This window comes from Vitis vinifera, chromosome 8, assembly GCF_030704535.1.
Source record: "Vitis vinifera cultivar Pinot Noir 40024 chromosome 8, ASM3070453v1".
NCBI lineage: Eukaryota > Viridiplantae > Streptophyta > Magnoliopsida > Vitales > Vitaceae > Vitis > Vitis vinifera.
Window position 1 is genome coordinate 3,056,042 of NC_081812.1, and position 72,089 is coordinate 3,128,130.

The 72,089-nt window shown below is 35.5% G+C and overlaps 3 protein-coding genes across 5 annotated transcripts; 2 read left to right on the plus strand and 1 right to left on the minus strand.

Moving 5' to 3' along the window:
- The first annotated feature begins 4,102 nt into the window (after window positions 1–4,102).
- LOC104879973 (inactive protein RESTRICTED TEV MOVEMENT 2) lies at window positions 4,103–5,014 on the plus strand. Of its 2 annotated transcripts, XM_019221561.2 has the most exons (3): window positions 4,103–4,338; window positions 4,463–4,509; window positions 4,667–5,014. In XM_019221561.2, the coding sequence occupies exons 1-3, from the start codon at window positions 4,289–4,291 to the stop codon at window positions 4,918–4,920; spliced, it is 351 nt and encodes a 116-aa protein (XP_019077106.1). In that variant the 5' UTR covers window positions 4,103–4,288; the 3' UTR covers window positions 4,921–5,014. The 2 variants fall into 2 exon arrangements, with proteins under 2 accessions (XP_019077106.1, XP_010653204.1); XM_010654902.3 differs by having other exon boundaries at window positions 4,119–4,338; window positions 4,463–5,014.
- An 11,110-nt stretch (window positions 5,015–16,124) lies between these two features.
- Window positions 16,125–17,145, plus strand: LOC104879989 (blue copper protein 1a-like). Its single transcript, XM_010654965.3, has 2 exons — window positions 16,125–16,393; window positions 16,635–17,145. Exons 1-2 carry the CDS (start codon window positions 16,231–16,233, stop codon window positions 16,970–16,972), a joined length of 501 nt encoding a protein of 166 aa, XP_010653267.1. The 5' UTR covers window positions 16,125–16,230; the 3' UTR covers window positions 16,973–17,145.
- A 1,236-nt stretch (window positions 17,146–18,381) lies between these two features.
- LOC100254786 (uncharacterized) lies at window positions 18,382–41,998 on the minus strand. 2 transcript variants are annotated; one of them, XM_002263595.5, is made up of 12 exons: window positions 40,673–41,998; window positions 34,166–34,255; window positions 33,836–34,072; window positions 33,328–33,549; window positions 33,140–33,251; window positions 30,138–30,296; window positions 28,775–28,836; window positions 28,609–28,688; window positions 26,434–26,510; window positions 26,303–26,337; window positions 18,942–18,987; window positions 18,382–18,707 (listed from the first exon to the last, which is right to left on the minus strand). In XM_002263595.5, the coding sequence occupies exons 1-12, from the start codon at window positions 41,858–41,860 to the stop codon at window positions 18,703–18,705; spliced, it is 2,313 nt and encodes a 770-aa protein (XP_002263631.1). In that variant the 5' UTR covers window positions 41,861–41,998; the 3' UTR covers window positions 18,382–18,702. The 2 variants fall into 2 exon arrangements, with proteins under 2 accessions (XP_002263631.1, XP_059594865.1); XM_059738882.1 differs by having other exon boundaries at window positions 18,382–18,987.
- Window positions 41,999–72,089: the final 30,091 nt, after the last annotated feature.

The window sequence follows — 72,089 nt, forward strand, 5'->3', positions numbered from 1 at the left end:
AAAGATTTTGATCACAAGAGAAAATTGAGAGTGAGGAAGTTAACTACTCATTTTTCTTTTTCGAAATCTCATTCTCTTTTTCTAGAGAAGTCTTAACATTTTTAACATTTAAATTTTTTTCTTACAAATCCTTAAGTTCTTTTTCAAGACTTTGAATTTTCTTTTTGAGTGAGGCATTTTTCAAACCAAGCGTTTTAAGATCTTCATAAAGTTCTTCAAAAGCATCTTACAAATCATCATAGCTTAGATTTGAATTTACTTCATCAAGTACATAAATAACCATAAAGCACATGTTAGTCACTTTTTTTTTTCTTCTCATTTTCTTCTCTGGTGAAGTCATCTTCATTATCACTCAAAGTAGCCATCATTACCTTTTTCTTTCCTTTCTTAGCTTTACTCTTGTAGAGAGGAAAATCATATTTGATATGCCATAGCTTCTTGCACTTGTAACATATCAAATCTTTTTTTTTTCCTTGTCTTTATTTGATGGTGTCTCCTTCTTTTGAGAGTCCCTTATTGGTGTGAATTTCCTTACTTTATTTTTGTTACCCTTCATGAATTTCTTGAACTTTCTTCTAATATACTCTTATTTTTATCCTCAACTTCTTGATGGCTCTTCATGGTGATTTCATGAGTCATCAATGACCTAATCAACTCTTACAAAGGTTGCTTGGTCATGTCTTTTGCCTCTTGAATTTCAGTGACCTTGGTTTCTCACTTCTTAGGAAAAGGCCTTAATATCTTCATCACTTTCTCGAATTCCTTGTAGGTCTTTACCAAAACTTGAAGACCATTAACAATATTGGTGAAACTTGTAAACATCTCAACAATGGTTTCATTATCATTCATAGAAAATAATTCATAGTTATGAACAAGAATATTAATTTTAGACTCTTTTATTTGATTTGTCCCCTCTTGAGTTATTTCAAGTAGTCTCTAAATATTTGTTGCCTATTCACATTGACAAACACGATTGCATTCATTTCTATTTGTAGCATAATGTAAGAACTAAACAACTTTTACATTCAATTGGACTTTCTTTTTATCAAGCTCATCTCATTGTTGCTTAGGTTTCAGAAAATCTACTTCATTCTCTAATTTAGCTGGAATATAGGGGGTCTCTTTCAATGACATCCTAAAGATCAAAATTGGTTAATTTTAAAAACCATGTCATTATTCTTTTCCAATAAGCATAATTGGTTCTCGTAAAGAAAAGAGGTCGAGTAGTTGAAGACTCTTTCATATGGGATGTGTTTGATGGATTAACATATCCTTTTAGATGGTTAAATCTAAAAAAAAAAAAAAAAAGTCTAACTCTAATACCAATTATGAAATGAAACCAATGAAAATACTAAGAGGGAGGGTTGAGGGGTTGAATTAGGTGATTAATTTTATTTTTTTCAAAATTAACTTAAAATAAACAACAATTGAAGTAATTTAATAAAGAAAAAAAAAAAGACGTAAAACTCATTTTATTGTAGTTTGACAAATCCGCCTACATCCCCTCTCCTCAGTCTCTTTTCTAAGTGAGGGTTCCACTAACCAAGACTTCAAGCCAAACCTTCAAACTTGAACAATTTGATTCAATGGCTCCAACAAGCTTTATAAAGCTCTTTAAGCTCAATGCTAACTTAAAGCTCTAAAGACTCAACCTTTCATAAATAAGAAATGTTTAACAACTCTTAACCCAACTTAATGATGACTCAACACAATAAAAGCTAGGATGAAAACAAATGTGGATGCACTAAAAGATTTATAGCGAGGAAATAAATGCACTTGAGTTTGACAGTTTTGAAAGAGAGAAAAGATTAGGTAGGCAAGTTAATGTAGATGTTTTCTTGTCAATAAATAGATGTTTTCTTATCAATAAATGTATGAGAGATCTTAATTTAAGGGAAACCAACCTCAGACACCCAATTTACCAAAAGTTAGCCTCAATCGATTGAGCTTTGGTTCAATCGATTGAGTAGCCATTGAACATTTAATGCCTTGTAGGTGACCATTGGTCCTGTCTAAGCTTCAACTAACCCTTAACTAGACCTCAACCACTGCTTGATCAGGGAAGGTTAAGCCTTGTCTAGCAACACTAAGGTTTTGGAAGAAAAAGAAAAACCTTTGGAACCTTGATTAGACCTCAATTAGGAACACCCAATTGGATGAACCAATTCCCAATAAGTTGAATTGGTTCTAGGAGGGGCTTGATTGGTTGGGTCCCCTTTTAAATCTAAAGCTTCCCAATGCTTAGGCAACTAAATTAGAAACCCATGTAAGTTAATTTTGAAAGATTTTAGCTGAAGGTTTCAAAGACTAACTCATGTTCATTAAGTTTATAAATGTTTATGCTCATTTTTTTGAAAATCAAGTATGAATGAATACATGAAAAACACTTTAATCTTAAGTGCACTCATAGGATTCATCTTACAAATTTATCCTAAACTTAATGAATCTTTAGGCATCCAAGTCCTTATGTTCTTTGGATCCTTTTTAAGCGACCTTGAGCTTCCTTTTGATATTCTTAATAAAACCTAAAGCTTTACTTGATTTAAACATATTAATTCACTAACCATATTTTGTTATCTTCAAGATATACTTAAGGGAACTCTTGGGCTAACATTTACTCTATTACTCACTTCTATTCTAATCTTGAAAAAGAGAATGAAATGTTCTAATTCCTTATAAACCTCCTAGAAAACTCTTCATTATTGTTGGTGTTCTTGATATTAAAACAACCCATTTAACTAGTTTCCTTGCATATTACAATTAATTTATTATATGAAAATAATATGTTAATAATTTGTAAAACTCTGTTAAACTTAGAGTATATGTTGTATAACTTCTACTTTTAGATAGGAGGTTAGTGAGTTTCATAAAATCTTTTAAGGAGATATCCAATTTTGTGGAGAGACAAGCAAGATATCCCAACACATTGGCATTTGATATCACCAAGAATGAGAAAAGCAAATTCCAAAGAATTAAAAAATTGAAAAATTGGGTCTATATCCAAGATGACAAGGGTTGTAGGCAAGGAGTACTAGTGGTTTAGTTACCTTGATGATCTCGAATACATTCGAGACAAAAGTTGCTTTTGGGTTGATTTAAAGTTGAAGAAATTGGGTGTCATTTGAAGAGTAAGGTTATGTTTGTCTTTTGTATTGAAATCTAAATAAAATTTAATTAACTTTAAATACAACTTAATAATATTAAGTATCAAGTTGTTTATTTTTATTATTTTATTTCTATTAAATATTAAATATGAAATAGATAAAGTTCACGTTGAAATTGTGTTTTTTTTGTTTCAATTAAAAATTGTTTTTACTATTCAATAAAAAATTAAATATTTTGATTTTTTCTATTCTATAATTTTTTTAAAAAAATAATAATTAAGTAAAAGAAAAGTTAAAAACAAACATTTAAAATCTAAAAACAAGTTAGATTCAATGTCAAGTTAAAAAAATTAAACACTACCTCACGAACAACAAGGGAATGGGACATCCAAATGATTAAGTAATAAAATAGGAAGTCATTGCTAGTAGTAACGTACGACTTGTCACCAAATTTGACTCGACCCAACCTAACGATACATCCAATATGATTCATTTTTATTAACATGTGGAATTGATAAATTTGGTTAATATGATCTCTATAATATTACATATAGAAAAATATTATCGACACGAATTCGTATAACTTTTGTGTGATGATGAATATTTAAACAAATTTTGGACTACTTCTAGCATCAAGAATTAACCATAATTAATTTTTCTTACCACATCCACATCACATCATTTATTTTTCTCTTTCTTATAGTCAGGCAATGGTGAAAAGTGTAACTGGCTTTTAAAAAATTAAAACTGAGAGACCTCAAAGCTGGGTGATAGGGGGAAGGGGGAATCATATATTAAGACCCTAAAGCTAGGAATATATTGAATAGGAATTTAGTGTTTGGCATGAAGGAAGATAACCTAGAGATGTGGAGAAAGCAACTCAGAACTCTAAGACACAAAAAAGAAGATTCTCTTTCAATTTAGAGGAAACCCAAAAGAAAAGAAAACTCCTAAACAATATTCCTCTCATAGCCTCCTGCAACTTTCACGTTTCATGATCTTTATGCATAAAAGGGCTCAGATCTGTATTAGCATTTTCATTCAACCTACAGCTTGGCATAACAACCATCTTTCTGAAAAGACTAAAGAAGAGCAAGAGAGAAAACTCTATTAATGGATGCCAAAGCTGATCAAGCTGCTGGCGCGCCATTGCGTTCCTACAGAGAATTCGAACCCTTCTGCGAATGGGAAAGGAAGGAAGACAAGGACACTCTTTTGGTTCAACTCCCTCCAGGTACCCACCAACCCTGCATTTTTTTTTTTTTTTTGGATTGGATGAGTGGTTAGTTTTCCTTCAAAGAAGATTAGAAAAGCTTCTGTTAATGTTTCTTTTTTCTTATTTGTTTGTATCCTGGTAGGATTCAAGAAGGATCACCTGAAGGTACTGGTGAGCAATCAAGGACTGGTAAGGTTTTCTGGAGAATCCCAAGCTGATGGAAATACCTGGAGCCGTTTCCATAGGGAAATTCGCGTTCCAAAGAACTGTAATATGAATGGTATTCAAGCTAAGTTTTTGCGTGGTAATCTTCATATCATAATGCCCAAAAACATAAACTCCACAGCGGCGCAAGATCAAGCTGCACCACCAGTCGGAGAATCTCAAGAACAAGGAAAGGCAAAACTCAAAGAAGAAAAGGGGGAGGGTGATGAAAAAGCAAAAGTAGATGAATCAAGAAATGCTGAGGGTAGAAATGGCGTGGAAAGCAGTACTGTTTCCAGGTTGAAAATGGGCTTCCTGGTGGTTGCACTAGTGGTGGCTTTTGGAGCTTATGCAGCATACAATTATCAGTACTTCATCAACTGGACTGAAAAGTAAACTCAATCCTGATTTGAATCTGTATCTGATTGTGGTCTAACGTATTGAAATCAATATATTTATGGGTCACCTCTGCATTTTTTTTCCCTTATCCGCACACTATTATATTTATGAATAGGCTTAATTTCATTAATGCCTTTATTTCAAATTTCATTAATTAATACTCTTATATATCATATGTAAAATTTAATTTATAGACAATTATTAAATAAACTTAACAAAAATCTTTATAAAAAATAATTTTTATAAATAGGATATAACTAATAAAATTTGAAATCAACAGTGGTTAGATATTTGACATTCGAGGGCAATTTACACTTCATATATATATTAGGGTAATTTTGGGTAGTTTTTCAATGCCTAAATTATGATTTGTAGGCTGTTTGGATACAACAATTAAAATATTTTAAGGCTAAAGCTTATTGATGTTAAACTTTTTTCTTTTTCTTTTTATCTTGAGAATAAGTGATCGAGCTTGTTATCAAGTGGTTCAAACCGGGTAAAAGTCCATTCCCCTCTTTTTTATAGATGAGAGTGTTGTCGGATAAGGATAAAACTTGAAGTCTAATCCTACTATCAATATTCAAGGATTGAAATGTCGTGAAATATCATAGACATTTTAAGTATTGACTAGGCTTGATATGACACATGGCATAGAATTCTCGATTGATTGAAGTTCAGGATTTTAAAAATTTTATATCAAAATATCCACTAATATTAATTTTTCCATACATTAGTAAAATCACATTATTGATATATTCATTTAAACCGATATTTTTACCCTTGCTATCAATAGACCCTATCCTCTTGCCTTCATAATAGAAGGTTTCTCTTCTCACACCAATCATTAATTGAAGGGAAAATTTCACTCCACCCTTGGATTAAAGGGTAAATTTCGCTCATTTCCTTTAAGTTTCAGACTGAATATACTTAATTACTATGAGTTTAAAATTTCATCAAATATTCCTCTACCTTTTCCATTTGTTATTTTCACTTACTTCTTTATTAATTTAAAATAAAAAAAGTATTTGATAAAATTTCAAATTAATGATCGTTGGGTGTATTTAAACAAACCTTTGGGAAGGTGACTAAAACTAATCCTTGATCAAAGTATTAATATCCTCTCCCTTACTTTCTATGAATCCTTTTGAATTGAGAATACATGGTGCTAGCTCTTAGCTCTCTCAACCATGAAACATTGTAGACACATTGTGAGGATATTCTCAAGGTTCTTGATTTCATACAAACTTCGAATTAGGCATATTGAACCTATACTTTTTAATTGATTTAGTTATTCTTATGGTGTTGTATGGTTGTTGGGGAAGGGTTTTGGAGCATGGCTCTTTTCTCATATTCTTATATAGTCACTTGATGCAAACTAGTATTTTTTTTTTTGAATTATTTGATTAAAAGGGTCATTGAAAACCCAAAATTTGAAATTTAATTCATATTTTGGCCTCACTTGGGCAAAAATGCCCTTATTATTTTCTTATAAAAATAACATTATCTTTTAAACTCTACATATTAATACTTGAAATGACAAAGGTCATTTATGTTAAAAATAAATTATTTTTCAGGTAAAACACAGGGGAAGGACTAGATTCACAAATTGAGGGATCATTTCATCCCTTTTAACCAATTAATTCCAATTTTTTTCCTCTACAAAAAATGAATATATAAAAAATTGTATAAATTATTTTTGTCATAAGCTTTCTAAAAACATGTTATTTATAATTTTTGACAAAAATTAAGGTTTTTAATTTTTAATTTTCGGATAAATTAAAATTAAGAAAGATGCTTATTTTTCTATGGAAAAGAATGATGGCTGCCGAGGAATGTAGAACAACAGCCCAGAGCAGCCCTGTTGGGCCTCATTTATGGTCCAACCCATTAGGGGTGTTTGAGCCCATGACCACGTCCAAAAAAGGGCCACTTTGCTTTTGTGCCATTTTTTTCTTTTGGGTTTTATTTTATTAGTTAACCTATTTTTAAATTTCAAGAAGTATGCAACATAAATTCTAATATTTTTTTTTTGGAGATTATTAACAAGTATTCTGGAATAATGGAATTATATTATTAATTTTACATATATTTTTATGCAATTATTTAAGAATTATTATTATTATTATTATTATTATTATTATTATTATTATTTAGACAAAAAAAATTATAAGTAGATGTGGGATTATATGGAATTTTTTTTATGATACTTTTTTTGCACAAAATTTAGTTAAAACGAGTAATAGATTTATATGACACGAAATGATTGAGAATTCATTTCCTCTTTCAATCTTGAGACCATTGGAAAATCTAATTAGTCCTTAGATTTGTGTAGTGAAAATTAATAAGATATGCGAAGAAAAATAGGCCTAAAAAAATACAATAGCTGACATAAACAAGACAAAAAATATTGGATGATGACATTTATGACATTTGTCTTCTCAGAATCTAATACCTTCTATGAGGTTTTATAAACCCTAATCTAATCAATGTTGAACCTAAGCGAGGATAAGATACACTCCAATCGTACTACGAAAAAGCATCTTAAAATGATGCTAACAATGATCCGCAAATTGTAAGAATTAAAAATGATCTCACTATATATAATAGGTTTAAGCAACAAATATGAGACATAAGGAGAACATTAAAATGCTCGATGACTTGTCGCATCATCTTGAACTTTAAGTTGAGCACTCGAAGCTATTAAAAAATATCTCGACCTATGCAACAAAGGAAGCTCACGCAAGAAAGGGACTTGGCTGTATGTATAATAACTTCAAGAAAGTTACTAAAAGGGGAAAAATTAAGGATCAAAATCTAATAAGACTAAGAGTGGATTTCACAGTGATTTTAAAAAACGTTTCTAATCTTTCTAATACTTGAAAGATAAAATTTTCAAATGTTAGAAAGGTTAGAAACACTTTCTAGAATCACTATTAAATGGACTCTAAGGACACAAAGTACAAGTGAGTCGATTACAGTGAAAAAAAGAAGAGGAAAAGATAGTAAGGCTTGTTTCAACAATGGCAAGGAAGAACACTTTGCTAGTGTTTACACTAAGTCAAAGAAGTTTTTTCTAAATTTAGATTTTTATTATGTTTATGTTTTTAGTCATATATAGTGGTTTTTCATTCATCTTTTGATTGAACTGTGGATTCGAGAGAAACAAAACATATGGCGGGAGATCAAGTTGTCTTCATAGAGTGTTGTCAAGTCCTATAAACAATACCCATACAGGGACTTTACTTTGTTAGGGTGCGAATGGAATTACTGATATGTAAATTGTGTCTCAGGATAGTGATGGATAGTAACTTCTCAACAAGACCTGTTAAATATTTTGACAAGTAATATTTATACAATATTTGGATGGCCATGCCAATCCACAACAATTATAAATAAGCAATTGGATGGCTATATCAATCCATAAAAAATTAAATAACAAGAAAATAAAGACACCAAATTTTACGTGGTAAAACTCTCAATGTGAGGGAAACCTTTGTGGGAAAATAAATCCATTGTGTGATAAAATTGGTACAACAATATTACTCAAGTGTTGCCCCTACTTGAGTTTCTCATACCCTAGGATATGATCAAAATCCTCACAATTTTATCACTCGGTACTCTCTTTGTGAAGCACTTTAATTTTTTTCTCTCACTCTCCCTAGTGTGATACCCACAACTCTTCTTGTCTATTTCTCACAACTTTCTATGGTGGTGTTGCTCTGAGATGAGCTAATTTCTCACCTTGTTACTCCCTAAATGCTTCTATTTATAGGCGTATTTCGCCTATTTATTCAGTGTGTGAATTAAAGAAAAAACTTCAACTCATGTGTCCAATAAAGGTGGGCAAATTTTGTTGAAAAATATTGCTCCACATGTGTGCATTAATGGGGTTGGACCCCATCAAATATCCCATTCCAAACCCATGCATCAGCTAAAGATCAGAGTCATCTTGACTCCTAGTAGGAGCCTATGCTGGCATTCTTGACACATTATTCAAGTTTTTCTTTTGTAATGACCTTTATCATCATGTTATTAGTGTTCTTATCTGTGTGGATCTTTCTTGCTTGGAATAATTGCTCTTAAATAGTCTTTCTGATCCAGTGATATATCGCATCTATATGCTTAGTCTTTGCAAGGTACATAGTGTTTTTGCTTAAGTCTATAACACTTTGACTATCGCAATATACTATGTAGTCTTTCTATTTCAAACCTAATTCTTAAAGAAACCGTTTCATCTAGAACATCTCTTTCCTAGCTTTAGTGGTTGCTATGTACTTTGCTTCCATAGTAAATAACGGAACACACTTCTATAATTTTGATTGCCATGATATAGTTCCCCTTGTAAATGTAAATAAGTACCTAGAATTAGATTTTCCATTATCTAGGTCTCTAGCTATATCAAAATCTATGTTCTCTTCAAGAAATGTGTTGGCAGATCGGAGGGTTGGTCGCGTCCATCAACTCTCCTTGTGTTCGCCGTGGGCGCTTGGGTGAATGCACTATAAGGTTAGGGTATGCGCCTTTCCTACAAGCAATTGCTTTTAGGAGAGTTGGTAGCGCCTGAGGTCTTACAAGTGGTATCAGAGCCGAGGTCACGGGTTCAAACCCCAGGGGTGTGGTTGGGGGGGAGATTGTTGGCAAATCGGAGGGTGGCCGCGTCCATCAACTCCCCTTGTGTTCGCCATGGGTGCTTGGGTGAATGCACTATAAGGTTAGGGTATGCGCCTTTCCTACAAGCAATTGCTTTTAGGAGAGTTGGTAGCGCCTGAGGTCCTACAAAATGGTTTTGATCCCCCAAAGCTTAAACATACCTGTTAGCCCAAGGGTTCTCCTAATAAGGTTTTGATGATAACAAACCATGGTTAAGTGACTAATTGGTTTGAATGGTAAAGAATCTCAGGTATAAATTCGAAAATTCATCAAATGACCAAATGGATACAAGATCGAGACTTTCAGAAGACTTTTAATCATAGGAAACAAATGTAAGATGAATGCATGAGTGCACTTAGGGTTTACATATCTTTTTATGCATATTTGGAAAACTCGGTTTGTTCTTTAAAGTTGCAATTTCATTAAAACCAGAGTTTTATCAAATGTACCAGAAAAACGTTTCAAAATTAGCATATTAATTTACTTAAAGACCTTGCCTAAGTGTTAGAAAATAAAAGAAGTGAAAAAATAGGTTTTCGGGGTCAAAAGGCTGAACCGGTCGAGGCTTTGGCCAATCGGCTCAACCGGTTGTGGAACCGATCGACCGGTTGCCCTTGTCCAGTCGAGGAGTGTAAAAAAAACTTTCTCTCTTCCAGTAGCCTTCCCTTCCTGGTTGAGGTTCCCTCCTTCCCGGTCGACCTCCGGTTGAGGTCCAGTCGAGGCAACGGTAACCTGCTAAAGCATTAAATACTCAAATGGCTAGTGAACTGGTTGACCCCCAGCTCGACTGGTTGAGGCTGCTTTTTGCTGTTCTTGGCTTCCGAGCGTAGAAACCTATAAATTGAGAGTTCCACTTCATTTATAACAAAGAAAACAGTTGCAATCAATTGTCTACCTACTTGTTTTTGCCTTAAAAGCCCTCATTTTCTTCTTAGTGCATTAAATCCTCACTTGCATATCTTTTAGTGTACCCTTGTGAGTCATCCTAGCTTTATTTTGTATTTGAGCTATCATTGAACTAAGTTAAAGGATTCATTCTTGTAAAAATTGAGTGTTAAAGCCTTCAAGATCTTTGAATCTTGAAGAGATTGTGTAAGAGCCCATTGGAGCCGGAATCCAAGTGTAAGAAGATTGGAAGCTTGGTTGAAGCTTCAAGTTAGTGGAACTCTCACTCGGTTAGGGTATTGAGGAGAGTGGATGTAGGCAAGGAAGTGTCGAACCACTATAAAATCCAAGTTTGAATTCTCTAACTCTATCTCTTTATTTTTTATTATATTGTGCTTAAATTTGTTGTGTTGAAAAAAATTTTGAAAACCCAATTCACTCCCTTCTTGGGTGTTTTTCTTATTTAAGCATAGTCTTTATTTTCTCAATAACTTTGAGGTTCCTCTGAGGTATCTGAAGACCCATTTCATTGGTTCCCAATGTGTCTTATCGAGATTTGCTAGAAATCCGCTTATGACTCCAACTGCATGAGATATATCAAAATTGACAATTCCTTTTTCATTTTTTGGATCATGTCTACATCTTGTCCCACAATTAACATATCATCAACATATAATAAGAGAATGATGAATTTACCATTAGGGAATCTTCATATATATACACATGGATATGGAATTGTTTTGCTGTACTCTTAACTCATCATGAAAGAGTCAAATTTCTTATACCATTGTTGTGGTGCCTATTTTAGTCTATTCAAGGTCTTCTTTAACTTGTAGACCATGCCCTCATTATTTTTAACCTTGAAGCCTTTTGGTTGCTCTATAAAGATCTCTTCATCAAGATTACCATGCAGAAACACGGTCTTTACATTGAGTTGCTCCAATTCAAGGTTTATACTTGCTGTTGATCCTAGTATAACTCGAATTGAACATATTTGAATAACAAGTGAAAATATTTCATCAAAGTTACTACCTTGCTTTTGATTGAATCCTTTCACCACTAATCAAGCCTTGTACTTTAATAGTTTCTTGTTGTCTTTCTTTAGTTTGAACACCCATTTATTCTTGAGTGCTTTCATTCTCTTTGGCAATTCTATCAACTCGTATGTATAATTTTTCCACAAGTAATTCATCTTTTCTTGCACGAATTTTATCCATCAGTCTTTGTCTTTGTGAGACTACACTTTCTAGAAGCTCCTAGGCTTCCCTTCATAAGCAATTAACATATACTCATAATTGGGATACCTTGTAGATGGTTGGTGTTTTCTAGTCACCTTCTCAACTGAGGTCCTTCTTTTGGTAGAAAGGGTTTCTCCTTCTGATCAACACCTCTTGTGTTACTGTCATCTACATTTTCTTCCTTCCTAATAGTTGGTTCTTAAATTTCTGTCCCATATTTTGATTTAGGTGTCTCTGCTCCATCTATGACACTTTTTTATGGAGTCTGTCTTGGTGTTAAATCTACAACACCATCATATGTGAGTTTTGCACCACCCATATTTTTCTCCATATTGGCAATGGTCTCGTGTTTGTGGAACACAATGTTTTTGCTTCTGATTGTTTTTTATTTTTCAAGATCCCATAGCCTGTAGTCGAATACCTCATTTCCATATTCGACAAAGATGCAAGGAATGGCTTTATCACCAAGCTTCGTTTTTCACTCCTTTGGCACATGCATGAATGTTTTGCATCCAAATACCTTCAAGTGAGAGGAGGAAACATGTTTTATTGTTTAAACTCTCTTAAGAATATCAAAACCCAAAGGAATTGATGGTGATCTAATCATTAGGTAGATAGTAGCGTTGAGAGCTTCACCCCAAAACGGCTTAGGTAGTTTAGCCATTTTCAACATGCACCAGACTTTTTTCGCAATAGTTTGATTCATCCGTTCGACAATGTCATTATGCTATGGCGTACCAGGAATCGTCTTCTTGTGCTTGATTCCATGCTTTGAGCAATATTCTTTAAAATCTTTGGAGATGTATTCTCCACCATTATTTGTTTGGAGATGTTTTAATGGATTTCCCATCTCTCTCTCCATTATGGCATGGAATTGTTGAAAATACTGGAATGCTTTTTTTTTTTGTATACAATAGGTACACCCACATCTTCTGTGAAGCATCATCAATGAAAGTAACAAAGTACTTGTTACCACCCAGCGAGTCTACCTCCATGGGTCCACAAACATCATAATATACTAATTCTAACTTCTCTAATTTTCAGTTGACATTCTTTTGGAATGAAACTCTATGCTGTTTTCTAAATAGACAATGGTCATAGGGGTTTAATAATTTATCTTTGGTCATAGGAATGAGGAACTGTTTGGCCAAAAGTTGTAACCCATGCGCCAATTGTTTGTGCCATAAATTTGGAGAAACATCATCCTCAACTGTATTCAATTGATCTCCATACACCTTCATGTGTGTTTTGTATAACGAGTAACATAATTTACCTTGTGCTGCCACCAAGGATCCCTTGGTGAGTTTCTAATAGTCATTGCCAATAGAGTGGCTATATCCATCATTGTCTAGCATATGTATAGAAATCAGGTTTAGACGTAGATTTGGAATGTGTTGCACATCTTTCAATGTTAATGTGCACCCCATACTTGTCTGTATGCAAATGTTGTCAATCCCCACGATCTAAGAAACACTTATGTTTCCCATTTTCTTATCACCAAAGTCTCCCGCTTTGTATGTAGAGAAATATTCTCTTTTTTGGACATAGTGGTATGACGCCGCTGAGTCCACTATCCACTTAATATCTTGATTTGCTATATGACAACAATTTTCTTGGTTGTAGAGTAAGGTCACCTTGTTGTCACTAGTAGAAGTGGTAGCAGTAGTATTTCCTTTGTCTATTTTCTTTTGATTCTTGTCTATTCCCTATTTCAAGAATTTACAATTTCTTTTCATGTGGCTTATTTTACCATAGTGATAACATTTTACCTTCTGTCTAGACTTGGATCTACCTCTTGATTTGTTCTGCCTAGAAGGTCATCTACTCTTATTTTTAGCCTTGTTTTCCTTGACAAAGATGTGTGCCATTTCCCACTAGATTCTTCCTTCGATTTTCCTCGTTGAATAGGCAATTTCTAATCATACTCAATGTAACTTTTCCTTTTAGGGCTAAATTTCCCAAAGACACTACCAAAGTATTTTAGTCATCGAGTAATGAACCAAGTAGCAAGCATGCTTGGGTCTCATCATCAAGAGAAAGGCCTGCAACAAATAATTGAGTAATCATACCTTCAAAATCATTCAAATGTTCAACAATTGATCATCCCTCCTTTAGCTTCAAGTTCATCAACTTCCGCATCAAGAAAACTTTTGCTTGTGCGTTCTTTGTCTTGTACATGCTCTCTTAATTCTTCCAAAGAGTTTGGGGATTTGTCTCTTTGGAAACATGGTTATAGAGACTAATATCCACCCATTGGTGGATAGCACCCAATGTCTTCTTCTTCAATTTATCTAGTCAAGATTCAACATTTCACTTGGCTTGGCTTTATCTCCCTTAATATGATCATATAAATATTTGCAATTGAGGAGATCCTCCATCATGGATTTCCATAATGAATAATTTGTCATCATCAATTTATCTCATTCTTGTTTGGGTTTTAATTCACCAATAGATTTCCCAATCATATCTAGTTTCAATAGGGGTCCCCATCCATATTCCACTACATTTCAAACCATTTTTCTTTGCATATTTAGAAAAAATTCCATTTGGGCCTTCCAATGGGGATAGTTACTTCCATCGAAATAGAGTGGACTATTTAAAGGAGCTCCATACCTAGGTTGTTCCATACTAGACTTGTAAGATTGATAAAAATATGATTTTTATTTTGAAAAATATGATTTGATACCAATTGAAAAACCTTTTGTCCAGTAGGGTAACGCTTGGGGGTGCATGTTTTTTTTTTTTTTTTTTTAAATTACAATATAAGAGTTGAATAAAAATACTCAAATTAAACATATGAGATAATAAGGATAATCAAAACAATCAAAGACCAAAGTAATAAAAAGATTAAGCAAAGAACACAAGAAATTTTACGTTGAAAACTCTCACTCTAACTGTAGAGATAAAAAACCATATGGCTTAAGACCTCTAATTTACAATCACTATTTTAGATCAAAGTATATAAATTTACCTAATCACTATACCCTAAAGGCTTTCTTTCCAACACCTATACCTTGATTCATGTCCACGACGCAACACCTCCAATGCTCTAATGGATTCCTTTCAACCTCAAAAGGGATGCAGGTCCTCCTAATAACACAAAATTCAATCCTTTGAATTATTTCTGAAGAGATTGGGAATGATAAGGAAGTTGATTGATTATTTCAAAGTGTCCCCTCAACCCCCTAAAAAAAAGGGTTAAGAGATGGTTTATATAGGCCTACAAGCCAAAGGGATCTAGAATTTACTAAAAAAAAAAATACTTGTGAATTTTTCAAAAACAAATTTTTCCATATTCTAGACAGTCACTCAAGCGCAATTAACTATGGGTTGAGCACCTCTGGCACTTGAGCATTAGATAAGTGCTTGAGCAGTTCCAACACTTGAGTGTTTTAATTCTTCAATCACCTACTTACCACTGAATAAACTTTTTTAAACTTACCTATGACTTTTCGATCAAACCAAAAGTAACCGTGAATTTTCAGCTAAAAGTAAGTCGTTATCTAAAAAGTTTTCTAAGTCAAAATGAATAAGAACAAAATTGTCAACAAACATAAATAAGCTCCATGTCCTAACAGTATTAACTATAATATCTATTGAATAAGATATTTTAGAAAACTTGATTAGAAAAAATTAGTTAATTATTTTTCTTTCAAAAATCCTATATTATGTAGATAAATAAATAATAATAATTATATAATAAGAAAAACCCTCATTTAGAATTTGTGTTAAAGTCAAGGATGACAATACCATGGATTTTTTTTCGAACATCCATCTTATTGTGCCCATAATAGAACAGATTTAAAATAAAGATAAACAGGTTAATAACGATTTTAGAACTAGATTTAAATAATGGGTAGAGACAGGATGAGAGTGACCCGTCTGAGAACCTCCTTTTGCCATCCCTAGTCAGGACCCATTTTATGTTGAGTCGGCCATGTTGTCCCTCCAAGCTTTCATTTATATTGTTATCACAAATATTTATATACATATTATTACATGGCATTTAGAAAATAAAATTAGATTTGTTTTTCTCAAAGAAAGTATGGACCTGCCCATGAATTTTTATCAAGACCAATGGCACTTTGAAATTGCAGTTTCTACAAGTGTACACGGCCTAATGTCCAAGCCGGCAAGATTCATATTTTCAAAGAAGTTCCACTTTCATATATCTATTTTTAAAGCTAAACATTTGTCATTGTTTAACTTATACCAGGGAACCTAGACATTGTTCCAAGGAAATACAACTCACTATTTGTGTATGTGCATGCCTCTGGATTAAAGGAAACCACCAAAACAAATATGTTTTTATAACTCTAGCCATGCCATACCTGCGTACTAACCAAAGTTTTCTCTAATTACAACGCATTTGTGGCCTGCATGCCTACCTGTTTCCTATCTCTTTCGAGGCTTTCGAAGAAATTTTGATCCAAAATTCACTATAAATAGACCCTCTATATTCCTAGATGGGCATCACAAATACAAAGATAGCATTCATTATTGGAGCTGAGATAAGAAATTTTGTTCAGCTCTGATGGCCTCTAGACAGTTTATGGTCCTTGCAATCGTTGCAGTTGTTCTTCCCACTGTGGCCATGGCAGCTGAGTTCACTGTTGGAGATGACCAAGGCTGGACCAAGGGCTTCGACTATCAAGCTTGGGCCAACGGCAAAACGTTTCTTGTTGGAGACACACTAGGTAATGAATCAAGAGCTTAAAGCATTGAGTTTTTCTTCCCTTTTCTTGTTTCCATTTAAGCTGCTGATTGAAGGCAAAAATATTGTTACCAGATGCTTGGTCTTGTTTGTTAACTGTTCTTGAAACCGGATTTTTACTCACTGAAACATCATATAACAGTTTTCAAAAACAGTAGTCAAACATTGTTTTTAAAACCATTTTTCAAAATAACATGCCTAATGATTTTTGTACATGCATGCAGTCTTCAAGTACACTCAGGGAAACCACAATGTCTTCAAAGTGAACGGGACTGCCTTCAAGGACTGCACTTTACCACCAGCGAATGAGGCTCTTACCACTGGAAATGATACGATAACACTCGCCGCCCCTGGAAATAAGTGGTACATTTGTGGTGTAAGCGACCACTGCGCCAAATACGGACAGAAGCTGGTCATCACTGTACATGGCTCCCTGTCTCCTGAACCAACCCCCACACCAGGCGCCCCCGCACCTTCACCCAGTTCTGCTCATGGGTTCTCAGTGTCGGGTGATCTAGTTCCAATGGCAGCCATGGTTGCAGTCGCACTCCTTGCAGTTTGATCAGTCTTAACCTGAGTGCATTTCATCATTTTCAGTTTGCTTCCAGAAAGAATAAGAATTGCGTTGTGCCCAATATTAGTTTTTTCCAGACTATTTGTTTGTGTTTTGCCATTATATATGGATTGAAAACCAATCCAAGTACTTTATGATTGTGTTTCCTCAATTATTTTATCAATGAGACAAAGCTTGTGATTGTCTTACAATATTTTGCTGATCAGCTCTTCTTATCCTCAATTGAATATTGTCAAACTACTTAGAAATGCAAATTTCACTAGTTAAAGTTAACCACCCTTTCCCCTGTTCTTTAGGTTACGTTTGTTTTCGGAAAATTTGAGAAAAAACAAGAAGAATAAAAAATAAAGAGAAAAAAGTAAAAAAAATAAATAAAAAATAAATTTAAAGTTAATAAGTTATTTTTATATTACTTTAAACTCATTTTTATTTATTTTAACTCTTTTATATAAAAATTAAATAACTTAAATAAATTTCTAACTAAGTTTATTTATATTTGCATTTGTCATAATAAAATTGAGAAAATTATTTTTTTTTAACACTTTTTTTCAATATTTGTTCTCTTTTATTAGTATTTTCTAGGAAAAAACATGACATTTGAAAAAAAAAAAAAAAACCCCATAAAAAGGTTAAAACAGCAAGCCATTGAGTAGAAACCCACATGACCTAGTGGGCTTGAGGGGTGAAGATGAAAAGAATTGAACCAGAGGCAAAGAAGTAAATATGAAAATAAAAAATGGGTCAAGCCGCACCAAACCATGAAGCTTGAGCAAGGTGTAATGGTGGGGTGGTGGGGAGGGACAGGGCCTAATGGTCTTTAAAGCCCAATGCCCAAAATCAAAATCTTAGAAATCACTAGCCTCCATGTTCATTATATAAGCGGAAGGTAAAGTAATAGCTTGTTATTGGACTTTATTCTTTGATCTTGGGGATGGAGCCTTGAAAGGCTAGTGGTCTAATGGTCTTAAGAGCAAATCAAAAGATTAGGAGCCAACAACCTCGATTCTCATCGCATAAACTGGAAAGGTAAAATATTAACATTGGTTGTAGGTGCTGGTGGTCATAATCAAAGCCTTGAAGGGCTAGTGGTCATAATTGATCCTTGGTATAGCAGCTTAAGCTTTGTCCTTGTGACAGGGCACTGATTTGATTTCTTGATTTAAATTAAAAAATAAAAATGAAAATTAAATAACAAGACTCGGGCTCTGAGAAGAAGAAGATAATGAATAGTAAAAAACATTGGTTTCCTCCTACTGACAAAAGATCAGCAATGGAATGGAATTGTATTAGTAATGAGGGAAAACATCCTCCAATTCCCATGGACTTTCCTCCCTCAAGGATGTTTTTTTCCAGAAACAACGCAGAAGTGAAATTTTAACTAAAAGATAAGCCTGGTGTTGGTGGAGGTGTAAAATGAAAATTCATTTTAATAAATCAGAGTCGACCAAGTTATTCCTAAAATAATTCAATAAAATATATCTAATCTATGAACTCTTAACAGATTAGTACCATCTGAAAGAGCTCATCAGGATTTACAAAAGCCAAAGCCAAAGACACCACCCTGTACACCACCATTACCTCCTGTTACATCCATCTACCATCAGACCATCATCATCGTCTTACTAAGTTACTGGATTACAAAAAGTAAAATGCTTATTGATTTAGTTGGAAAAGATGTTAGGCATCTCCTTCTCAATTTCTCACCACATCACTCCCCATCAATCTGTAAAACCATCAAACTATATATTAGGATGAGGATTTTGTTTCAAGAGAAAAAAAAAGGAACACATATTCACACTTTCTTTCTTTGCTTTAATGCTCTACAAATAAACAGCCACAACTAAAAGATTAGGTCATAATATAAGAGAGAAATAATAACAATAAAACAAAACAAATGTGCGAGTGATTATGTTTATGTAAAAGATAGCTGAAAGAGAAAAATGTGAATTTCACTTACATCGACCATATAGACCATTGCTCCCATGGTAAGAAGCTCCTTCTCTCTGCCAAAAATTCAGATGCACCATGAATCAGTTGCATTTAGACAGGATATCTTTATTCAAAGGTAAATCAATGTCTGGTTGAACAGAGTATCAGATGCACCATGAATCAGTTGCATTTAGACATAATATCTTTATTCAAAGGTAAACCAATATCTGGTCTAACAGCGTATATATTACAAACAGAAATATCTATCATCTGTCACGTAAATAGAACTACATCACAACATTTATTTATTTATTGCATGGACCAAATATATCCTAACATTGTTTCAGTTCAATGAATGTGTGCAATAAGTGCATTGCTTGTTAAATATCCCAAAGACAGCCAATAAGGTGAAGAAAAAAAAGAAAAAAAAAAAAGGGAAAAGAGAAAGGAAAAATAAGAGGTATCAGAACATGTGCAATGTTTTAAAAGGCTGAAAGAGATTTTGAGGTGTTTTGCCCAAATAAGGTGGAGGTGCAAGTGTCAAGATGGGAGCAAGGCATAAGCTTTAACTTGGAAATTGAATAATAAGAAAACCATACAATTCATAATAACCAATTAACTTTTTTGCCATTATCAATAGTTTCTAAATCATTCCTCCTTTTATCTTTTAAAATCCAACCCTCTCATGGCTTTATCAAATAATCTTCAGCACTACCATTGTTACTACTAGTAGGATCAACCAACAAATAATAATTATATCCAATTGTCCTATTATCCTCCACACTAAAGTTAATGTCTGCACATTCTTTTTCTTCATCCATCCATTGTAATGGCCTTTGCTCCTCATTTATCAATAATATGAGATTAATAATTATATATGAGTTAAACTTAAATAATTACAATGATCAATAACTCCTTTATTTCTTCCCTCTCTATTTAGGCTATGTTTGGTTGGTTGGATAGAATACGATAGGATATATATATCGTAGGATATCATATCCCTTGGGATAGAATAGGTATATTATTGTATATTATATCCAATAGAATATATGGGATATATTATGCTATGTTTCTATTTGATTTATAAAAAATTCATATGATATGATAAGTGATGAGATAATTTATCCTATCACATCGCCATGAAATAGGATATATCATCCCATCTTTTATTCTACCACATGTTATATCCAACAAACCAAATATCACAATAAAGAATATATATATATATATATTAATAAGCAAACAAAACAAATATGATAATAAAGAAAGCACCACAAGGTACATGAGATTTATGATATCCCACATCGGATAAGGGAGAAAGTTATCGAGGTTATATATGTATAGGTTCTTCTTAACCTTGTAGACGCGTCTTAAAGCCGTGAGGGTCCCTTTGGGTCTAGAGCGGACAATATCCACATAATTGGAAGCAGGTTATTACAAATGGTATCAGAACCAATCCCTGACCCTGGTGTGGGGATGTGTTTGGCCTTATAAGGGGTGTTTATTTGTTTGGTCTCGTAATCCCATGAGACACAAAGACGTGTTTGCATAAGGCAATGTTTGTGATATCTGAAGGGAGAAAGTTTCAAGAGCTATATATGTATGGGTTCCTCCTAACCTTGTAGACGTGTTTTAAAATTGTAAAAGTCCCTTTAGGCCTAAAACAGACAATATCTACACGGTTGGGTGCAAGTTGTTACAAGATTCATGTAAAGAGTGCCATCATAGTCAAGCGAAAAGGGAAAATGAAAATAAAAAACAATTTCCCTCTTGTTACTTTGAGCTCAATCAATCTAGAAAGCTTGCCTACCATTGGTGTAGCATGATCATTTAAATACAATCTAGTCCAATTCATGAAGTTATACATAAAGGAAGATTTAGTTGCTTGTTCTAATTGCTCTACACCTTCAAAAAACCTCTTGTTTCTTTCCTTCCATAATGACCAACATAGGCACAAAGAACCAGTCCTCCAAGCTTTCTTTATCTTCTTTCCAATAAAAGAACCATACTAACTCAAAAGATTGCCTTTAATGGAGTAATACATGACCCAGACCACTCCAAGTAAAGAGAACAAATTGCCATAAGATTTTCACCTTGGGGTAGTGAAGAAGTAATCAACTGATTCTTACACATGTAGCATTTGTTTTGAAAGCTCCAACCCATCCTCCGGAGCTGATCAAGTGTTAAAATCTTTTCCCAAAAAGCTTCCTAGGAGAAGAAACCCACCTTCATTGGCACCCAAGGGTTCCAAATGACATTTGCAGGGAAAGGCTCATTACTTCCTAGGGCTAAGGATGCATAGAAAGATTTGACGGAGAATTTACTAGTATAAGTTTTCCAACCCAAACTACCTTCCTATCCCTTTTAATTGATAAAGGATACAATTTTTTTTTTAAAAAAGACCTTTACTCCTTCCAATTCCTAATCATAGTGGAAATGACCGCTCCATCAACCCCCTTTTGTATCTTACTCCCACAAATTTGCCATCTAAGAGACTTTGTTAGTGGCTATGGCAAATAACATTGGGAAAGTCTTTTCCAATGAGATTTCACCCTATCAATTATCTTTCAAAATTTTATTTATCTACCATTGCCCGTTTTATTTTTAAAGACTTCCCACCCTTTTCTGATGGTCTTCCACAGCCCCACTCATAGTCCTTCCCACCGCCCTTAAGTATCATCTCCTCTTTTGTGCCCCATACTTTTAAGCTATAACTTGTTTCCAAAGGGACTTCCTCTCAAACAGGAATCCTTGACTCCATTTACTTAGGAGAGCCTTATTAAGATTATGGAGAATTTTGATGCATAACCTACATCCTTTTTCTACAAGCAAACACTAATCCAATTAACCAAGTGAGGTTTCCTCTCAAGAACCCCTTCTGCCTCAAAGAAAATTACTTTGAATTTGCTTCAACCATGAGGTTTCCTTTTTGTGTGCATGACTTGCATTCTTGATTTATTTTTTCTACCATCCTGATTTGATTTCATTATTTATATAATTTCCCACACACTGCTATACCTTGGGTATTTATGTTAGGTGTGTATAGGTTATAGGTATAGGGATTTTTTTTTTATTTGATAGATAAAGAGAATAATATTAAACAAAAAGAGGAAACACCAATCTAGTGCCCTATAGGTATACAGGAAGTATACAAAAGCAGCCCAAAGGCTCGAAACCAAGGGAGGAGGAAATAAACAACAACTTACCCTTACTTAGAGCCTAGCCACTCAAAAAAGCTAATAAGAGAAGAAGGGCTCAAAACTATAAACATCCTAACCCAAGACCAAAAATTACATACAAAAAAATATTTCAGTAGTTGAAGCGAAAACTCATTCCTAAAAGCTAGCAAATTTCTTTCCTTCTAAACTGACCAAAATATACATAAGGCGGTCATTAGTCAAGCCTTTTTACGGGTTTTCCCCACAAACGCTCCATGCCACCCAAGGAGAGTTTCCTTAACTAAACTAGAGAGAACCCAAGCCACCCCAAAAAGGGAGAAAAGAAGATTCCACAATGTCTGTGTCTTTACACAATGAAGTAAAAGGTAATCCACCGTTTCTACTTCAGAAAGGCATAGAAAACACCTATTTGCCAACGAGTACCCCTTCCTCTGGAGTTGCTCTAAAGTTAAGATTTTGCCCCAAGAAGCCTCCCAAACAAAGAATGCTACCTTAGGAGACACATTCGCCCTCCAAATACTACCACAAGGGAACAAAAAGGAACCTCCAGGCTCTAGAATAGAATAAAGCGACTTGACTGAGAAAACTCCACTCTTAGATGTTGTCCACACCACTTTATCCTCGTCTTCCCTTTGCACCCCAAAGGCTTGGATTTTAAGTATAAAATACTCCACCATCTCAATCTTCCAATCATTAAACGCCCTTGAGAAGAGAGGGGTCCAACCATCCCCTACCCCATTTGGGTTCCAAACATCCAAAACCCAGGTGTTTTTAGCCAAGGAGATGGAAAATAAAGAAGGGAAAGACTTACAAAGAGGCTCGTCTCCACACCACTTGTCCTTCCAAAATCTTACTCTCCTGCCACAACCCACGCCGTAGCCTAAACTGCTATTCATACCCAACCACTCCTTTCTAATTGCTTTCCAAAACCCGACACCATGCCTCCCGCTTACGGCTCAAGTACACCATCCCCCCTCCTCTACATCATATTTGTGACTAATAACTTACTTCCAAAAAGCCTCACTTTCAATGGCAAAGCGTCAATTCCACTTACTTAAGAGAGCTTTATTCATCAAAGCTAAATTTCTCACACCCAAACCACATTTCTTTCTTTCCAAACAAGCCAAGTTCCATCTAACAAAATGTGGCCTCTGCTCAAGAGCTCCTCCACCCCATAGAAAATCCCTCTGAATCTTCTCCAACCTCAACCTAACTTTTCTGGGCAAATAAAAGAGAGACATGAAGTAAACAGGCATGCTAGAGAGAGTGTTCCGAATTAGGGTGAGTCTTCCTCCCTTTGATAAGTAAAACGTGTGTTGTATTAAAGAAAAGGTATACATATACAAAAACCAATAGGGGCAATAACATAACTGCTCCCTATGGGGAACCTAACCAATCCACAAATTCTATCAAAGAAGTAATGTTATCCCCCATGTACACTCTAACCCAATCCCAAAATAGGTACAAAAAAGAACTTTTAAAAGATTGATCTAAGCATTCCTTATCCTCAAAAGCTCTCTTATTTCACTCCCTCCAAATGGACCCAAAAAATGCAAAGAGGAGCAACTTTTTTCCTTTTCTTGTCAATCGGGACACCATTCCAACTTAGAAGCACCCCCCTAATCAAAGAATGCATCACCCACTGAATGTGAAAAAGAGCACAAACCAACTGCCATAATGTACTTGCTTTCGGACAATGCAAAAGTAAATGATCTACTGTTTCCTCTTCAGCCTTGCACATGTAGCACCTATTTGGCATCTTCCAACCCCTCCCTCTAAGTTGATCATGTGTCAAAATCTTAGCCCAAGTTGCCTCCCAAGCAAAAAAGCTAGCTCTAAAGGGGCCCAAGAATTCCACACTGTGTTGTACGGGAAAGGCTCCACTCTTCTACTTGCCAGAGAGGAGTAAAAGGACCAAATTGAAAAATCACCATCCTTAGTCTCCAGCCAAACTATGGTATCAAAAGTACCCAAACCGATGGAGTAACTATGCAACCTCCCGAATAAGGCATCAACCTCCTCTAACTCCCAATCATTGAATTGTCTAATAAACCTCGATCCCCAACTACCCCAATCCCAAACATCTATCACTCAAGCATCCTTAAAGGAAGCTATAGCATAAAGACCCAGGAACTCATTCCTCAAAGACATATCCTCACACCATCTATCTTTCTAGAATTTTACTCGATTCATCGAGCCAACCTGAACTATTGGATACATAGTTTTGTCCTTTGCATATGGTCGATTGAATAGGTTTAGACAAGCGTTATTAAGTGTTATGTAAACTCTATCTGAGAGTTTTGGGGGTTTTATATAACTTTGTTTTATCACAAAATTGTGAAAGGGGGAGATTGTTAGGGCATTATGTTTTGTTTTTGTTGTTGCCAATTTTGTTCCTTTTTATTTTGGCACAGGATCTTTATAGACAGTGACTTACTCTCCATTGAAGAATCAAGGTTGTCGTTTAATCAACCGGACCATCACAGGTAAGTCTAAAAAGGTTTTAGTAAAGGCAAGTTAGTTTTTTGATAAGATAGGGTTGGATTGGAAGTTTTAAAATTGAGCTAAAATATCTTAATTTTTGAAAAGTTGAGATTTTATTTTTTAAGAAAATTTTGTTTCCAACCCTCTAGGCTTTTAAGTCTATATATACCCTACCTAAATGTGTTTTAAGGTTGGCTGCTCTCATTTAAAAAACACCCTAACTTGCCTTACCATTCCCAAAAGCTCCCAAAGGTTCTTTGAACAATCTCTAGGTTGTTGAAGAGACCTACATCCCCTTAGAGGCTGAGACGAATTCACTGGAGCACTCAAGGTACTACGTCACAAACATGAATCGTGATATAGGTATTGGAAAGTAAGTTTTAGGTAGTGTTTGTCAAATAAAACTGTGTATTATGATTTTGTACAGTGGATTTTAGATCTGAGATCTTAAACCTTATGGTTTTTTATCTCCACACATTGTGTAGGGGTTTTCCATGTAAAAATCCTCTTGACTTGTGTATTGGATTGTCATTGATCATTCCTAATTTCTTATAGGGTTTAATTGAGTTAAAAATGATTAAATAATTCTCAAAGGTTTAATTGGATTAAAAATCTCAACACTTATATTAAAATCTTTGAAACACACCCATTCATCCCCCTCTAGGTGTTACCCTATAGGAACATGGGTTTTTCAGATGTCGTTGCAGAAAGTCTTGACCCCTTTCAACAAGAGAGTAAGCCCTTTTTCACCAAATCTAATCTAAGAAGAGAGACCTAGACCCCTTTTGCCATTCACCTTTCCTTTGACCTTCTCAGCAATGATCCCTAAAGGATTTTGAATCAACTCCAAACCAGCAGTACACCACTAGGATCAGCCATCCTCAACTAGTTTCATGCTTTCTTCCCATTTAATTATAACTAAGACCTTACTTTATAGAAGGTTTTCTTACATATCATTACAAAACCCTAGTCTGTTTTTTTTTTTTTTTTTTTTTTAAGGAAAAATAAATATTAATAGAGCCTCAAGAAAAGGACACACCAAAGTATATACAATGTATACAATAAGCACCAACGGAGAAGCAAAAAATGCAGAGAACAAAAAACTGCAAGCTTCCTCTCCTTAGAGCAAGGCCAATTAATAAATCCTATGAAGGCCATTGAATGATCATCTATATACACTCTAACCCTAGTTTTGAACCCAAAACAAAACTTATAAATATAAACCAAAACCTCACAAAAACACAATTAATTAAAATCATTGGATATTGAAGCTTAAATATTTGAGGCCTAAACCTTAATGGCCTTGAGGCCGTAGACTCAAGACTATAAGCCTTAGCTGGGTGAGACTTAAGCTTCAATTACCTTGTACTAAGGTGGTGTTTGTTTTTTTTGCTTTTTACTGAAAACAATTTGTTTTCAGAATTTAGATTGTTTGTTTTTCTACTATTTCATGACTTATTATAGACTTTTTACTAAATAGAAAAAGCCAAAATATGTAGCTTTTTCTAAATAGAAAAAATAACATATTGGTTTTTCTTTACTTTTTAATACTTAATAGAAATAAAATACTACAAAAACAAACAACCTAATATTTAACACTATTAAGCATTAAGGTTCTATTTAGAATTAAGTAAAAAAACAAACACCACCTAAGTCTATAGCCTCAAGGCAGAAGCCTCAAAAGTTTTTTAAAACACTAAATATTTGTATGTGTGTATCTCCATACCTGGAAACCAGTTGGAAGATCCAAGTATGCATATCCTAACAAAGACAAAAAAAAAAAAAAAAAGAAGTAAAAATCAATAAAATGCAATTTGTATTGTTCCAAAGCAATAATCAATGTAAAAAATAGCTAACCTGATGTATAACGAGCACCTTGACGCTCATGATAGGAAAGAGATGTCATACCAACACCTTGGGAAATTGCAGTGTAACTAAAAAGCAACAAAAAGTAATGTAACATGAGTAAACAAATGAAACATACTAGAAGGCAGAGGATTAACTATTGATAGGGACATCTTTTACAAAGTTGTTTATTATTTTTATTTTAGTCCTTTTAAATTACATCTTTGACCTGGGGATCTGTCTGTAATATTCACTCCCTTGTTTCTTCTCATTTTTCTCTCATACATTCTTCTGGTTCTCTCATGTGTATGAGAATGTAGTTCAGAGATAACTTATTTCTTTTACAGTCCACTTTTACAAATACCAAAGTCACACCCTTCAGTTTGGATTGGAACTATCATGAAGAATTTCAAGGTTAAACAAGCAGCCATTGGTTCATGCAAAACCTACAAACCCCTTGGATTTAACTCAGTTTAACTAAAAAGCCACTAAATTCAATTATCTATAACTATAAAAGCATTCTTGATATTATTCAGTCATTCTGCTGATTAACATTTTTTTTTTTCTTTTTTTGATCAGAAATGAAGAAATATGTATTAATATAAGAAAAGATATAAGAGAAGGATGAGAGGTCCTTCCCACAAAAAACAGAAACTGATTGAAGGAGAAAATCCCGCTGATTAACTTTGACCATTCAAAGGTTTTTTTCCAACCATTTAGTCCAAAGACCTCAGTTATGGTGAAACGAGAGTGGGTTAGGTGTTCTTCCTATCAAGTTTGACAACAAAATAGAAAAGGGGCACAAAAAAAAAAAAAAAAAAAACACCCTTCTAGAAACAAAAATGAGAACTGCTAATTAATAATCTTAGCAATTTAAAATAGACAATCCCACTCATTAAGATGTTTTATACAAAGACTTGAATAATAATTGATCTTAACTTAACAACTATAAATATTTTGAAAATTTTACCATTTTAATTATCATTTATTTCTCTCAAGATGAAATAATCAGAATGCATTTTTATCAATTTAGCTGGCTGGGTGCCTTTGTAGGGAAGAAAAGAAATAAGACATGGAAAGCAACTCCTTTGTGCTTATTTTGGACCTTATGGAAGGCGAGAACCCGAAGAGCATTTGAAGATTCTGATTAACAGACGAAGCTATTTTATAGTCCTTTATGTAAATGTTCTTAGAGTGGGTCAGGGTGCATTTAAGCTCTTGTTCTTTGTCTTTATTTGACTTTATTGATTGGCTTGGCTGTAAGTGAGGAGAGGGATTGGTTTTTTGTGTATCCCTCCTTTTTTTGGCCCTGTATACCTCATGTATACTTTTGGGCACTTTTTTGGTGCTTCTAATACAACTGTTTTTACCTATCAAAAGAATCAATTTAGACTAGAGGGTTGTGTGTATCTGCATATGCACAAGCATGTACCCGTTTACGATCAATCACATGCAAGTGTGCGCCTGTGTAGTGAACCCATGCCAACAGGTGCATATGTGCGTGCGTGCACACGTGTATCCAATTCATCCACTCACTTATTTCAATTTTCAACTTAAACCTAACATGCTCACCAATTTTGAATTAGCATTGCTTAATTCCTGTTCCTGCATAATCCTCCTTTGTTTTAAATGGTTCTAGTTCCATAAAACAAAAATTCAAGAGGTACCTAGACTCCAGAGAATCATATATAAAAAATGGAAGTGTTATTTTAGTTCATCAGGTTCAACATAGAGACAAAAGGTCAGTTTCAAAACATTTCAAAACCTCACTTAAGATGCCAATATTTAAAATTTAGCTTAAAAAATTCTGAAGCATTATGTTTGTTGGAAATTTATAAAATAATTCCATAACAGAACAAACCTGCTCAACCATCCAATTTTGTTCACTTCAATACAATGTTTGAAAATAAATGCTAAACAAGTAAGTGATGAACTATCAAACTCAACCAATTTACATTTAAAGATATCTGCATGTTTTTAACAGAACTGCAAAAAATTTACACTAATTTATTTAGTCTTAATATTCTATTATTCCTTAATTCTACATGGTCCCACACATCCAACAGGTTCTTTGCTAGTTCATGTAAAAGAATTTGTAAAAAGAATCATTTAACATGAATGATGAGTAGATCACTTTCAATAAAAGAACTTATTAGAAACACATCAAACTAAATTAAATAAGATTACCCTGGGCTTGCAACTGGAAAAGAACTTTCTAAGTGTGTGCGAGGACGCACTCTCGGGTCTGAATAAAGTGGATCATCTCCCTGCATTTGAAGAGGAAGCCAAGAGCATTTTAAGATGCATATACAGCTCAAAAATGTCCACCCAATCTCCACAATACAGGACTTACCAATGCAACATACGGACGCTTGCTTCCAGGTAGAGAGTAAGGATACTCCAGATTAACAGATGCTGTCCATCACAAGAAAAACGAGTTAGGAAATTCTGGCACTTTGCCCTTAAAAAGCATTCCATCTAAAAGACATAAAACTCTAGGGCAAACATGACAAGAGAAGGAAACCAGAATTTTGTAAAAATCCTGTGCAGTTTCATACAGAAATTTAAAATTGATATTGGTGTGAACCCAATTAATCATGCCATTTATGGTTCCAACCAAATAAATTATCATATTGAATGCTACAATTTGCTACGGTTGCCACCATCTACAGACCAGGCCTACTTGGAATTTCTTCTTTCAAAGTAACCCTAAAGACTTCAGGATGAGGAATCATCTTCTCTACTCAACATCATAATGAGGTGCACAACTTTGAGTCCATGGTTGAATCCAAAACATGTTCTCCTGAGCCCTCTATACAGCATTTCTACAAATCTTTCTGAATTGTCATCTGTCCTATTACCAAAACTTGTTCCCTGAGAAGTAGATCTGGAAATAGAGTTTCTCCCTATTGTTAAGGCTCCTGTCTGGATGATTGCAATAGCAAAGTAAAAAAAAATGATAGAAGTTTAGACTTGTAACAATTAGTGTGGGGGAGCCCATACAAAGGCAATTAATTTCACTCATCAGAAATTTCCACATTGGTCACTTGAAGGGTAAAATGCATTGAGATTGCATGGTTACAGGATCATTGGGAATCGAAGAAAAAAGTCTGATGGTTTGGGGAATTGATAGAGCATGGTAGCTGCCTGCAAATTTTACCTTCTAGAAAGGATCAATAGTTCAATGAAAAGTGAACAACAGAACATACTAGTTAAAAGTGGTTCTAATGATCACTCCAAGAAACTGGTGAACTTGGTTAAGTATATCTTCTTCCCAAAAGCATGTCCTCTATCAAAAATCTATTTACTTATGGATGCATTAAGAACAACTTTTGACTGGTGAATCTAGCATTTAAAAACAAGTGAACTTGGTTAAATAAGCCTTCTTAGCTATGGATTCACCAAAAAAGAATTTATCGGTAAACCTAGGATCTACTGACAGCATACTATTTGATTTTCCGCAGTACCAACCTCCCTTGTCTATAAGTCTTTTCATCATTTAGAATGGTTAAAAAACTAAAAAGAAAATGAAAACAAATAATTGCACTGCAAAACACTAGATACATAAATCACACGACACATTTGTACACAAAATTCTAAACCCCAAACGAAAACAATGTTAATTGTTCACAGTTCACTAAATAGAAAGTTACTAATTGAAAGCATGAAAATAAAGAAGCATACACAGGAGGAACCAAAGATGGATGGAAGACTACCTCCACCTAATCCTCTTTGTGGCTGCCTCCATGAAGCCTGCTCCCTCAAGAGCTGTACAAGTTCAGCATTTGTAGAAGACCGTCCTACAACATTTTTTTCTTCATAAGTATTTCCTATAGATTTTCCCTTGTTTCTGGGGTTATTCGGCTTTATATCACCTGAAAGAAATGAGGATGTTGAATTAACCACATACAGACAATTTTTTAATATGAAAATAAGACATGACTTGAAGTGACATCTGATCAAAAAAAAAGATGGCACCGAATGTACAGCTATCAACAACATACAGTACACAATATGATAAATATACCACATTTTTCATGTACAATGAAAAACATATATTTTTTAATAGACAACAAAGGCATGTATTAAGAAACCCTAAAAAGAGGGGACACACCCTACGTTTACATGCAATAGACACAGTAAATGCCAAAGCAACCACCAATTAAGACAAAAAAGACCTAAAAAGGTGCAAAGCTAGCCACAATAAAGAGCATCTAAGAAATGCAAAATAGAGGGGTTCTCCAATTCCAAACACTCTTAGGACTACTCTAACATCGACCAAATGAAGAGATCCTTCAAACTTTGATTTGACAATTCTTCATCTTCAAAATTCCTTCAGTTGCACTCCCTCCAGATACACCAAAAGAGGCAAATCAGAGCTAAGCACCAAACTGTAAGGGTGCATGTTTGGTAAGGTTGATGACTTATAAGGATGGATTTGAAAATAAATTAAGTAATATGAGGAATTGCATATTAACCCTGATATTTTCAAACTTACATTAGAAAGTTCATCTATAAGAAGTATTAATAGGTTATTTGGAATAAAAAAAGAAAGAAAAATTCTTCACAAAGTTTGACCATGTATCAAGAACAAATGCAGATCAGGTTACTAATACCTGCTCCCTAGAGCACCAATGTAATAAGAGCCAAGGGGTTTACAAGATTTTATGGAGCTACCTTGCATGATTTCTTCAATTGGTTTAGATATAGTACACAACTAAATTTTATGCTTTGTTAAGTGCTTTGTAAGTTATACTTGTTATGCCTTTAAGATGTGAATCACATTAAGATTTGAGCTTTATACTCATGTAGTTTGCCTCCAAAAATTCAACAAATAACCAAATCAGAAAGAACCATCAGCAAGTGATTTGAGAATAATTCACAGCCTGTCAATGTTAGGCTACTTAATGCAAAATTGTTCTGGAATATACTCAAAGAAAGAATTCAAAACAGTACATGGAAAAGATACCAATAGCAACCAAGATACGCACAAGACAACTAACAGCAGTATGATATTCTTTATTCTCGTAGCATAACAACTTACATTATTTTTCAGCTTTTCTTTCCCTAATTTAGTTCAAAGTATAAAAATCTTTCAATGGAGACTCTCGCCTCGGTTTTAGGATGTAAGATTGGAAGTTTACCTACCCCCTACTTGGGTCTTCCTCTTGGAGCCCCATATAAAGTCACTAGGGTGTGGGATACAATGGAAGAAAGATTTAGGAAAAGGTTATCTCTCTGGAAAAGGCAATACCTCTCCAAAGGGGACCGTCTTACCTTACTAAAAAGCACCCTCTCTACCCTCCCAACCTACTTTTTTTCTCTCTTTGTGATTCCCAAGAGGGTCTGTGTAAGGCTTGAAAAAATCCAAAGGGATTTCCTATGGGGCGGTGGAGCCTCAGAGAATAAACCTCACTTGGTGAGTTGAAAGGTCATTTGTGCCGCTAAAAAGGATGGAGGCTTAGGTATCCGCAATCTAGCCACTTTTAACAAAGCCCTTCTTGGGAAGTGGTTATGGAGATTTGCTAATGAGAATGAGCCTCTATGGAAGCAGATTATCTCTAGCAAGTATGACCATCAAGAGGGGGGATGGTGCTCCAAAGGAGTAAGAGACCGGCATAGGGTGGGGGTTTGGAAGGCCATCAGAAATGGTTGGGAGAACTTTCGCTCTCACTCCCACTTCATCGTAGGGGATGACACTAGAGTGAAGTTTTGGAAGGACTTGTGGTGTGAAAACCAATCTCTGGAAGAAGCTTTCCCCTTCTTGTTTAATCTCTCCATCAACAAAGAAGGATGGGTTGTTGAGGCTTGGGAGGAAAATGAAGTTGGGGGTAGCTGGGGGCTTCGTTTCACTAGACATCTTAATGATTGGGAGGTGGGAGAAGTAGAAAGCTTATTAAGCAAGCTTCATCCTTTGACCATTAGAAGAGGTGTGAATGACTCGCTCCGGTGGAAAGAGAACAAGAATGGGACCTTTTCTGTCAAGTCTTTCTATAGTTCTTTCTCAAGGGACATCAAGCCCCCCTTCCCAGCTAGAACTATTTGGACACCTTGGGTTCCAATTAGGACTAGCTTCTTTGGATGGGAGGCGACCTGGTGCAGGCTACTCACCATTGACTGCCTGAAGAGATTTGGTTGGAGCATCCCCAACAAGTGTTTTTTGTGCAAATATGAGGAGGAAACCACAGATCACCTTCTCTTGTTTTGTGAGAAGGCCAAAATGTTATGATTTTTTATCTTCTCCCTTTTTGGGGTGCAATGGGTGATGCACTCCTCTGTGAAAAGGAACCTCCTCGGATGGCATGGATTTTTCGTGGGCAAGAAAAGGGAGAAAGCTTGGAGAGCTGCCCCCCTTTACCTAATGTGGACCATTTGGAAAGAAAGGAATAGGATGACCTTCGATGATATTGAGAGGAACGACCAAGATATTAAATCCATTTTTTTGTACACTTTTGTGAATTGGGCTAGATTGTATATAGAAGAACACACTCTCTCTTTAATAGATTTTGTAGACTGGCTAGCCAACAAGTAAGGGTCAGCTTGTTTATCTTTCTGTTTTTTGCCTCTTTGTATCTTGGTATACTCCATGTATACCCTTTCTCTAGCCTTTTGGCTCTTAATGAATTATCTTTACCTATCAAAAAAAAAATGGTATTGTTCTTTAAGTTTTAATGGTGAAAAAATATAACCACCATTGGAATATGAAGTGAATACCCACGTTTAGTTGCCTTTGGCTTCTGATTGGAGATGTCCTTGCTAAGAGGATCTGAGACTCGCTTGATTTGCTTGCCCTTTGGTATGGGTTTTGCAAGAGATACCTTCACCTTAACCTAAAAAATTCAACTGTATTAACCATTTAGAGCACAATGAAGTAAATAATTAGCTTCATATAGAAAAATATAGAACCTTGCACTCCGCATCATGCAATGGCTCCCGACTAAACGACTCAATGCACTCTAGAGCAGCCTCACGGGTTGTATACTTAACAAATGCGAAGTCTTTCCTCTTAGATGAGCGTAGATTTCGAGCAAGAACAACACTTTCAATCTCCCCAAACTTTTTGAAACAATCACGCACTTTCTCTTCCTCCCACGAAGAAGGTATGTATTCTGCATAAACTGTTTTCACCTAGAAAGAGGCAAGAGAATAAGTACTGCAGAAAAATAATTGAATCTCAAGAGAGAATCCTGCTTATCAAAGAAAAACTAATTGGAGAGGAAGTCCAGATTAGAAGTCCAGATTAGAAAAACTAATGAAAAATAAAACTCTAATAAAAATAAATCAAATAAAATTTTATTCAATTCTAAAATTAGAATAATTAGAATTTAATTAGAAGCCAACTGCAAACAAAAATTAAGCCCCCGTAAATATCTAATCCTCCATTTATGCAATCAAGAAATCTAACTAGACAGACCTTCAGCATCTCGTCTTCATCTGGCTCATTCAAGGGTTCGGCCCAAGCAACTTTAATGTTCTGGTGCTTCCCAAAGACGTCCTTCTTTTGAAGTTTCTTGTATGCTAATTGAGCATCTTTGTTAGTTTCAAGTTCTAGAAATGCAAAACCACGGTTCCGTTCAATGTTGCTAGGATCAACCATAACGGTAACTTTATCAATTTTATCTATTCCAATCTCCTGCAACAGTTTAACAACCTGTTCCAAAAAAAAAAAAAAAAATCTCTTTTCAGATTCACCATTTTAGCCCAAAAAATATACAGAATGAAACCAACAGTAAAAAAATCTTACATCTTCATTCTTCCAGTTTTTGTCAATATTACCAAGAAATATCGTGTCGTTGCCCTCAACAGGTGCTGTTCCACACTGCTTTCCGCAAATCTTTGGTTTAATAAACAAATAAAAAAGAGTAGTTATTTCAAAATAATGATGACCAAGCTAATATCCTCCATTTAAGATGCATAAGTTGAGCAAACATATTTATAAAAAGAAAATTCAACAGCAACAAACGCATGGCATAACAATAACAACTTGAATGAAGAAAGAGCCAACAAAGTTTTAAAAAAATTATTTGAAGCATAGACCATACTGCAGTGTATACAAAAAGGAAAAAAAAGGATTATAAAATACCTGTTCAGCTTTTAAGTCTAGTTTTTAATTCATAATCATTTTTATACAAAACAAAGAATTTAATATTATGCAAACATTGGAACTGCAAAAGAGGAAAAAAAAATCAGAGACATTCCATGGTAACTTAACATTTCCACACGTAACTAAGATTATAGTTTGATTTCAAGGATATTACGTAAGAAACTTTTCTGACCCTTTCCATCAAATGCAACTATGAGGAGAAAAAAATAATCTCTTCAATGATCTTGAGGTATCAAGTCCCATGGATTTACACGGAGAAAAGTGTGTTTTCATACACACATTTGAAAATAATCACAAAATGAGAATCCTCAAAAAGTAATTCAAGTTTCATGCACTCTAAATTCAAAGGTAGTACTTCTGATTGAAAAGTGCACAAAATTCAAATTATTTTTAGGTAAATGTATTCAATTTGGGTTTTTGAAATTAGGGCTTTTATTTTGTGATTTTTTTCCAAGGGTGTGTATGAAAACACACTTTTCCCATTTACACATAGCATAACTAAGTTTCGGTAACAACCCTAAACCTAAATCTTAAACCCCAAACCAACAGCATCCACACAAATACCTGAGTTACATTGAATATACAACTGAAAGAATCAAGTAAGAAATTTTTCACAAGAAAGACATGCACAAAAATTTATCCAATAGCCCTTAATAAACTCCAATGTTTTGAAAGGCTATAACCTATAAGTAGTCTTGAGGAATTTTGCCCAAATGAGGCAAAGCGTAAGTCTCAAGGCAAAACAAGGCACCCTTGTTGGAAATAGGTGATTGTTGACAAGTATGGACAAACTGAAAGGGGGTGCTGCACTAAAGAAGTGAGAGAGGGAGGGACAAGGAGTAGGAGTGTGGAAGGCTATTAGAGGTGGCTAGGAGGATTTCAAGGATAAAACATGTTTTAAGATTTGATCCGAGAACAGGGTGAAATTTTGGAAGGACAAATGGTGTGGGGACACACCTTTGAGGGAATCTTTCTAGGAACTCTTTTCTATAGCCTCTTCAAAAATTCTTGGGTGGTTGATGTATCGGACAACGGTAGTAGGAATCCTAGGTTTGGAAGGCAATTGCATGATTGGGAATTAGAGGAGGTTGAAGTATTTTTTAGGAGGTTGTATAAGTATTCCATTAGTGTGGGCACTGAAGACATTATGGTATGGTTGGTTAGAATGAATTGTAGTTTCTCAATTAAGTCCTTTTACTTTTCTTTGGCAATTAGGAGAGCAGAGACGTTTCCCATAGGCATAATTTGGAATTCCTAAGTATTGTCAACAATCAACTTCTTTGCTTGGGAAGCAACTTAGGGCAGGATTTTAACTCTGGATCAACTCAAAAGGAGGATTGGAGGATTGGAGGATTGGAGGATTCCTAATAAATGCTACATGTGTGAAGCAAAAGAAGAAACAGTTGGCCATATTCTCCTTCATTGTTCGAAAGCACAAAACTCAACTTAAACAAAAAATAATTATTATAAATAATATTACAAAGAAAAGAAAATATCTCAATTTAAAAAAAAAAAACAAAAAAAAACCTAATAAATTAAATAAATAAAAAACATAAAATGCATAACCACAAATTAATTGTGTCATTATCAATAGTTTCTAATTTGGTTCCTCCTTATCTCCTCTAAAATCCAACCCTCTCTAATATTTTTATCAAATAATGCCTATAAAAAAAAAGAAAAAAAAGAAAAAAAGAAAAACCTCTTATCAAAGAATCTTCAAAACTACCATCATTATTACTAGTAGGATCCTATCTTCCAAAAAAATCATAATTATATCCAATTGCTCTATTATTCTCTCCATCAGTATCTTTGTCAACCCTTTGCTCCTCTCCATCCATTAATTACAGCAATATTTTCCCTTTATCTATCAATAATAAGGTTATAATGATATATAAGCTCAGCCACAATAATGGCTAATAATGCCTTTATTTCTTCTTTTCAATCTCTTATTTTCCTTACCATTTAAAGGGTTAACTAGTAGCCAACTAAGCCATTATTTTTTTAAAAAAATTTAACCCAATCTTGGATGCAAAACAAAACTAGTAAATCCATACCAAAACCCTGTAAAAGCTCAATTCATTGAAAGTAATGAATATTGCCTTTTATAAAATATATACAAAAAGCTCATAAAAACCCTAAACTCAATAAAACCTTTTGAATATTTGAGGCTTAAGCCTCAATAGCCTCGAGGCTATAACCTCAAGGCTATAAGCTTCAATATAGTGAGGCTTAAGCCTCAATTACCCTATATTGAGGGTATAGCCTTGAGATTAATTTACATAATGTCAACCTTGAGACAAAACTCAAGGAGTAAGTCTCAACAACCTTTTAAAACATTGATGACCTACATGGAAAACTTTCAACTAGCTTCTAACAATGTCTTTGCTCAAACGCCTAAAGAACCCAAAGTAGTCGCTTTAAGCTTTCTCTTAGAAATTTCTTTACCCTCAAGTTTTTTAATTCCTTTCTTCCTAAGACACAAAGCCAAGCAAGGTGGGTTATCCTCCACTCATGCCCATATTAGTCCTGTGAATTTTCCATGCCAGCATGAAAACACCTCTTTTATCATTCTTGAAGGCACCCAAACAACATAAAAATGGACAAAGATCAATGTTAAGGAACCAAAAGTTGGCTAATCAACTCCTCACTCACTTTGCACATGCAACACCAATCTACTAGGAAGCCCACCTTAACACCCATACCATTTTTCCTAACCCCCTTCCCCTTTTTCTATTCTATGCATCAACTATTCAATTGTTGAATTTTCTCTCAAACTTCTAAACAAACAAACAAACAAGACCATTTTTAAGGGAGAAATTCATGAGTAAGAGCAACCTTTCTCATCTTCGTCTAGAGATCTTCTTTCAACCCAGCATCATCCCAATTTCCCTCCACCCCATAAACATTCCCCATTACAAAATTCACTATCCCCGTCGCCCAATCATGAGAGTCCTTAATGAACCTCAAGCGCCAATGATGCTTGGCTCTATCTCATGCTAATAATTGGCAATTAGTGTTTATATGGTAAAAAATATTGAATCGTTGATAAATCAACAATAATATTATCAGAGCCACGAGATTGGGAGTTTTTCAGACAATTCCATGAGACTGGGGGTTTTGTTAGAAGTCTGAATGCAACATTTCTGGTGTTGATTCCTAAGAAAGGGGGGCTGAGGACTTGAAGGATTTTAGGCCAATCAGCTTAGTGGGAGGGTTGTACAAGTGGTTAGCTAAGGTGTTGGCTAACAAAATGAAGGGAGTGTTAGCTAAGGTGATCTCAACGTCTCAAAACGCTTTTGTGGAGGGGCGGCAGGTTATGGATGCAGTGCTGATTGCCAATGAAGTAATAGACTCCATTTTGAAAAGCAATAGAGGGGCAATTCTTTGCAAATTAGACATTGAGAAAGCCTATGATCACGTGGACTAGTTGTTTCTTTTAGCGGTGTTGAAGAAAATGGGGTTTGGGGCAAGGTGGTGTAGATGGATAAAGTGGTGTTTATCCACGGTTAGGTTTTCAGTTATGGTGAATGGAAGCTCGACTGGATTTTTTCATAGCTCAAGGGGGTTAAGGCAAGGAGACCCCTTTTCGCCTTGCTTATTCGTAGTTGTGATGGAGGCTTTTAGTTGTATGCTGAAGAGAGCAGTTTCTGGAGGTTTTTTGTCGACTTGTTTGGTTCGGGGAAGAAGGGGTGAAGGGGTCCAAGTCTCTCATTTGTTGTTTGCTGATGACACGTTGATTTTTGTGAGGCAAAGGAGGAGCAGTTGACGTATCTGTGCTGGTTGTTAATGTGGTTTGAGGCAATTTCAGGATTAAGAGCAAATCTAGAAAAAAGTGAATTGATTCTGGTTGGTAGAGTTGAGAATGTGGAAGAGTTGGCTGATGAGTTCGGGTATAAGGTGGGAAAATTTCCCTCCACCTACTTAGGAATCTCGTTGGGTGCTCCTTTTAAATTTGCTGCCGCTTGGGATGGAATAGAAGAAAGATTTCAAAAGAAATTGGCTATGTGGAAACGTCAGTACATTTCAAAAGGGGGGAGGATTACCTTAATTCGAAGTACCTTGTCCAATTTGCCGATCTATTTTATGTCTATTTTCCAACTGCCTAGGGTGGTTAGAATGAGATTGGCATAGATTCAAAGGGATTTTATGTGGGGTGGTGGGGCCCTTGAGCAAAAACTGCACTTAGTAAGGTGGCCGATTGTGTGTGTAGACAAAAGAAAAGGAGGGTTGGGGGTTAAGAGTCTTGCGACTTTCAATAAGGCTCTCCTTGGCAAGTGGGTTTGGTGCTTTGCAAATGAAAGAAAGGTCCTTTGGAACCAAGTGATTAGAAGGAAATATGGGGAGGAAAGAGAAGGGTGGAGATCTTGTGAGGCTAGGGAGGCCTATGGAGTTAGGTTGTGGAAAGCAATAAGTAAGATGGGACATCTAGTAACCCCTTCTTTTGGCTTTGTGGTGGGTGATGATAAGAAGGTGAGGTTTTGGAAAGACAAGTGGTGTGGATCCACCCCTTTGTGCAAGGTTTTCCCTTCATTATTTGCTCTAGCAACTTCCAAAGAGGCTTGGGTAAATGAAGTTTGGTCAGCCGAGGGGGAAAGGGGGGGAAGTTAGACTCCTCATTTCAATAGACCTTTCAATGATTGGGAGTTGGAAGAAGTGGAAAGGTTGCTTTGTTGCTTGGATGGGAAGAAGGTTAAGGTGGATGAGGAGGATGGGGTGAGGTGGATGGACTCAAAGGATGGGGTTTTTTCGGTAAAATCTTTGTATAGGGCTTTGCAACCAGTGTCTCTTGCTTCTTTCCCTTCGAAGATTATTTGGAACTCTTGTATGCAGCCCAAATTAAGCTTCTTTGCGTGAGAGGCTTCGTGGGGAAGAGTTCTAGCCTTGGACCGTTTGCAAAAGAGGGGTTGGGCTTTGGCAAATAGATGCTTTCTGTGCCAAATGTGTGAGGAGTCAATTGACCACCTCCTCCTTCATTGTGAAAAAACAAGGGAAGTGTGGATGTTGCTTCTTTCTTTTTTTTGGAGTATCTTGGGTTTTTCCTTTTTCAATAAACGAAACCCTTTTAGGTTGGAGGGGCTCTTTAGTGGGTAAGAAGAGGAAGGTGGCGTGGCAAGTGGGACCGTTACGCTTGTTTTGGGTCATTTGGAAGGCTAGGAATACAATTGCTTTTGAGGATTGTGTGTTGTCCATTCAAAGGCTGAAAGCTTCTTTTGTGTATTTACTTTGGTCAGAAACCAAATTGTGGATAAAAGATGGTCCTTCGACCTTAATAGATTTTATAGATTGGGTGTTTTTGCGATAAGGGAGAAGGTTATTAGTTTTTTTCTTGTTGTTTGGGGCCTTTTGTAAGGGGTGAGTTTTTCTATACTGTAATTTTGTGGGTCACTATTTTAGCGCCTCTTTGCAATACAATTTTCTGCTTATTGATAAAAAAAAAATTAAAAAAAAATTATCAAAGCCATGAGATGTTACATCACTTAGCATTTTGGTTACAGAAAAAAGGTTGTAGAAATTATAATGACCACGATAACCATAACCCAATGAAACAATCAGATCTTTCCCTCAAAAAATAAAGAAAGAAAAAGAAAAAAAAGAGTAACACTCATGAGTCATAAGAACACATGAGTCCAAGTATGTTACATGAGCAACTAGGATGGTAGCCAACCCGTGAAATAAAACAACATATCTAACAACCACATGGGCACTAATTGTCTTACTAGTTCAATGCTCCAAAGGTATTACCCTAATAGTCAACTAGCAGGTGCGATCTAGTTAGCATTAGCCTTCACCTACACCCAAAATTTCTTTTATTTTACTCAATACCTCCCCTGGCTTCCTTCCAATAATTTTACCTGCTTTCCTTATAACCTTATGAATTGTATTATCTGGGAACTTTTGGCAGAAGGTTTTTACTAACAGGACACTAAGCGGGCATACAACTATACAACTAGGGGTAGAGGGCAATAAGAGGCATGCACTGGCGAGGCCCTTGCCAAGGCTGGAAGATAAGAGAACATGTTCTCCAGCTAGGTGACACAGTAATGAACTAATAGTACTCACCACATTAAAAAATATTTAAACTTCCGATCAAATTACAAGTAGAAAAAACAGGAAAACTTACACCCAATTATATCCAAATAGAATTACCTCAATTTTTGGGTATTTTGCCAGAGCCCTTTTAGCATCAGATGCTAAAGCAAACCGCAGAAATGCATACCCCTTGTTCTTCCCCGTCTTACTATTCATCATCAGCCTCACTTCCAAAACCTCACCCACTTCCTCAAAAACTTTCCTAATGTCTTCCTCCCTGGCACTCTTGTCCAACCCACCAATAAAGATCTCAGTTTTCCTCCTCTTCTGCCTCTCTAATGCCTCCATTTCCTCGCTCAGGACTGCCATGCTATCCTCCACCTCAGCCACTTCCTTGGTACCACCTCCATCACAATTCTCCACCTCTTCCTTCATTTCGCCCTGGGGATTCATATTTTCATTCTCTGATTCGCCCTTCTGATCTTTAATTGAATCCACATTTACATCTTCCATAGCAGAAATACGGGGGTTTTCAATGGTATCCTCTACCAAAGTCGATACAAGACCTTCCGTCGGAATCACAGCCGCAGCTTCAGACAGAATCTTTGGGTTAGGGTTAGGTTTTTCAACTTCATCTGCCGAACCCAAAACAGCGACTCCCTCCATTGTAACAGAAATGGGAGGGCTAGGCTTTTCAATTTCATGATCCAAGCCCGAAATCACCACCCCATCCAAGGGAGGTTTAGGGTTTTCAACTTCCTCAGCCAAACCCGAAACAACCACCCCCTCCATTGCAGCAGATACGGCAGGATCAGAATTAGGACTAGGTTTTGCCTCCGACTGTGTAGTGGAAGACCCAACCAAACCCTTTTCCACTCTTCTGGTAACCATTTTTCTGACCACCTTCTTTTTCACAACCCTGACCGTCTTCTTGGCCGGCGGAGGAGAGGTCAATGGAGGAGCATCACTTTCTTCATTGACTTCAGGCGAAGGCTCCACCAATTGAGGCACAATTATCGTTTCATTTTCGTTTTCAGTTCCAGTTCCAGATTGAGGGGTGGCTTCTGGAGCTGTTGGAGTTTCAAAGGAATTGGCTTCAGCCGAGGAGGTTAAAGAAGGGACGGTGGTTTCACTTTCAGAAGCAGGGGCGGTGGTAGAAATAGTAGTGGCGGAGGTGGCGGCAGTGGCGGCGGTCGGGGCCGGAGGATGTACGGAATCATCTGGAGCGGGGTTGGAAGGAGGGACGCTTTTCCGGGCGGTAACCCTAGGTCCTCTTCTAGGGCGAGGCCCTGTCTTGGGAGGCATTTTTTTGGCAATCTAGCTTTTGTGCGGTTTGTCTTTACGGAAAATATATATACTCACAGGCAGTGCGAAGGTACGCACCCATGCGAGAATAGTCCCTAGGCCTAAAACGTTATTATAGGCTGTCTTTCCTTCTGATTTCTCATTTTGATCCTTGCAGATTTTTTCCAAAATAATAATAATAATCACAACAAATAAGTCTTGATTCCATATATTTTTTTATATTGATGTTGTCCATAAATGTTTAAGTTTTTGATGCCTAGTGTTTGGGATAAAAGAAAATTCAGGCTCTGTTTGCTAATTATTTTCCCGAATAGTTTTTTGTTTCTCGAAATAATAAAAAAAAATAGAAAAATATTTTTGACAAACAAAATTTTTTTGTTCTTAAAACTAGAAAATAAGGCTTTATTTAGTAACTATTTTTTTAAAATAATTTTAAAAAATAGTTTTTAAGAATAATTTTTGAAAATTATTCTTTAATATTTTATAGAATAAAAGTCTGCTTGAGAATTTAAAATGTTTTTAATATTTTTAAATACATTTGAAAAATATTTTTTATGTCCCCGGCTTTATTTTTAATCATTATATATATTTGTATAATTATTTTTTAAAATAGCTCTTAAAAAAATTGAAAACAAAAAATAGTTTTTGATTATCAAATGTATTTTTCAAATTTTTTGTTATAAAAAACAAAAAAACTATTCATGATAACAGTTATTAAACAAACCCTAAGGTGTTGTCAGAACATTTCCTAATTGTTTTTACTTGTTTTTGTGACAACTATTTTAAAAAATAATTATACAAACATATAAAATGATTATAAATAGATTTTTGTTCTTTAAAATATTTAAGGTCCTATTTGATAATTGTTTTTAAAAATTGTTTTTGAAAATTGTTTTAAGATATTTTATATAACAAAAATTTGTTTGGAAACTTAAAATGTTTTTAACATGTTTTTAACATGTTTTTAATATTTGTAAACATTTTAAAAAATAATTTTTATATTAACAGTTTTATTTTTAATCATTATATATGTTTGTATAATTAATTTTTTTAAACAGCTCTAAAAAAAATAAAAATAATTGAAAATAATTAAAAAATATTATTTGAAAACATTTTTTGATTACGAAACATGTTTTCCCATTTTTTTATTTTGAAAAAAAAAATGTTCTTGAAATCAGTTGTTAAACATGTCCTAAAGGACCATTTTAAAAAACTACTCTCAAAAACAAATTTTAAAAATTGTTTTAAAAAACAATTATGTCAATGTGGTACTTCTTGACAAGCTTTTTAGAAAACGTAGACAATTTTTTAATTTATTTGGAAAAGTCGATCTAGTTATGATGCAAATTGACATTTATATGGAAATTAGATTTTCTTTGTAAGGAAAATAAAATCGTAAAGAAATCTTGTAGGATCCCAAATGATTTGTACACTATCTAACTTGTCAAATGAAAAAATATCAGTTAAGTTTTAAATATGTGATTTCCATTAAGGGGAGATAATTTTGAAAATTAATTAATTTATTAATGGGTATGTGCCATTTGGAAACCGCTGAATTCATTTAGCAATGAGAACCTAACTTATCACTTAAGCAAAAAGCGGTTAGTAAATTATAAATTTTTATGACTTTTCGGTTCATCTTTGTCCTTTTTATAATTTTTTTTATTTTATTTTTATAATAAAATTTAATTTCTCCACAAATGAATCGATACATCTCCATTTGAGGACGACACATGGTACGGTTTAGAGATATTTTTGGAATTTTTCAATACATGGTTAGTATAAATACCCTTTTTGTAACCCTAATTTTGATAATGAAAGTCTTTAATCCTGCTCTCCTGTGGACGTAAGCTTTCTACCGACCCACATTGAATATGTGTGTTTTTATTTTATTTTCCCTGATTTCTCCATTAGGAATTGTTGCAAGAATAATAACAAAATCATTAATATTTAAAAAAAAATCAATTTTATTAAAAAATGGTTTTAGTTTTTTAAAAAAAAAAATGATTTCATGTTTTTTAAAAGAAATTCAATTTTTTATTAAAAGTAACAATTTTTATTTAATAAAAGAAGGATTTCAATTTATTAAAAATAATAATTTTGGCTTTATTAAAAAAATACTTTCAATTTTATTTTATTTTTTAAAAGTTTTTGTTAAAAAATTATTTCAAATCATAAAATAAAATGATTTTATCTTTATTAAAAACATAGTTTGAGTTTTATTTAAAAAAAACAATGGTTTCTATTATAAAATATAAGAATTTATTGAATTATGAGAACTTATGAATGATCATGTAAATTTCTTTGTAACTCTTTATAAAAGAGGGAGACCGCTAATGAAATATTCATTTAGTTTTTATATCTTAAAATTCTTTTTTTTTTATTTATGAGTATTCTCGTATATTCTCTTCCCGTTTTCTTTCTATGATTCTTCTATTTTGCAACATATTATTAGCATGATGTACCAACAAAAGTTTAAAATATCATTTTTTTTCAATTCTTCTACATCAAATATTACGAAAAGGTATATCATAATATAAGTGTGTAGACCCCATTTTTTTTACAAACAAAAGGTTTTTAGTTTTTATTATTATTATTATTATTATTGTTTTGCTTGCTTTCATTAAGGAGTCAAGAGCATTTTCAGTGAGGGTGGGGGACGTTTCCCGAGAGGCTCCATGTAGGGACGTGTGGCAGGTGTCAGTAGCTCACCCATGGTGGTGGGTGAAGATGACACTTGCTGAGGGATGCACAGGGGAGTGGGTAATGGCTTGCAGGAGAGGTTAGCTTGGGGGAGGGAGTTTTTGCTAGAAGAAACGAGAGCAGACAGGGGGATTTTTTTTTTTAGGAGTAGCTCAGAGAGGGAAGATATTTTTTGGAGGGTTGCTTGCTTGAGAGGGAGGAATCGGTACTAAGAGGGAAGCGGGGTGAAGCTTAAAAAAGTTCTGTTGCTTAGAGGACTCCTCAGGTGAGTTTGCTGGATATTTTCTTGTTCACCTTCATTTTCTATGCCTATTGTCTTCTTATTTTGCTATTTGAGGTTTTGGTGTGCACATTTGATTACAGCTTACATCGTTTGCACATGAGTTTTGTTGATTTTTTTTTGCTTGTTCAATATGCTCTTTATTATTGTTTCAGTCACTGTTCTTTTTAGCATTATTTGAACCCAACGAAACTCTTTTTCACTTGGCTTTATTTGGAGATTTGTTTATCGTTTTTTTTCCTATTTCAATCTGGTTGCCTCTCTCCCACCAACCTGAGTCCTTTGGAACGAAACGTGAAATGTAGCTTTCACAGGTTCTTTTTTTGTTTCTTTTCTTCATGCTCTGTTTTCTTGCCATTCTCTTCTGTTTTCTATGGGTTTTTCGGGTGCATAGCATTGTGTGTATCACTGACAGATGAGGTTAGAGATTGGCTACTGGACATTTAATTAAGTTAAAAAAGGGAGATATGGTGTTACATGGATTCGATGGTGTATTAGGCAGCTTGCAGACGACAATTTCATTTTATTTTTTTGAGAAAGCAAAGGCTGGACTGAAACTGGAGGAGAAGCAGACTGATGAAGACGTTGAGGAGATGATGGAAAGGCCGTGAGGTGATGATTTGTTTGACTTTAATACCAAAAAAAAAAAATGAGTACCGAGGATGCTGGAGGACATGTCATAATGTAGGTTGCAAAAGCTAGTGTGGTGGAAAATACATTAAAGGAAATGGTCTCAAGGGGTTTTTAGTGGACCCTGCCATTGGAAGTGCATTTATTAGATATCATGGCTTTTCTTTGGTTCTTTGATGGAAATGTTATTCTTTGAATTTGTTGACCACCATGAATTGCTACTGGACCACTTGCACTTAAAAATGACCATAGAAAAATGATTATTATTATTATTATTATTATTATTATTATTATTATTATTATTATTATTATTAATCTTTTTAATTTATTTATTTTTGTTGGGAAAACAACACCACAAACCTTTAGTGGGCAAACACGTGCCTTCAGTTATTTATTTATTTATTTATTTATTTTTTTTTTATCCTCACATGCCAACTTTTTATTTTTTGCAAATTCTCTTTAAAATGATTTTCAAGATTCTGGTTTTTTAAATAATCTTATTTCCATTCCAAATTTTAATTAATTTATTCAAAATACCATTTTTTTTAAGTTTAATTCTCAAAACTTTAACTTTCCGAACTTTAATTATTTTAAAATTTATTTTTCCAAATTTTCATTTTCAAATAAATTTTCGAAACCTAATTTTTGATTTAATTGTTCAAAACTCCAATTTTTAAGTTTAATTTTTTACAAAAAAAACTTTGACTTCCCAAACTCTAATTATTTTCAATTTTAATTTTAATTTCTATCTTTAAATAATTCTTCAAATTTTCTATTTCCAAAATTTAATTTTCGATTTTTGGAATTCCAATCTCCACGTATATTTATTTAATCATCATTATTTTCGTTATTACTATTACCTTATTTATTTATTTTTAAAATTCCATCTTTAATTAAATCTTCCAAATTCTGATTTTCAAATTTAATTTCTAATTTCCAAAATTCGAATTTTCACATTTATTTATTTATTTATTATTATTATTCTATTTATTCCTTTATTTTCAAAATTTCATCCTTAAACAATATTTTTAAAGTTTCGATTTACAAATTGAATTTCCCATTTCCAAAATTCCAAATTTAAATCCCAATTTTAAAAAATTCCAAATTTCACATTTATTTATTTATTATCATTATTGCTATTATATTTATTATTATTATCATTTTATTTATTTATTTATAAAAAAATCCCACTTTCAAATAATTTTTTTCAAAATTCCGTTTTCCAAATTTAATTTTCAATCTAAAAAAATTCCACTATCCACATTCATTCGTTTAAATATTATTTTTGCTATTATTATTATCATTACTCCATATTTATTTATTTATTTCTTAAAAAAATCCAATCATTAAAGTTCAATTCTTCAAAAATCTGACTTCCAAATTTAATTTTTGATCTAAAAAATTCCACTATTCACATTCATTCGTTTAAATATTATTTTCGTTATTATTATTATTATTCCATATTTATTTATTTATTCCTTTTAAAAATTTCAATCATTAAAGTTCAATTATTCAAAAATCTGACTTCCAAATTTAATTTTCAATATAAAAAAAATTCCACTATTCACATTCATTCGTTTAAATATTATTTTTGCTATTATTATTCCATATTTATTTATTTATTCCTTTTATAAAATTCCAATCATTAAAATTCAATTCTTCAAAAATCTGACTTCCAGATTTAATTTTCAATCTCCAAAATTCCACTCTTCACGTTCACTCGTTTAAATATTATTTTCGTTATTATTATCATTATTCCATATTTATTTATTTATTTCTTTTAAAAATTCCAATTATTAAAGTTTAATTATTTAAAAATCTGACTTTCAAATTTAATTTTCAATCTAAAAAATTCCACTATTCGCGTTCATTCATTTAAATATTATTTTAGTTATTATTATCATTATTTCATTTATTTATTTGTTTATTTCTTTTTAAAATTCTAATCATTAAAGTTCAATTCTTTAAAAATCTGACTTCCAAATATAATTTCCAATTTCAAAAATTCCATCATTCATATTCATTTGTTTAATGATTATTTTAGTTATTATTATTATTATTCCATTCATTTACTTATTCACATATTCATGTATTTAAAATCCCATCTCTAAATAATCCTTCGAATTTCCAATCTCTAAATTCAATTTCCAATTTCTAAAATTCTAACTTTCACAGTTATTTATCTAATCGTTATTATTTTCATTATTCTATTCATTCATTCATTTATTTATTCGTTTATTTAAAATTTCATCTTTAAATAATTCTTTAAATTTCTAATCCCTAAGTTCAATTTCCAATTTCCAAAATTCTAACTTTCACAAATATTTATCAAATCATTATTATTTCATCATTGTTATTATTTCATTCATTTATTTATTTACTTATTCATTTATTTAAAAATTTCATCTTTAAATAATTCTTCAAAATTTCGATTTCCAAATTTAGTTCTTTGAAATTCCAATTTTCCTATCTTCGAACTTAATTTTCGGTTTTCAATATTTCAATTCTCGCATTTATTTAGTTACTCATTTATTATTATCATCATTATTATTATTATTATCATTTTATTCATTTATTTCCAAAAATTCTGCCTTTGAATGATTTCCAAGATTTCCAATTTTTATAATTCAATTTTCATAGTTTATACTTCTCAAATAATTTTCAATTTTGATTTCTTTCAAAATTTAATTTCCAAAGTCCCAATTTTCGTAATTTAATATTTTTTTTAAAAATCCCAAACTCTCAAATAATTTCCAAAATTCCAATTTCTTTCAAATTTAATTTCTAAAATTCTCATTCTTATATTTAATTCCTAAAAATCCAATTTTCAAATAATCTCTAAGACTCCAATTTTCAAATGAATTTCAAAAATCCAGTTTTCTCTCGAACAGTTTTAATTTCTGTTTGGTGATGCACGTGATATGTTTTATGCTCTTTATTGTACACTGACCTCATTTTTATGATAGTGCATTGCTCCTTCGTGGCTCAGGTACGCATCCACTCCCATTCTGTTCATTCTCTATGCATGTTTTGATTCCCATATGTGCATGATCGATTTGAGTATCCATTGATTTTTCTATTGATTGTCACGTCAGCTTCATTTTATTAGTAGAGACCCGACTTTAGGGACTTAGAGGGGTGCTACGGTCTTTACCGTACTTTCCCGATGAGTAACCTGACCCCCAAGCTCGATCCGGTTTTTCACAGACCGCCTTTTCCAAAATAAGGAGTCACACTTAGGGTTTTTTTTCTTATTTTGTTTACCCTTTTAAAAATAAAACAAAAATAAGTGGCGACTCCAAGTCATCTATTTTTAATAAATAAAAACCATTTTCAAATAAAAATCGAGCTCGCCATCGAATAGAAAACGCATAAGCCGAAATGCGGGGTTCACAAAATGGCGACTCCACTAGGGATCAAAAGAGGGTCAAGCTTGAACCTAAGATGAAGCAAATGTGGCGTTTGGTGAGTCGATCAGTGGGTACTTGTCTCTTGATTACACATTGAGAGCTCCTGAGTTTTCACTTTGGATATTGACATGTTGATCGTGTTTGTTGATCATCTTGATTGAGGATTCTGACATAGTGTTTCTTTTTGCGCTTCATTGATATATTTGTTTGAGACACTTGACATGCTGATTACATCGATTGCTTATCTTGCTTTGCTTAGCGTAGTGATTCTGAATTTTGCCATGATTGTTCTGATCGCCTTGCATGTATGGATTCATTGTTATATACCGTTTGATTCGACATATTTTGATTCCCTTGCTCGTATATTATCTCGATCGTCTTCGAGCATGATGTCTGTATCACTTTTCATCTGGTTGTCATAGTTTGTATGTGGACCTGAGTGATATATATCTTGTACTCTGCTTGACTGCATGTTGCATGACTGTTCTCCTTCTGCGTGATTGCATGTCGCCTGTTCATGTGGGTTGCACATCTATCCCCTTACCTTTAACTCTCTTGGTCTCGGTCATTCCCTTCATTCCGGTTCTCACTATTGCAAGTGTGAGGCCTTCTGTGCGCTTGTTATTATGACCGAGCCAGAGATTAGGAGTAAGGTCTAGCGACGGGCTATACCGATGTTTGGGAGCATTCTGGAGGTGACCAACACTTTGATGTCGATTGGAGTCCTATCATTGAAGACTTATATAGCCCTGAGCTAGGTTTCATGGATATTTGTGTGGCTGGTGTGTTTCATTTTTTGTTTTAGTTTCCTAAGGTTTTCGGATGCACCCAAACCGTTCATTGTGCACTCCAGTTGGCCATTAAGCATTGAGAGTTTGAGAGGTTTCACTATAGGAAACCCCCTGGGATGTCGAGGTAGTGCATGTGTGGAGGTGATGACCACCTTGCATGGAAGCGCCCCGTCTCTTCGGAGGCATGCAGGAGGTTGCGTACCGCCGGGGGGTATGATCGCTTCTGCTAAGGATCTTTCAAAGTCCACCCATATCCATTAGAGTCACCTCAACCTTGTAGGTTGAGCCATAGATCCTTCGATTAGGACTCCCTCCCTACACGTGGGTGCATCTGAGGGTCTTCAGAACCTCTGTAGTCACAGTTTGGATTCCGATACTCCTTCGTTAGTCTCTAGTTGAGAGTGCACAGAGATCAATATGAGTCTGAGTACGGCTGAACAGTCCGTCTTCACTTGGATACCTTGCTTGTTTCCGTTCAGATCGCCATTTCTTCCCTGCTTTCCTCAGGTCATGTCCTTATTCATTTCTTCGTGTTTTTCAGGATCGGATCTTTGTTCTCAGTTTGGATTTAACTTCTTGGATCAGAGTACATGGGAGATTGGTTCGGTTTTCAAAGAAATCGGGTATAGATCAGCAGGTTGTTACAGTTGATCAATTTACAGTCGCCATGGCTTCCATTTAGGAGGCTCTGGCTAGCCTCAGGTAGGAGATTGGCAACCAGCAGAGCAGACCGCCCGTGGTATAGGATGAGACACTTCATGACTCGTTGCCACCTCCATCGCCGCCACCTATTCCAATAGTGCCTCAGGCCTCACCTTATGTATTGCATGGGCATTCTGAGGTTGCTCCACCTATAGTCGTTCAGACCACAGTCACTGTAGACACTCACGCACGTATGGACGGTATTGAGCAGCGCATGAGACAGTTGAGAGTATCTGATGGCTCCACTGTTTGGGATGATCTCGAGGATATGTCGGTGGCCAGTTTGCCGGCCAAGTTCAGGATGCCCGACATTGAGAGGTACACGGGCATTGGTTGTCCTCGCATCCACTTCAGACTCTACAACACAGTGATGAGAGCACACAGATTAGATGAGTCACAGATAATCACTTTATTCCCACTATCTCTGAGTAGGGTGGCCTAGCGTTGGTTTGCATCCTTGGAGTCCTCACGATGCTGGACATGGGATGACTTGGCTCAGGAGTTCTTACGACAATTTTCATTTAACATTGTCGTAGATGTATCAAGGAGAGAGCTCGAGGCTCTGAGACAGAGGACAAATGAGTCTGTTTCATCATTCATCTACCGCTGGCGCGAGAAGATTGCTGAGATCATTGATAAGCCTTAAGAGAGAGATAAGATACAGATGGTTTTGAGGAGCCTATAACCTAGGATTGCCAGGCTTGTGGTCGGGGTACCATTCACAGATTTCGGTTATTTGGTTTTGGCTTTGTATGATGTCGAGGACGGCATCTCGAGAATATTGTGGACTGATTCTTCCTCTAGTGATGTTAAGGGGAAGAAACCCTTCGGAGGCCAGAGAGGCCAGTTGATGTGAGTGCCATCAGTTCTTCCAGTCAGAGGCCTCCTAGGCGCCATAAGCCAGTTCCACAACTTCCCGGGACTCATCCTTTTTATGTGCCTCATCAGTATAGGCCACGAGCACTTCGTCCGACTTATGATCAGACTTACATGCCTTATACACTAGCTTTGCCTTACTACCCAGGGCACGGAGAGACCTTCTGTTTCATATTCGGCCACAGGACAACCATGTTATGCGGCACAGTTCGCTGCGAGGCTTACATCGCCCTATCCTAAACCCAGAGCTCAGCAGACTTCTATTCCATTCACTTTGAGGACATAGAGGCAGTTCTCACAATTAGGCATGTCGTTGAGCCAGACTCTTCGGAAGCTTACAGAGGTCGGGTTATTGATTGCTCTCACTCCTAGGCCACCACCTCAGCCTATTCCGCCTCAGTTCAAAATGGATCTGCACTGTGCATACCATCAGGGGCCTGGACATGAGACCGATCGCTATACTGCTCTCAAGCATGCCATCCAGGATCTGATCAACCAAGGTTTGGTTCACTTGGGTCAGCCAAGTGTAACCACGAACCCATTATCGACTCACACTACACACGCGATTCTCCCTTTGGCCAATAGCATGCACTCCATCGATTTTGTTAAGTTTGATGACCGCATCCATTTGCTTAGTTGGGATGATTATGAGCCAGAGCCCATAGTGTCAGATGAGATTTATGAGATGAGCGGGGTGACTTTGGGACCTCGGATGCCCATTCCGTTCAGACTAGTTGCCGAGGTGGCATTAGTACAGACGACCACTATCGAGCCACTAACTTTCCCGCATTACAGTGTTCAGACGCCTTTTGTTTTTATTCCAGATGTTGATGAGGTTCAAGCTCCATATGTGGATGATGTTCACACTTCTGATGTACAGTATGTTATCCGCGGGGGTAGAGTGGTACGACAGCAGCCCCCCGCAGCCACTAGACCCTTGGAGGGGACGTCCTCCCAAGAGGAGGTCAAGAGAGAGGACGATGGGATTTTGAGACAGTTGCAGAGCACTCAGACTCGCATTTCCATCTAGAGCTTGCTAGCATCTTCCAGTACTCACCGAGATGCATTGATTCAAGCCCTGAGCTAGATCAGAGTCGAGACCACTACTACACCTGAGGGATTGATTCATATAGTGACAGTTGGCAGAGCCACATGCATCGTATTCTCTGATGACGACTTGCCACCAGAGGGCTTATATATCTATTGGTTGTTTAGGCCGTCGGGTCCCATCTGTTCTTCTGGACAATGGCTTGACCTTGAACGTTTATCCTCTGGCCACTACCATCGCCCTCGGCTATGCGCCTTCTGATTTTTGGTCCCTCCACTCAGACCGTTCAAGCATACGATAATACACGAAGGGAGGTTATGGGCACCTTGGATCCACAAAGCCGGAGCCATTCCTTATTCCCTTCATCAGAAGGTGAAGTTCATTCACGATGGACAGGTCATCACAGTGCAGTCCGTGGGAGACATGTTTATTTTTATCGAGCCGGTACTTCAGATCAATCACAGTGATGACGACCTACTCTTGACCGGATTCACATTCGACGAGGTGCAGACCCTGGAGATAGATGATTTATGCCGAGACTTTGTGGCCATGTCGTTTGATTAGCACAGTAGCACGGTGGTGCTCGACATGATGAGGAACATGTCTTATCTTCTCGGTATGGGTCTGGGGAGGCGTCAGAACGGGCCCAGTGAGTTCATGGCTTTTCCGGATCATGATGCACCATTCGGGCTCGGATTCATTCTCACTGAGGTCGATTATCTATATATGGCGCGATTGCGCAAAGAGAGGGTGAGGGCTCGACTGACTCACACGCCATTTGATTATCCTATTCGTCCGTACACCTTGAGCTTGGCAGGTTACTTCGTGAGGGCATCGGAGCCACAGACACCATCAGACGGTATCATTGGGGGACTCAGCACTACTCAGGAGGCCGAGCTTCAGCGCCTCGTCCAGCAGTTACGATTGAGTGACGGAGCCCCGGGCACTTCGACTCCTGCGTTGATTGCCTCTTCCTCTCTAGATCGCCTGAGCCTTATGACGCTCTGTTTCCCGGACGAGATCGATGAGCACAGGACATTCGCCGAGGTCGGAGACGTAGTGGACGGAGCTGTGCCACATGACGAGTACGCTGATGAGATGCTCGCGATAAGCTTGAGCTAGATCGAGGAGATAACCCCGCCTAAGCTCGCTTCACCATTCGATTTCTTCGGGGTGTCCGTCATTGAGATCATTGAGAAGATCCTGGTAGCCCTCGCTCCAGAGATTACTGAGGATGTTATGGTTGTTGATGGTTTGTTTGATGGCTCTATTAGCCTAGTTGAGGGAGCATCCGACTTTATGGACCCACCTCTTTCCTTTGATGTTTTATCGAGATTTGCCTCCCTTCAGGACAATGTTTTTGACTCTTCATCTATGGATTTGAGCATCTTTGAGTATTTGTCTGTCTCTCATGTCATTGCTTTATCCCACCCTCTTCACCCACATCACAGATATTTGATATAGATGATGTGATTGTACAACACGATTCAGATGATGACTCGTCTTCTGTTTTCGATTCCGATCCTATGGATCGGAGGGTTTCGCCTGCAGTAGGAGACACAGAGATTGTTGAGTTCGGCACAGCAGATCAACCTAGAGAGTTGAGGATCAGATCAGATGTATCTATTGATGAGAGGGATAGCCTCATCCAACTGCTCAGATCTTACTTAGACGTCTTCACATGGTCTTATGAGGACATGCCGGGCCTCGATCCATCTATCATCCAACATTGTTTTCCACTTCTGCCCCAACTAGATCAGTTAAGCAGAAATTGAGACGATTGCACCCTTGTTGGAGTTTGTAGGTGAAAGAGGAGATCTAGAAGCAGCTTAGTGTGGGATTTTTGTCAGTGGTTGAGTACTCGGAGTGGCTGGCCAATGTTGTCCCCGTTCCCAAAAAGAACGGCAAGGTGAGAGTTTGTGTTGATTACTGAGATCTCAACAAGGCCAGTCCTAAGGATGATTTTCCTTTCCCACACATCGATATGCTGGTTGACAGTACGACAGGTCATTCGATGTTGTCCTTTATGGACGGATTTTTCGGGTACAGTCAAATCTTGATGGCTCCAGAGGACATGGAGAAGACATCCTTCATCACCGAGTGAGGTACTTATTGTTATAGAGTCATGCCATTCGGATTGAAGAACCTAGGAGCCACCTATCAGAGAGCGGCGACCACCCTCTTCCATGACATGAAACATTGGGATGTCAAGGTTTATGTAGATGACATGATTGTGAAATCCCGAGACAGATAAGATCACCTAGCAGCTTTGGAGAGGTTCTTTGAGAGGATCTGACAGTTCAGATTGAGACTGAATCCCAAGAAGTGCACTTTCAGAGTGACTTCTGGGAAACTCCTTGGATATATGGTCAGTGAGAGAGGCATAGAGGTAGATTCGGACAAGATCAGAGTCATCCTTGACATGCCTGCACCGATGACAGAGAGAGAAGTCAGAGGCTTCTTGGGAAGACTTCAGTACATCAACAGATTCATTGCCGGATTGACAGACATCTGTGAGCCCATTTTTTGACTCTTGAGGAAGAGTCAACCTACTGTTTGGGATGATCAGTGTCAGCGTGCATTTGAGAAGATCAGAGAGTACTTGTTGTCACCTCCAATCTTGGTGCCTCCTACACTAGGTCGTCCCTTACTCCTATATTTGTCAGTTTCAGACGTAGCATTGGGGTGTATGTTAGCTTAGCTTGATGATTTAGGCAATGACCGAGCCATTTATTATCTGAGTAAGAGGATGCTAGACTATGAGATGAGGTATATCATGATTGAGTGCTACTGTTTGGCATTGGTTTGTGCCACTTGCCGACTGAGACATTACATGACTGAGTATTCAGTGCACTTGATATCTCGTCTAGATCCTCTGAGATATTTGTTTGACAGGCCCGCTCTGGTCGATCGCCTCATGAGATGGTTGATACTTTTGACTGAGTTTGACATCCATTATATCACTCAGAAGTCCATTAGAGGGAACATTGTTGTAGATCACTTAGCTTCTTTACCAGTTTTCGATGGCAGAGCCATTGATGATGACTTTCCAAACGAGGATGTCGCTGTTGTGACTAGTCTGTCGGGTTGGCGCATGTACTTCGATGATGTAGCCAACCATTTCGGATACGGGATAGGTGTCTTGTTGATATCCCCTCATGGTGATCACATTCCTAGATCTGTTCGTTTGGCGTTCTTGGATCAACATCCTACCACAAACAATATTTGTTGAGTATGAGGCCTGTATCTTGGGATTAGAGACGACCCTTGAGCTCGGGATTTGACAGATGGAGGTGTTTGGTGACTTCAATCTGGTATTGAGACAGATTCAGGGCGAGTGGAAGACTAGAAATGTGAAGCTTAGGCCTTACCATGCATATTTGGAGCTACTGGTTGGGAGATTTGATGATTTGAGATATACACATCTGCCTAGAGCGCATAACCAATTTGCTGATGCCTTAGCTACTCTAGCTTCCATGATTGATATTCCTGTTGATGCCACTGTTCGTCCTTTATTGATTGAGTCGAGATTTGTTCCTGCCTACTGTTGTCTGATCGACGATACAGAGTTAGATGATGGTTTGCCATGGTATCATGACATATATCACTTTCTGAGACTTGGCGTATATCCTGAGGCCGCCACGGCCAAGGATAAGAGAGCATTGAGACAGTTGTCCGCCCGATTCGTGATTTGTGGTGAGACATTGTATAGACGATTAACTGATGGGATGTTGCTATTGTGTTTGGACCGCGCCTATGTCGATCGAGTCGTGAGAGATGTTCATGCGGGAGTTTGCGGACCACATATGGGAGGACATATGTTGGCCCGTAAGATCATGAGGACTAGCTATTTCTGGTTGACCATGGAGACAGATTGTTGTTAGTTTGTTCAGAGATGCCCAAAGTGTCGGATACACTGGGACCTCATTCACGTGCCGCCTTCCGAGTTGCATGCACTGACTTCACCTTGGCCGTTTTTAGTATGGGGTATTAACATCATCGGGAAGATTTCGCTGAAATCTTCCAGTGGTCATGAGTTCATCTTGGTTGCCATCAATTACTTCACCAAGTGGGTGGAGGCTGCTTCATATGCGAGATTGACATCATTAAGAGTTGCTAGTTTCATCAGATCACACATTATCTATTGCTATGGAGTCCCTCACAAGCTGATTTCGGATAGAGGGGTACATTTCAGAGCAGAGGTTGACACCTTAGTGCAACCATATAGCATCCGACATCATAGGTCGTCTGCGTACAGGCCGTAGACGAACGGGGCAGTAGAGGCCGCGAATAAGAATATTAAGAGGATCTTGCGGAGGATGATTAAAACTTCTCGGGATTGGTCGGAGAAGCTTCCTTTCGCATTGTGGGCTTATCGGACTTTTTTTCACACTTCTACAGGAGCCACACCCTACCATTTGGTATACGGTATGGACGTAGTGCTACCAGTCGAGATCGAGATGGGTTCACTGAGGGTAGCATTAGAACAACATATTCTTGAGATAGATTGGGCTCAAGCTCGATTAGATCAACTCAATCTCCTAGATGAGAAGAGATTGAGAGCAACCGACCACGTTCGTGCCTACCAGAAGAAGATGGTCCATGCTTTTAAGAAGCGGGTCAAGCCCCGACCACTACGGATAGGTGACTTGGTTCTGAAGGTCATCAGGGGATTGATTAGAGATCTTAGAGGGAAGTTCAAACCCAACTAGAGCGGACCTTATTTCATCAGGGAGTTGACCCCAGAGGGCGCTGCATGGTTGATGGATTTAGATGGAAACCAATTCTCGGAGCCGACCAATGTGGATAAGCTAAAGAGGTACTATGTTTGAGACCATGGTCGTAGGATGGGTGGCCATCATTTCGGTTAGCCATACACCATTTCACCATTTTGATATATAGTTCGTTGCTAGCCCATTGAGCCTCGCGCGTGTGTTATAACATTTCTTTCTTATCGCCTTGCTCACATTTTCACACTGGGATAGGGACCCTTTAATGTATGCATTTATTGTTTGGGAGTTCCATGAGCCTTGGACCTAGGGGTGCATTATTTTCATTATCTTTTCTCATCACTGCATCCTTGCATTTCATTTCATCTCATTGGTTGTGTTATTCGTCTCATCTTCTTTATTCTATCTGCTGATTGTCTTGCATCATCTTCTTCTACCCCGAGTGGTGATCCTCCTCAGTTCATCACATGGAGGATAGTCACATCATTTCCACTATCTATCTCACGGATATTGGTTTAGAGATCCTTAGTTTGAGAAGGTCATCTCGTTAGAGAGTTTTTGTTGCCTTAGCACTTGAGATGGTGTCTATCCATTATCAACATCATCCTTGGGGTTCATTTGTTCATGTTCAAGGTATGTGCATTTGTATATATGTAAAAAAAAAAAATGAAAATGAAAATGAAAAGAAAAGAAAAAAATAAGCACATGTGTGTATGTGCATAGTATTCTCGATAATTGAGTGTGTATATTGATATCTGAGGGTCATGTTTATCGAGTATGTTTGTTGTTGAGAGTTCATAAGTGAGCTTTTTGAGATCTTATGTTATTTGTATTCACTTTGTCATATCTCATTGAGAGTGAGATGAGTGATCTTCTCCTAAGGACTCTGGGTCATTGTCCTTTCCATTATTGCATTCATTATTGATGTGACTTCACTTCATGTTTGATTTGAGTCGATCACCACTTTTCTTCATATATTCATTGTTTCGCTGTCATCTTCGTCATTGCTTGTGATTCATCCCATTCGCTTCACGCCCCTTGTTCTTTTCTTACACTGACCTATTCCAGATTTGATATTTCCCTTTCATTGTTCCTGCATATCTCATTATCAGTTTGATTTGTCTCATTGTCTTATTATTGATATTATGTTCGCATTGGGCACCCCCAGGTCCATGACTCACGGGATTTACTATACATGTTGTATTTCATATATGAGGGCATGAGTTTCTGTCATTGGGTATTTGAGCCTAGTTTTCCTTCATTTCTATTACCCTATCACCTTGGCCTACGTTACATCCCGTGTCTTAAGACCACCCTGAGACCATGGGATCAGATGTCGTCTTCGACAACCTCTACTTGGACAGGTGTTTGAGATCTGGTTGATATTTAGATATCGTCATGCTTCTTTTTCTGGGAGTCGCCTCTTTGATGTTTAGATCTGATTCAGCTGTATTTGGATTACTGGGATCGCGCATTTGATGAAGGATGATTCGATGTCGCTTGTTTTTCTGACCTGTCGTACATTCGATGCCATACTGGGGCATATTCCGTTTTGGATGATGTTTACGGATCTTCATGGAGTCACTCGATCATTTTTACTTGTGAGATGTGCATCGGGACGATGACCTATTCGCCATTTTTATGATGATTCCTCAGTAGAGACTCTTGGGAGCCATCCGGTTAGGCTCGCACTTCTCGGCATTTCGTTGTCACCATGATTTCCTCTATGAGATGCCTTTTGGACGCTTGGACTCGATTCTGTCATAGATTTGGATGACCAGGATCATGTGTTTGATGAGAGATGGTTTCATGTCACCTGTTCTTCCAACCTGTCACATATCCGATGCCATACTAGGGCATATTTCCCTTACGGATGAGATTTATGCATCTTCACGGAGGTCACATGTTCGACGATAGATGATTTCATGTCACCTGTTCTTCTGACCTGTCACACATCCGATGCCATACTGGGGCATATTTCCATTTCGGATGAGATCTACGGATCTTCATGGAGGTCACATGTTCGATGATAAATGATTTCATGTTACTTGTTCTTCTGACCTGTCACACATCCGATGCCGTACTGGGGCATATTTTCGTTTCAGATGAGATTTATGGATCTTCACGGAGGTCACATGTTCGACGATAGATGATTTCATGTCACCTGTTCTTCTGACCTGTTGTACATCCGATGCCATACTGGGGCATATTTCCATTTCAGATGAGATTTATGGATCTTCATAGAGGTCACATGTTCGATGATAGATGATTTCATGTCGCCCGATCTCCGACCTATCATACATTCGATGCCATACTGGGGCATATTACCGTTCTAGATGAGATTTACAGATCTTGGTGGAGTTGCGCGCTTATCCCTATTTGTGAGACGTATGCCGAGACGATGATCTATTCGCTATCTTTATGATGATTCCTCAGAGGAGCCTCTCGGGAGTTGCCCAGTTAGGCCTACACTTCTAGACACTTAGATGTCATCATGCTTCCTTTCGGGAGACGCCCCTTTGATCTATGGGTCTGATTCAGTTGTAGACATGGATGACTTGGATCGCACATTCAATGATGGATGATTTGAGCTCATCTGATTTTCCAACCTGTCACATTTTTGATGCCACATTGGGGCATATTCCCTATTTCGGTCAAGATTTGTAGATCCCCCATTGATTTGCATGATCACCCTCGATTTTGAGATACACATCTATTGATGATTCGATTTAATTGTGTCATGATACTCTGTGGAGCCTCTCTTGAGTCTTTCAGCCAGATTCACATTTTCTGATATAGTCATGATTCTTGGACGAAGTTATCTCAGGCGCGTGGATTCCTGGGTCACCATTTTAGCAGAGTTCATCTTAGATCCTTTGTACATCCCCATGGAATTATTCTCGACTTATCAGGACCGACCAGATACGTTTGACATTATACTGGGGCATATTTCTCTCATTCAGCTGCAGAGACAATTGTTCTCTCACAAATCTGTTACAATTTTTCATCACTTGGCCGAGAGATATTGTATTTGCTTTGCTGGTCACTATTCCCGTGTTTTTTTATCGAGACGGGTTTTCAGTGGAGCATGACATTCAGATTATTCTCTTGAGACTCTGTCGGATTATTCGTTTCAGATGACGATGGACTCCGATAGTAGGGTATTTTGAGTTAGAGGTGTCTAACTCATCATGACATCTCGTCAAGCATCGTGATCCAGTTGGATGGGTTATGAGACTATGTTCGCAGTCGATTTGATCATTCTGACTTGTTAGTAGAGCATATTTCGAGACTCGTGGAGTCCCTTTCCGTCATTTCCATTGGATTGAGAGTTGCGGCAGCATGCTACACTAGGACATATTCCACTCCTTCATTATTTCCTTACAGTTTGGCATTCAGAGCCACTATTCATTCTTGGTTTACAACATTCAGAGTCACGCCTTTCCAGCTTGGCGTTAAGAGCCACCATGTCTTTTCAATCATGACGTTCAGAGTCATCTTTCTCAGCTTGACATTCCTAGTTACCAGTTTAGTTGGGCATTCAGAGCTTTTGTTTCAGCTTGGCATTCATCGATGTTTCTTTTAGTTTATGTTCAGAGCCATCGTTTTCATTTTGGCGTTCAGAGACCTTGATCATTTTTCAGCTTGGCGTTCAGAGCCACCATGTCTTCTCGTTTACGATGCTCAAAGTCATCTTTCTTAGCTTGACGCTCATAGTTATCAGTTTTAGTTTGGCATTCAGAGTCGTTGTTTCTGCATGATATTAAGAGCCATTACATCTTCGTTCGGCGTTCAGAGCCACACCTTTATTTTGGTGTTCAGAGCCACCTTCACATTTTTAATTCGGCGTTCATAGCCGCTATGTCAGGTCGACGTTCAGAGCCATGGTTTTGGGTCGACATTTAGAGTTATCACATCATCTTTCCGCTTGGCGTTCAGAGCCACATCTCCATTTCGACCTTCAGAGCCGCATCTTTAGTTTGACGTTCAGAGCCGTATTTTCATTTCGACGAACTACCACTTTTTTCGTTTTGCGTTCAGAGCCACATGTTCATTCTAACGTTTAGAGTCGTGTCGTCATCTTGGCGTTCAAAGCCGCATTGTCATCTTGGCGTTCAGAGCCGTATCTTCAGTTCGGCGTTCAGAGTCGTTGTTCATCCTCAGTTTGGCGTTCAGAGCCACTTTTTCACTTTGACATCCAGAGCCATGTTTTGTTTCATTTGGCGTTCAGAGCCACACCTTCGTTCAGCGTTCAGAGCCATCACATCATTCATTTCGACGTTCAGAGCCTTTACTTGTCTTCAGCTTGGCGTTCAGAGCCATACCTTCAGTTCGGTGTTCAGAGCCATACCTTCAGTTCGGCGTTCAAAGCCATACCTTCAGTTCGGCATTCAGAGCCATGTTTTGATTCATTTGATGTTCAGAGCCACATTTTCGTTTGGCGTTCAGAGCCATTACATCATTCATTCTGGCGATCAGGGACATAACATCTTTAGTTTGGCGTTCAGAGCCACATTTTCGTTTGGCATTCAGAGCCATTACATCTTCGTTTTAGCGTTCAGAATCATTACATCATTCATTTTGGTGTTTAAAGCCACATCTTCGCTTCGGCGTTCAAAGCTATTACTTGTCTTCTATTTGGCGTTCAGGGCCACATTTTCAGTTTGACACTTAGAGTCCCCATGTCTATCTTTCATTCGACCCATCGCCATTTTCCTCCATTCTAGTGTTCAAAGCCATTAGGCACGCTCTTTCGGGCCTTTTTGAGTCATTTCTTTTCTTTAGTTTTGACGTTCAGGGTCATTTTTCATACCTACTCATGCATCTTGAGTCTTTTCTTTTCTTAGTTTTGGCGTTCAGAGCCACTGTTATGTTTGGCATTCAATGCCACCATCATCTTTTCTTTAGTTTCGGCATTCAGAGCCATTGTACACACCCATTCAGGTATTTTGAGTCACCACTTTCTTTCTGTGTTTTGACGCTCAGAGTTGTCTCTCTTCAGTCGTATCTTTCAGAGTCACAGTTTTGGCCTTCATGTTCACTGGCATTACACATCTTGCCTTCATTGGTTTGCATCTATCCTCATTTTCCTCACCTTGTTACACTGTGCTTATCGTCCATTCGTCATTGCTCTTCCAGATTTCCCTTTTCACTGCTCACGACATAGTCCTTTGAGTTCACGACACATACTTTGGTCATGGTGTTGGGCACCCTACACTTGGCATGCTCATGTAGTTCACATAGGATAGTCTCCTTTGGGCACATTTGTTCTTGTACTCCAAAGTGGTTTAACCGTTACACATCTGTGATATGGTTTTTCGAGTCACTTTTGGAGACGTCTTAGAGGAAGTCTAAATCCTTAGAGCAGCTTCTAAGGCACTTTGAGATATCATTTTCTTTTAAGACTAAAGCCTTTGTGTTCGTCTGTTGGTCTGAGTGAGTTCGTGTTTTACTAGTGTTCCTTTAGGGTCTTCTTTGTTCTTCGGGAGATTCCACTTCATTCCACTCACTATTCACACTTTCTTTTCACTCTAGTGTTCATATTCCTTACACTCGTGAACTCTACCGAAGAAGGGCATATTTGTAGACCCCATTTTTTTTTACAAACAAAAGGTTATTAGTTTTTATTATTATTATTATTGTTTTGCTTGCTTTCATTAAGGAGTCAAGAGCATTTTCAGTGAGGGTGGGGGACGTCTCCCGGGAGGCTCCATGCATGGACATGTGGCGGACGTCAGTAGCTCGCCCATGGTGGTGGGTGAAGATGACACTTACTGAGGGATGCACAGGGGAGTGGGTAATGGCTTGCAGGAGAGGTTAGCTTGGGAGAGGGAGTTTTTACTGGAAGAAACGAGAGTAGACAGGGGGATTTTTTTTTTTAGGAGTAGCTTAGAGAGAGAAGATATTTTTTGGAGGGTTGCTTGCTTGAGAGGGAGGAATCGGTACTAAGAGGGGAGCGGGGTGAAGCTTAAAAAGGTTTTGTTGCTTAGAGGACTCCTTAGGTGAGTTTGCTGGATATTTTCTTGTTCACCTTCATTTTCTATGCCTATTGTCTTCTTTTTTTGCTATTTGAGGTTTTGGTGTGCACATTTGATTACAGCTAACATAGTTTGCACATGAGTTTTGCTTATTTTTTTTGGCTTGTTCAATATGCTCTTTATTATTGTTTCAGTCACTGTTCTTTTTAGCATTATTTGAACCCAACGAAGCTCTTTTTCACTTGGCTTTATTTGGAGATTTGTTTGTCGTTTTTTTTCCTGTTTCAATCTGGTTGCCTCCTTCCCACCAACCTGAGTCCTTTGGAACGAAACGTGAAATGTAGCTTTCACAAGTTTTTTTTTTTTTGTTTCTTTTCTTCATGCTTTGTTCTCTTGCCATTCTCCTCTGTTTTCTGTGGGTTTTTTGGGTGAATAGCATTGTGTGTATCACCGACAGATGAGATTAGAGATTGGCTACTGGACATTTAATTAAGTTAAAAAATGGAGATATGGTGTTACATGGATTCGATGGTGTATTAGGCAGCTTGGAGACGACGATTTCATTTTATTTTTTTGAGAGAGCAAAGGCTGGACTGAAACTGGGGAAGAAGTAGACCGATGAAGTCGTTGAGGAGATGATGGAAAGGCTGTGAGGTGACGATTTGTTTGACTTTAATACAAAAAAAAAAAAAAAAGTCTCGAGGATGCCGGAGGACATGTCATAATGTAGGCTGCAGAAGCTAGTGTAGTGGAAAATACATTAAAGGAAATGGTCTCAAAGGGTTTTTAGTGGACCTTGCCACTGGAAGTGCATTTATTAGATATCTTGGCTTTTCTTTGGTTCTCTGACGGAAATGTTATTTTTTGAATTTGTTGACCACCATGAATTGCTACTGGACCACTTGTACTTAAAAATGACCATAGAAAAATGATTATTATTATTATTATTATCATTATTAATCTTTTTAATTAATTTATTTTTGTTGGGAAAACAACACCACAAACCTTTAGTGGGTAAACACGCGCCTTTAGTTATTTATTTATTTATTTTATTTATTGTTTTTTATCCTCACATGCCAACTTTTTATTTTTTGCAAATTCTCTTTAAAATGATTTTCAAGATTCCGGTTTTTTAAATAATCTTATTTCCATTCCAAATTTTAATTAATTTATTCAAAATTCCATTTTTTTAAGTTTAATTCTCAAAACTTTAACTTTCCGAACTTTAATTATTTTAAAATTTAATTTTCCAAATTTTTATTTTCAAATAAATTTTCGAAACCTAATTTTTGATTTAATTGTTCAAAACTCCAATTTTTAAGTTTATTTTTTTAAAAAAAAAACTTTGACTTCCCAAACTTTAATTATTTTCAAATTTAATTTTAATTTCTATCTTTAAATAATTCTTCAAATTTTCGATTTCCAAAATTTAATTTTCGATTTTTGGAATTCCAATCTCCACATATATTTATTTAATCATCATTATTTTCGTTATTACTATAACCTTATTTATTTATTTTTAAAATTCCATCTTTAATTAACTCTTCCAAATTCCGATTTCCAAATTTAATTTCTAATTTCCAAAATTCGAATTTTCACATTTATTTATTTAATTATTATTATTATTATTCTATTTATTCCTTTATTTTCAAAATTTCATCCTTAAACAATATTTTTAAAGTTCCGATTTCCAAATTGAATTTCCCATTTTCAAATTTCCAAATTTAAATCCCAACTTTACAAAATTCCAAATTTCACATTTATTTATTTATTTATCATTATTGCTATTATATTTATTATTATTATCATTTTATTTATTTATTTTTTTTAAAATCCCACTTTCAAATAATTTTTGTCAAAATTCCGTTTTCCAAATTTAATTTTTAATCTAAAAAAAATTCCATTATCCACATTCATTCGTTTAAATATTATTTTTGCTTTATTATTATCATTATTCCATATTTATTTATTTATTTCTTAAAAAAAATCCAATCATTAAAGTTCAATTCTTAAAAAATATGACTTCCAAATTTAATTTTCGATCTCAAAAATTCCATTATTCACGTTCATTCGTTTAAATATTATTTTCATTATTATTATTATTATTATTATTATTATTATTATTATTATTATTATTATTATTTTATATTTATTTATTTATTCCTTTTAAAAATTTCAATCATTAAAGTTCAATTCTTCAAAAATCTGATTTCCAAATTTAATTTTTAATTTAAAAAAAAATTCCACTATTCACATCCATTCGTTTAAATATTATTTTTGCTATTATTATTATTATTATTATTATTCCATATTTATTTATTTATTCCATTTAAAAAATTCCAATCATTAAAATGCAATTCTTCAAAAATCTAACTTCCAAATTTAATTTTCAATATAAAAAATTCCACTATTCACGTTCATTCGTTTAAATATTATTTTCATTATTCCATATTTATTTGTTTATTTCTTTTAAAAATTCCAATCATTAAATTTCAATTCTTTAAAAATCTGACTTTCAAATTTAATTTTCAATCTAAAAAATTCTGCTATTCGCATTCATTCGTTTAAATATTATTTTTCGTTATTATTATCATTATTTCATTTATTTATTTGTTTATTTCCTTTAAAAATTCAAATCATTAAAGTTCAATTCTTTAAAAATCTGACTTCAAAATCTAATTTCCAATCTAAAAAATTCCACCATTCACATTCATTTGTTTAATGATTATTTTCGTTATTATTATTATTTCATTCATTTACTTATTCACATATTCATGTATTTAAAATCCCATCTCTAAATAATCCTTCGAATGTCCAATTTCTAAATTCAATTTCCAATTTCTAAAATTCTAACTTTCATAGTTATTTATCCAATCGTTATTATTTTCGTTATTCTATTTATTTATTTAATCATTCCTTCGTTTATTTAAAATTTCATCTTTAAATTTCTAATCTCTAAGTTCAATTTCTAATTTTCAAAATTCTAACTTTCGCGATTATTTATCCAATCATTATTATTTCGTTATTATTATTATTCCATTAATTTATTTATTAACTTATTCATTTATTTAAAAATTTCATCTTTAAATAATTCTTCAAAATTTTGATTTCCAAATTTAGTTATCTGAAATTCCAATTTTCCTATCTTCGAACTTAATTTTCAGTTTCCAATATTTCAATTTTCGCATTTATTCGGTTACTCATTTATTATTATCATTATTATTATTATCATTTTATTCATTTATTTCCAAAAATTCCGTCTTTGAATGATTTCCAAGATTTCCAATTTTTATAATTCAATTTTCATAGTTTATACTTCTCAAATAATTTTCAATTCCGATTTCTTTCAAAATTTAATTTCCAAAGTCCCAATTTTTGTAATTTAATATTTTTTTTAAAAAAATCCCAAACTCTCAAATAATTTCCAAAATTCCAATTTATTTCAAATTTAATTTCTAAAATTCTCATTCTTACATTTAATTCCTAAAAATTAAATTTTCAAATAATCTCTAAGACTCCAATTTTCAAAAATCCAGTTTTCCCTCGAACAATTTTAATTTCTGTTTGGTGATGCACGTGACATGTTTTGTGCTCTTTATTGTACACTGACCTCGTTTTTATGATAGCGCATTGCTCGTTCGTGGCTCAGGTACGCATCCACTCCCATTCTGGTCATTCTCTATGCATGTTTTGATTCCTATATGTGCATGATCGATTTGTGTATCCATTGATTGTCACGTCAACTTCATTTTATTAGTAGAGACCTGACTTTAGGGACTTAGAGGGGTGCTACGGTCTTCATCGTACCTTCCCGATGAGTAACTTGACCCTCGAGTCCGATCCGGTTTTTCACAGACTGCCTTTTTCAAAATAAGGAGTCACGCTTAGGGTTTTCTTTCTTATTTTGTGTACCCTTTTAAAAATAAAACAAAAATAAGTGGCGACTCCAAGTCATTTCTTTTTAATAAATAAAAACCATTTTTAAATAAAAATCGAGCTCACCATTGAGTAGAAAACGCATGAGCCGAAATGCGGGGTCCACAAAGTGTTTTATTTTTTATGTAATTATTATAATTATGCACTAGTTTACATGATTTGATTACCTATATTTTAATCATTCATAGCCTAAAGCTATGTAAAATAAATATTAAAAGTCATTTACCCATAAGTTACATGAAAAATATTGCATACATAATCAAAAGCTATGCAATTATTATTATTATTTATAACCAAAAGTTATGATTGAGTCAAAGGCCATAAAAATTTAGTGTTATTATATATAGCTAAAAGCTATAATAATTATTATTTTTCATACCAAAAGCTATGATTATAAGAATATTAACAATTTTCATATTAGTTAGAGACTTTAGCCAAAAAAATAAAAATAAAAATTACTATTTGTTAGGTTGACCTTGTTCAACTATCTAGGTCCTGACTTAAATTTTTTCAATCATGCTACTCTAGTTAAGATTTATTTATTTTTCAATGGTACATGATTGCTTTTATTTATTATTGTTTATATTACAAATATAATGGATTTAAACCGGTAGAAGGTTAAGATTTATTGTAGGATAATATTTTCTGATTTTATTTTTATTAAATAATGTTTAAAACATTATCTAAGAGATTTCTTTATTGTTAATTAAATTTGTCTTATGTATTTATATTCTTTTGAAAATTTTTATGTCTTATTGTATAATTTTGTAAAATTCATGTAATTAGAAATTATGTAAAAAATAATTTAGTGTTTGAAATTATACAATATTGACTTTTAAATTTTTCTAGTAATAAAATTATTATGGCTTGAAGCTATTAAAAAAGAACATGTAGATATTATTTACACATTTTTATAATAAAAAATTAATATTTTGCATATGATAAGGTATATAAATAATTTTTCATTCTATTGTATATGCATAACAATTTTTTATAATTATATAGCTAAAACTTATATAAAGAATATTACCTAAAGTTAATATCTTATATATTGTTTCAATGTTTTTTTTTTTAAAAAAAAAAATAGAAAAAAATGATTTCTACGCTTGTGGAAACTTAAAATCATATTGATGATTAAAAAAAGGTTCAAAATGCTAATGCAACAAATCTAACAGATCTAAAATCCATAAGCATATAGAGAAAAAAAGAAAAAAAAAACAAAGGGTATAATAACCCTAAAACTAAAAATTAGTTTAAACATGTTAACCCATGCAACCCTCATCCATGTGAATCAAGAATATATACAATAATTTTATTTATGAAAATGCCAAAGAAAAAAAGTAAGGAAAATATACTAAATAAGTGTAATGAGTATGATAATGGTAGAAGAGACTCTAATATACAACAATCCTCTCTCCAAAACTAGTTTCTACAATGAAACTTAATACTACTCTCCTCTCAAAAATACAATCCTTCTCTTAAAGAAGAGCCAAACATACCAAATTAATCCTACAACAAAATAGGGTTAGTAAATAGAAAAAACAACCCCGATATTACCGTTAATTACTACCAAACAACCATTACCATCACTTGAGCGCTTGAGGACTACTTGAGTGCTATGGTAAAATCTACAGAATCTGAGAACGGATTTCTACAACTCCAGCTCTAGCTCCATGGGAACTACCCTTTAGGTGGGGACTACGCTTGAATGCCTTATGATTGTTCAAATCACTTACTTAGTCTCCATGGTTTACATATATTGATAAAATATTGATTTATACATGGATTATTAAAAGAAAGCACACATTAAAGAGCATGTATATTCATCCTTGAGGTCATGGGATAAGTAAAATACCTTACAAAACTAAGATTAGCACACCCTAAAAAGGTTCTAATATGTTTTTGCTAACCTATGGATCTGATACAGTTGTAGGGAATCCTAGATCATCAGTGACCTTGGCCCATAAGCTAAGTACCAAGGTAATTTTATGAGCAAATTTCCAAAAAGATTATATATATCTTAATAAGAAATAATAAAAAATTATCATTTCGCACAAAATCCATAATCCATAACCTATTTTTGAGTTTGTTTAGGTATTAATATATTGATCAATCTAATGAGTTTCAAGTTGTTTCCTAGTTGTTTGTAGCTATCTCAACAAAGTTAACATACATAAACCCTCAATGGATGTTAGTGATGGTAAGAGGATGAGGACACTTCATGCTTGATATTTCAAAGGATGACATACTTGATGATACTACAATCATAAACATCTGCAAGTTCAATGAGCAGGTTGAGAGGGGATCAAAATGCACATTACATACTTATACCCTCCATCATATACTAACATTGGATATGGTTATTTGTTATGATGTAATTCTTTGATACACAAGTTTGAGTTCATAAGCAATGAGGTAACATACTTCCACCTTGTTCTTTTCACTCATTCTACACATTGGGGACAATGTCTAACTTAGGTTGAGGGAGGACAGTATATTAGCCCACCTAATTTTTTTTTTTTTTCAAAAGTTTGCTTGCTATCTTTGGTTAATTAATGAGATTCTTGATTTGCCTTAGTGACTCATGGTTTATTTTGCATGAGAATGCTTTAAGTAGCATTATTTTTTTAGAATTTGAGAAGAGATGTAGTTAGAACAAGAGTATTAGTTCACTTACTTTTTCTTTTTATACCTTCAAGTGCAAAAATAGTTAGGTTGAATCCTTGAGATACTGTGGACCCGCATTTTTCAAATGCGCCCCCACTCAATCGGCGAGACTCGCTTTTTATTTGGTGAAGATGTTGTTTTTGGAAAAGTCAGAATCGCCACTTATTTTATTTTATTTTAAAGGAAAAATAAAACAAGAAATAAAACCCTAAAAAATGACTCCATAGTTTTTGGAAAAGCATGTCTTTGAAAAACCCGAGTCTAGGTTCAGGGATCAGGTTACTTATTGGGAAGGTACCTCCAAGAGATAGCACCCCTCTAAGCCCTACAAAGGTCTCTACTGACTACGTTGAAGGAAATGTGGCAATCAACTGATTAATTGAGGGTACCTAGGTAGGCTAAGGTGATCTCAAAACTAGCATGCCAAACAAGAAAAACCAATCACGCCCATAAAGGAAAGTTAGGATACGTACCTGAACCGCTTGTTAAGCGCTATCAAAAGACATCAAAGGTTAGTCTGAAATGTGATACAACATTTGTTTTATCTGAGCAAATCAAGCATGTATCTAAACACCCAAGAATCACATCATGTATGGATATAATCACCAATAGCATACGTGCCCACATAATTCTCGAAAATAGGTGAGGAAGAGCGTACCTGGATAGCAAGCTAGTACTCCTTTATGGGAAACAAAATTATCCAGATAATAGATTAAAAATAATCTCATATATACCACAAAGAGGAAGCACAATTAGTCGAATATCAAACAAACACTATCAAAGAGAATATTCGTGAATGTCGGGCCCCCACCAAAGCCCTAATTAATTTCGTATGAGTTGATTCTATGAATTCCATTGTTTGGAATCATGAGGTTTATTCATGCTTGTTGAAAATCGAGAAAATCATGAAAATAGTTGAAAATAAAAGAAAATAGTGAAAATGCATGTCTAGAGGAAAGTGGCAGCATATTTATTAAAATCTGGATTTTAGTGACTAGAAAGGCTCTAAAGATGGATTTTTCAAAGCTAGAAATGTTTAGTTGAAAAATAATTTAAAAATTCAATTTAAAACAATAAATTCCCAATCAAAGAAGCAATATGAGGAAGAGGTGTGTTTAGCAAGGTAGATATGATGGAGTGGAGTTTGGGAGGTTTAGCTGTAACTGGATTGCTGATGGTTGTGTGAAGAGACCTTTGTACATTGTTAACATGTTTGGAGAAGAACTGGCCATATTCATTTCGGAACACATGCTCACTTGCTGCCACTCATTCTCAAGTTTCAAATCTTCATTCAGAAGTTCATCTGATTTATCAATTTTCTTATAGTTCACTTCTGGATTTTTCTGTAGTTCAGAATCTGAGTTTTCCAGCTCATCACAACTTCATCCTTTGTCTTTTCTGTAGTACTAATTGATCTTCTTTAGCTCGCATAGGGAAATTCACTGATGTAGCTTTTCGAATAAATACACGGACTGTTGCAACATCTCCAAGCTGTATGTGTGTGGTGCCCCTTTTGAATTTTGGCAAGTGCTTTAAAGCTCATTTCTTTTAAGGCGAGTTCCAATGCTAAGTGGTCCGAAGGTTGGATCAATTCTCTCGGTAAGGATGCAAGAGCGTGTCTTGAAGTTATATCTTCAACAGTTTGTACAAGTAAGAACAGATTCAAACCATCTCTTCCTCTAAAGTCAATAAGCCATGATCAGGCGTCTCTAAACTGAACTTGGCTCTGATGGATCTAATTATATAATACAAGTCACTTTGGCAACCGACATACACAATTTATTTATTTTAAAAATATATAACACAAATATAGTAAGAAATAATTTAATTAAAATTATTCATCTATTTATTTATGCACAAATTTATGTATATATCCATACAAATTGAAGCATAAAAGCATGTATATATATATATATCAATTAAAGAATAAAAACATGTATATATATATATATATATATATATATATATATATATAACAATTGATGCATAAAATAAACACTTGGTCTAGTGGTTCAACTGTGGGCTTGAATTTAAGGGAATAGCATGGTCACGGGTTAACGGTAGTGCTGCCCTCACGGCGCCTACAATGGAGCCCCCACGACGCACCAGCCCTGCACGGACGGCGCACTAGCGCCGCACGGACGGCGCACTAGCGCCGCACGGACGGCGCACCAGCGCCGCATGGACGCCTGAAACTCGCCTGAACCGCGCCTTAATTCCATGCTCTCCGGAAACCCAAATCACCACCCTCCCTAATGCCCTCCATGGTGTTTCAGGGGCACGAAAGGAGGCCAACTGAGGGTTTTGGTGAAGGAAAGTGAGAGCATTTCGATATTTTTATTTTAAATAAATGGTAATTTCTTAATGATTTAACATGTTGCTCTGATATCAATTGAAATACATCACCATTATTAACATAAAAGAAACTCTGCCAAGAATCTCATGTTAAACCATACAAAGAAATCATGCCTTGAAGGT

Excerpts from the sequence above, each read along its gene's own strand:
- LOC104879973 (XM_010654902.3), top strand. The coding sequence starts at position 4,218 with ATGGATGCCAAAGCTGATCAAGCTGCTGGCGCGCCATTGCGTTCCTAC. Across the intron at positions 4,339-4,462 it reads TTTGGTTCAACTCCCTCCAG|GATTCAAGAAGGATCACCTG; the intron begins GTACCCACCAAC and ends GTATCCTGGTAG.
- LOC100254786 (XM_059738882.1), bottom strand. The coding sequence starts at position 41,860 with ATGCCTCCCAAGACAGGGCCTCGCCCTAGAAGAGGACCTAGGGTTACC. Across the intron at positions 28,837-30,137 it reads ACAAAGAGGATTAGGTGGAG|CATCTGTTAATCTGGAGTAT; the intron begins GTAGTCTTCCAT and ends TGTGATGGACAG. Across the intron at positions 18,988-26,302 it reads ATCTTCCAACTGGTTTCCAG|AGAGAAGGAGCTTCTTACCA; the intron begins GTATGGAGATAC and ends AATTTTTGGCAG.
- LOC104879989 (XM_010654965.3), top strand. The coding sequence starts at position 16,231 with ATGGCCTCTAGACAGTTTATGGTCCTTGCAATCGTTGCAGTTGTTCTT. Across the intron at positions 16,394-16,634 it reads TCTTGTTGGAGACACACTAG|TCTTCAAGTACACTCAGGGA; the intron begins GTAATGAATCAA and ends ACATGCATGCAG.